Consider the following 72,089-nt stretch of genomic DNA (forward strand, 5'->3'; position numbering starts at 1 on the left):
TTACAGAATTGGCTCTCTGCATACCTGGTAACTGAGTAACAAGGAAACCCAGAGCTCTCATTGGTTGGCAGGTCATATCCAACATTTGGACACTGAGGATAATGGAATACACATTTTATTTATATAAAACCATTCATTCCTTAATGGCATTTCATTTCAAAGCAGATATCTCCAAGCAGCTTACAGCAATAAAGTAACACTACCACCTCAACACTGCAATAAAACAACACAACAAAACAACTCATCATCAACATAATCCGGGGATAACAGCAGGCAGGAAATACCTGGCCAATGAGACGTATTTGTTATGAACAGCAAAAACAAGAGGGGAGGACGTTCTCTGATGTAGGCACCATCACAGAGAAGGCCCGTTGCTTCCTCAGGTTATGACACAAATTTTGCCACACATGAGTTCCTATATATAGATGATGAGGTAACAATCCTATGTGATTAAAACCTGGGACTGAGCTAAATTGGTAAAGAAAAGGCGTTTTATATGTGTTATATCAGCATTATAACACTGTGACACAAGATGGCGATGTGGAGTTCCATTTTTGCCAACGCAATTTCTCATATAGTGGTACCTCAGGTTAAGTACTTAATTCATTCCGGAGGTCCGTACTTAACCTGAAACTGTTCTTAACCTGAAGCACCACTTTAGCTAATGAGGCCTCCTGCTGCCGCTGTGCCGCCGGAGCACAATTTCTGTTCTCATCCTGCCTGAAGCAAAGTTCTTAACCTGAAGCACTATTTCTGGGTTGGCGGAGTCTGTAACCTGAAGCGTATGTAACCTTAGGTACCACTGTACAAAGTTTGCAATGCGTTTTCCTGAAGCGCTTCTTTGATGTGTCTAGATCCAGCCCTGCTCTAACTTTACCTCTGTATTGTCCCTGAAATACAGGGAAGCGTCTAGCATAGCCCGAGTGTGTTAAAGATTAAGAGGGCCATGGGTTTGGGTGCAGACCACTGAAGTTCTGAGGCCACCCAATGGAATCTGGCCCAATCAAGATCCTTTTCCCACGTGGATGAGCTCCGCTTGCATACATCAGTATGCATGGAGAGCCCTTCCCCATGCTGTCTGAATGGGGAAACACTGGGAAGTGTTTGGGGCTGCATGCAGAGTTCCGTTTCCTCTGTGCTCAGTGAGCTCCTATTGCTGGTTTGGGAAGCAGTGTACACATGATGTTAGCCACAATTCGTATCTGTCCTTTTATTTTCTTATGAAATATTGTGTTTCGATGCACCCCACCCCCCAAAAAACACCCAGCTTTGATCTGAATTGAGAAACAGAATGGCTTTCCGTTTCTTAAAGCATTGCTGCGCTTTAAGCCAGTAATTTGTGCACACTCTGTTATACACCCCAGGAAAGGAAGACTGTGTGACTGTGTTGCATATCACCATCAGGAGGATAGACCTAAGCCCACAGAGGCCCCAAACCCCTTCACCTGTTTATTGCAACATGTGGGGAGATTGATGAACAGCCCAGTCGGGTGAGGTGTATAAGTGGCTAGAATTCAAACCTTACATTCATCAAAATGTCTAAACATGTTAGCATTGTTCACTAAGTGGAAAGCCTCCATTGAATTCTGATCTGAAAATAACTCAAGATTTCATCGATTAAATGTTATGACTTTGGAAGTGCTGAAGAGTGACATGCGGCTCCTCGTGGGCGCAACTAAGGCACTTGTAAAACCCGACTCTTTATTTCCACAGTCTTTTTGCCATTCCTTAACGACAAAGGCTTCACAATGTGGCTGTGAAGTTGTGAGGCATTTAGTGTCCTCTTTTCACAATGGGGCCTAGAAAATCTGCGGCAGTACTTATGTCTGAAGTGCTGTTGAATTCAAGAATATCCTGGCAAGATCTATTCATTGTGAATTGGAGCTGCAAAATATGGCCCCTGGTGGGGTGGAAATAACCATGTTTTTCTCCTTATATGACAAAAGAAACCTTGGCAGCAGAAGAGCGGTTGTTGTTTCCCCCCATCTTTCCATGTCATGCTTTAAAGCATATCATGGTAAGTGAAACAGGTCTCCTCTCTCTCTTTTCCCCGCCTGTGCAAACAGCTGATACAATTAAACACGGGCAAGCTTAAGTCATGCTCAAAATCCATTCTTTTAAAAGACACACAAAAAATAATCATCTTAAAGAAAAGGGAAAGGAGAGGAATGCCGCTTGTTTACTTATCTTGCATGCTAGCCTTTGACTGGCTTGCCAGCCATGACCCACTGAGAAAGGGATTCCTGGCATTTTGCATCTTCTTTAGTTCCTTTTTCCCTCTTCCTTTGCATCCCACCACACTGTTTTCCTATTTTGTTTCAGCAGTCTGAGGGCTCGGATATTTCAATCTTCACCCTTCAGACTTAATACATTTTCCAGGCAAAATTTCAAAGCGAATTCCAACGTGATTATGTAAACGCATGCATGTTGTAGATTTACCTCATACAATGCCCGCCTTTGTTATTGTTGTTTTAATTTGCAACAGCTTCTGTATGCTTGGTTTGCTCCTACCAAACAGTAACTTATTACACCCTGCTGTGGTAAGAAGGTACTTTATTTAATCCCGTGGCAGTTGGGAATTCATTGGCAGCGGTGTCTAGCTTTTATTCATAAAAGGAGATTCACAAAAGGAGGAGTGGGGGCGGAGGGTATAAGATTTTTTATTGTTGTTATTATTTTTAATCATCTAAATCTTCCTGTTGATTAATGCATGCAATTAGCGGCGAGGAGAGTAAGCAGGTTGATATGTTCCAGTCCATCATGGCTGTAAAATTGAACTGTAAGTGGTACCTAGTGCACTCAAGTGAAACAGGCCCCATGCAGCGAGTTAATAGAAATGCAGAGAGCCTTTCTTTTTAACAAAGTACTTCAGCAATTATCTCTGCACACCCATGGTAAAAATGAGATAAAGTTGGCCTGAGCGTTACAAAGGCTGTTTTAGCGGCAAAATAAATTTACTGCCACTGCCAGTCACTTGGAACCTGTCGCTCATTGTTCCGTTCTCTGCACCTATTAGCTAAAAGATGACAAGTGGTGCATGTCAGAACAAACAGCCAGCATGCTTCAAAGATGGCATAGCATTTATTAAGGACTCCATGCTAGGAAGACTGCAAAAGGCTCACAATGAGGTCCGTTTTGAATCAGAGGCTCTTCCTATCGCGCAACTAATGAAACAGTAGTGACGCAGGCATCTGATGTGGTTCTTGCAATATGGAACGAAGGGCTTATTGTGTTGCAATGTGTTTTCCCCTCCAGAAGAGACTCCAGGAAAATATGTTGCCCAGGCTGTAGGAAATCGCAGGGTTGTTATCTATGAGTTTTGTTTTGATTTTTTTTTTCTTATTTAGAGCTACGCATGCCGGCTGGTGGGGGAAATGTTGGTCACAGACAGGCACTGGGTCCACGACTGAACAAAAGGATTCAATGAACCCAGCTGTGTGTTCAGCAGACAAGATTATTTTATTGGAATACACTAGTACAGAACCATTTCAGGAGTCTGGACTCCTCTTTTCCTCATGATCAACCACTATCTTTGAGGCCTGAGTGCTGGATGGAGCCAGGCAGTCCCGGCTCAAGACATTTTGCTGCCCGAGGGCAGGAAATCACACACACATCGCAAAGTCAAGGCACATAGGCTTGTATCCAGCAAGTCACTTCATTAGCCCAAAGACTCAACTTGTACCATGAAATTTCCCCCCTCTCTCTCCTTTCCCACTGTGTACCCCCCATTAGCTCTAGGGGATTGGGGGGGGGGGACCTAGAACATATTTGGTGGATGGGAGGGGAAGTTCTATTCCACAAGCGGAAGTCCTTGTGCTAACATAACAGTTTTGCGGGATACATCCCGCAGTACTCAAGGCAGAAAATCCCATGACTATCTCTCCCCCTTCCTGGCAGTAAAAATAAAATAACACAATAATAAAATGTTAATGTCCATCTGAATGGCCGCTGTGAGAACATGCTGCTGGACTCCATAGCTGGGCCACTGGCCTGATGCAGAAGGTCTTTCCTCTGCCCTGCCCAGCCCAGCCACCTCTCTGCCTTTGTCACTTTTCCAATCTGGTCCCAAGATCAGATTAATGAGGTTGTGAAGCAGTTATTCACCAAATGCATGTTCAAGGTTGGTCTCAAGGTGGGCTAACTATTAGCGAAGCCATCTTAATCTGTCATAATTAAATACCCACATAAATAATCATAATCATGATCATGGCCAACATTGGGTAAAAGCTGTCATTCGATTGCCACCCACTGCTTCTCACGCATGGAGATATTCCTATATTTTTACAGCATATACCTGAGTTTTCATTTAGATTTATTGCCCATCATTTGGCCCAGCCGTCATCATTACCAGTGGTAGTGATGACACACTACAATTTTTCTATGTAATTGTAATGGAGGTTGGTGTGGTGGGGAGAGGTTTCTTCCTTATGCAAATACCCTGAAGCAAAGTGAGTGCCTTTCAGTCACTAGAAGAGAAATAATATATTTAGTGACGAATGACTCAGAACTCACCACGGAGAGAACTTTTACCTTTAAATCTGCTGGTAGAGATAAAAGATTTGTTTGTGTTTGATCTTCTCTTATTTAATTACTGGCAAGATGAAGCTTGGTTGAAAAGTGACATCTAAGTTTAGGCGGCAGAATACAGTAGTGGGGAAACTTGGTGGCCCAATGGAGATTTCATCAGCCTTTCATCTCTTCTGATCAAAGCTATCTGCCCTAACCCAGATGATGTAGAATCCAGCTGATCAGACTCCCTGATGAAGGATTTTCTTTTCTTTTATTGTTACCAGGCTTTCTGGGGGAACGTCGCAGCAGGATCTCAAAGCTCTCATTGTTCACTACCTTTTACTAAGCTGGGCTTAAACTATATCAGAGCATGTTCCACATCTAACTCGAAAATGCCCAGAGGCAACAGTGGAAAGAAAGCTGGTCTGGTGACAAATGACAGTTGGAAGCAGCCGGAAAGAGGGATAGATGCTCTCAGGGCCTGCAGAACCACATTCCACCTTAACATCTGGCAAACAGGTTGTGCAGGGGGCAGGGTGTATTATTTCAAGAACCAACAAACCTTGCTTGACCAGAGGCCATAGCGGGACAAAATAAAAATGTGAGTATAGCATAGGAAGCAATGCCTCTTGTGAGATTCTTTCAATTTGTTGTTGTTGTTTAGTCGTTTAGTCGTGTTCGACTCTTTGTGACCCCATGGACCAGAGCACGCCAGGCACTCCTGTCTTCCACTGCCTCCCGCAGTTTGGTCAAACTCATGTTCGTAGCTTCAAGAACACTGTCCAACCATCTCGTCCTCTGTCGTCCCCTTCTCCTTGTGCCCTCCATCTTTCCCAACATCAGGGTCTTTTCCAGGGAGTCTTCTCTTCTCATGAGGTGGCCAAAGTATTGGAGCCTCAGCTTCAAGATCTGTCCTTCCAGTGAGCACTCAGGGCTGATTTCCTTAAGAATGGATAGGTTTAATCTTCTTGCAGTCCATGGGACTCTCAACAGTCTCCTCCAGCACCATAATTCAAAAGCATCAATTATTTCAATAATCTCTTTAAAACAAGGGTCTGTCTCCTGCCCCTATTTACCCTTCAACCAACCAGCATTTGCTTCTGGTATTCCAAGACTTTATGAAATTCCTGGAGCAGATTAGTATACTGAGGACCAAATTACATACACATCACAGAAAAAAATCACTTTACCCTGGTTTTTTGGGGGGAGTGGAGACTGGTGCTTTTCAAGAAATGCAGCCACGGGAGACAGTTCTGTGTAATGTGCAGTTCATGGTGCAAGGGCCGCCATGCCCCTTTGGTCACATCCCCATCCTGGGTGCCCCATTACTGACTGTGCAGGCAGGCTGTTCAGCATTCCTAATGTCCAGCTTCTAGCTGCCAGCATATGGAACCTCCTCAGGGGAGATGGAAGGATTTTGCTTTTTCCAAGGGATGCTCTGCACCTGGCTGGAAGCTCCGGAACCCAGCTGGCAGCCCAGGCAGCTGCTGCGATTACAAAAAGTCAGTATCCCTTGTAATCACATCAGCACGGGGGACACGCTCATAACATAAGCCCAGATTTGTTAGCACTTCCAAGGCATAGAAGGCTGGGGGAAGCCAGCTGACATCGCACCACTGGACCACATGAGCAATGCTGCTTTTGCAGTGGAGACGCCAATGTGGGCCATATCAAGACAGGCCATAAGGATCTCTCCGTAGGTGGAAAATGAAATGGCATCTTGATCAAAAGGCTACCAAGACCTGTTCCCTACTGAAAAAAATGGTCCCCTTCCTGCCCCTTTCATATCAACCCACCTGATGCTAATCATAGCATGCCACTAGCTAAGAGCAGGTCCCCAGAGCACCAATACTCTTGTGATGGTTCAGTCAAATCAAACCATGCTGCCTACTACAGGGAAATATACGCAACAATCCATCCAGAATCAAAATGATATTAAAATGGAAGATATTTTAGTGTGTGTGTGTGACTCTATTATTGAAATAAATGTGACCTTGAAATGTTTAATCTTGGTTGGATTGTGCCTCAGGAACCATTAGCCAATCTGGCCTAAGGAGCACCGGCCAGCTTATTGGTCCAGGGAGCGGACCTGAGTGAAGTCTGTATCTCTCAGGTCTGCTCCCCCAAGCAGATAGGCTGAATTTGAATTGAGCACCTTGCGGTGCCCATAATGTTCCATGGCAGTTGGGAAGGTGTGCCAACGGTCCAGGACCAAGATGGTGAGGCACCACAGGCTTGGAGGTGTTGCGGCGGGCCTCAACTGCCGCACACCATGGAAAGAGGTAAGCGGCCGTTACACTAGAGAGTTCTCCTGAGCGAATCCTACTGAGTAGCAAATCCTATTGAGATTAGTTCTCTTGCATAACTCCCATTCATTTCAGCAGGAGGCCTGGATGGTGGATTCTCTCATAGTGATCAGCCATGTCTTGAACATGAGCAAATTAGAGATAATAATTTGGGGGTTTCTGGACCAGAATCAACTGAATACTTGTGCTAGTGGGGGCCAGCACAATGAGTCCTGCTAGTGCAATGTGGCTTTTCCTCATCTCTTCTCCCCATGTGCCCCAAATCAGCTCTGTGGGGTTGGGAGAACATGCAAAACATCCCAGGTCGCACGTAGAGAGAACCCATCTGAAACCCTGAAGAGCCATTGCTAGTCAGTATAGTCTATATGGAGCTAGATGGTCTGATTCAGTATAAGGGAGCTTCCAATGCTCCTGTGTACAGGAGCATAATTTCCTGCTGGGTTCATGGGACTTGTACCTTTCTATAACATGTAGCAGCTCAGTGCATTGAATTAGGATGCACATCCCAGGCCTCCCAGCAAATCCCATGCCTCTCAGCAAAAAAAGGATGTTCCTCAGTATATATAGGAATATTTAGCCAGTTAAGGAATTTTCTTCACAGGAAAGAAGCTCAGAATGATTTAGCTCTTTTCAAGTATTCTGCAGTATGCTCAGAAAACCCAAACACATTCTGAGACAAGCTTGAAATAATTTGCCCACCATTAGAGCAAATACATCTCTCCTTACTCCCAAAGAAAGTGTATTGGAACAGCCATGCTACCACACTGACTATCTCTCATGACGGCACCTGCCCTAGAGAGAGGGAAATGGACCACAGGACATATGTATGAGGAGGAAAGCCCTTCCTGATCTGGTGGTCCACAAGCAAGGCTCAGGAGTTCAAATCAGAAAAGAGATTTCATAAATGATTCAGGTTCTCTGTCTTGAAAGCCACCGTTCTTCCACTTTGACACCTGCCAACCTATTAGAAGAGTATTCTTTCACCTTGGATAATGCCAACAAATTCAACTTGGATTTTATCATCAGCGTCAAAAAATTAGTAGCTCTTTTCTGAATGATCAGACTCTGAATATCAATGGCATATCAATGACTATCTAGTTAACTGTTTCCACCAAAAGAGATAACCTCAAAGGAGGTGAGTTACAGTTTTCAAATTAAGCAAACAGTTCCCATTTCACAAATGAGGGTGGAAAGCTGTATTTGCTTCAGCTCCAGCACTAATCTTTGCTTTCATGTGCCTGTAATTGCCACTGAGCTGGTTAAATGCTGTTTCCATGAAGAGCATCAGTGAAGCCAGTGGTTCTCATCATTAGGCAATTTTTGCTAATTGTAGGTTTGTGGCTTCAGTTTGCTCCATGTGCATAGCTAGCCTCTTCCTCCAAAGGAAAAAGTCTTGTAAAATAAAGAGAAGGTACCTAAAGGGATGCACACATCTGTCTATTTCCCAGGCAGCCACCATGCACAACACCTGCATGGCTTCGAATTGTTCTCTTGTGCTTGTTGTTTTAATCTGGTTGCAGTATGCTGTGCCACTCTAATCAGACTCTCACATTTTTCACAAAATGTCATGTGTGTTTATTATTAGATTAGGCTTAAGAAGGTTTAATTTTAGATCTTGTGATTTAAGTGGTGCAGTGAAGATTAAATGCTAGGCATAATTAAAGATGCTGATGTAGATGGAGTGAATTATAAACCTCATTAAGTGCAATGTCCTAGACAAGTTCAGGAGATAAGCTACAAAGGAACCAACTCCCTCCCTTGATCCTAAAGTTATTAGAAAGTAGATTCAACACACCGAAAGAAAGACGCACATAAATTGAAACGAAATTGATCATTTATAATTTTTATTGAATGGGAGCCAGTTTCTTGTGTAATTGATTCTCTTGCTATTCGCAGGCTACAACATTTGCTATTTAAGTGAAATATTTTCTCCCAGACACAGAAGACTATGGTTGCAGAAATTCAGCCCAATCCATTGCCCAGATCAGCAGCAGTATTACAGTACAGGGAAGAAGACTTTGAAGAACTTTGGCCCCTCACTTCAGGAAACTTGGACTCAAGTATTCCGCCCAGGCTTTTTTATTGGTATCGGGGGTGGGAGTGAAGATGGACCCCAAAGAATGTAACCATCTCCAGACCTTGGCTAATAGGTGTAATGAGGGTTTGGCTTACCACTTATGATGAGGATTGTTATTTGCCTGCTATAAAAATGCTTTGCTTCCACTTCAAAGGCAGGGTACCTTTTCAAAGTTGAAGACAATGTCCCAATGGAACCAACACTAGTTCATGACATAGCATTGTTCCCAAGGGCACGGGGGCATGGAAGATGGCTGCCCCCATTTCCCAGCCTCCTCATCTTCTGAATCATGCCATATAGAAATCTACACAAGTTCACAACATTGCATGAGCAGGTCTGGGTGGGCATAGTTCTCTAATAATATGTGGGCAAAGGAATAGATGCATAGATTTGATTCTTGACATGAATTAGAATCAGCTTGATTGCAATAAGCTCCTCAAATGAGCTCTGATCCTAACATTATATTAAGCATGTGAGCACAGGAAACAATATTCCTTCCTCCACTCCCCTCCCCTCCCCTCCGACAAATTTGTGAAAACAGGTTGGCTCTGAATTCATTTATATTGCATGTGAGCTTTTGCTGCTATAAACCTCATGGAAATGTGCATTTATCTCCCTTTTGCAATCAGGTAATGTCAAAGTCAATAAGAAGCAGTAGCTTGATTGGGGGGAGGAATCTAAAAGAACCGCTACACTTGGAAATTGTACATGGCAATGACTTGATTCATATCCAAGTGATGCAACTGTCAGATTCTTATATCCACTATCAAGATGTCAGATTAATGTTCATCTGGTGGCCTGAAACCATACTGGGGTTGGGAGTAGGCTGTAATCCTTTCTGATGAACCATCTCGTAACTGCTGGTTGCTGAGATTCTTGCAAAGGGGGCTGAATGAAGTAGGTGGGCCTTGATCTGCTTGAGTAAGGTGTACCTGGTGTGCTTAAGCAGTAGGGCATAACTAATCAAGATCACTTAACACAAATTAGTTATGCCTTATGCACTCTCCCCAAAAAGTGCACTGTGAAGTTTGCCTGTCACTGCCTTGTAGGACAAAATCCACATCCCAGGATTGCATCCTGACTTTTTGTAGTACAAATGGAAACCACCTGTGCAGCCCACACCACGACAGAAGAAACGTCTGTGCAGTGTTATTGGGTACAGGAGCAAACGGTTCATTTACACAGGAAAGGGGTGTGGAATTAAAAACATGCAATCCAACCAAGCTTTTACTAACTTGATTATGCAGATTATGGCAGATGGATGCTAAGGGCCTTTCAAACAAACACAGAAGATGTTTTCTAATGATTGCCAGATAGATATCTCGATGTGGGTATCTAACTGGAAAAGCTCTTTGTGGCTACGCAAACAGATTGGGTTTTCTTATCTTTGCTGCCACATTAGATTACTTTTGGAGAAGCCTGAAATTGGGACATTTCCTGGAAGGAGACCCAGAGATCCCACTGCATGCATTGAGTTCACCAAGTCATCCTTCATATCCTTTCTTCAATTTAGGGGTGAATTTAAACCAAGTACTTGCTGATTATTATTTTTTCACATTTCCAGCAGAGTAGAAAAGTCCTGCTAATATTTTTGGTGACTGCTTTTCAAATGCATGAAAGCATTTGGCTATCCAGCTGTTGTAGTTTTGGGGTGGGAAAGTATTTCCCTTGTACTGAGCTGGCTTTGCCCGCAATGATGTCAGTCAGAAGACCAAGCCAAATCTGACTGGATCTGTAGCGTCTTGGCATCATCCCAGCGATCCTCAACTGGAGATCACTTGTGCGACTAACCAGCAATTAGAAGGAGGGAAATGCTATCAAAGCAACAGCAGATAATGGAAACAATGGGAGCAAAGGGTTAAAAAGTGAACATTCTCACAAGTAGGAATTTGAGGGTGAGAGGATATTTCTTTTTCCTGTCCATCCCCGCATAAAGGACATTTTTCAACCCAGAAATCAAGCTCTACTTTTAATGAAAGAAATAAAATAATGTTCAAAAGCAGGAGTGGTTAACCTGTGGGCCCCCAGAGGTTGTTGGACTCCAACTCCTATCAGCCCGCCATCTTGAGGTTCATGGGTTAGCCACAACTGTTCAGGAGTGTCAAAAACTGATGTGGAGAAGGTGCTAAAACTATTGTTTGAATTTGAATGGGGGGAACCAGCTTTTAATTTGAATGTGCATTTCTGACTTTTTGGAATTCCCACTGGCAGCAATAAATAAATGTTTCATTTATTTTTGATATTTCACCCTTAAAATTGCTTTTTATTATTATTATTGTGCAAAATGTAAATTTACTGCATTTGAGCAAAGCAGTTCTTCAGTCGTGTGGTTTGTGCTGAGATACGTCCCTCTGGAATTTAGCCTTTAGTCTCTGGGTTTTTCTGGCTTGCAGACTGCTTATCATCACCTTGGTAACCCTTAATGAAACAGAAATCTCTCCAGTTGTTACCACTCTGCTGTTTGTTGTAGCATAAATCATAGTGAATTAGTGTGGTGCATAGTAGATCATGGCTCTGTGTTTGGATTTCTCGGGCTCTCTCTCTGTCGTCATGTAACCCCTTTCACCAGACTCCTTGGGCAGCCATAAGGGCAAGATTTCAATGTTTAGGGTAGTTAAACCTCCTTCAACACACTGCAGATGCTAGTTTCTTCCCAAGGAATGAATGATAGGCAACCATTTTTCTTCGTAATTGGGCTTGTCCTTCTGAGCTTTCTTTAAAAAAACAAAGCAAAACAATCTTTAGAAAACTGGGATTGTATACCTGTCAACGGTCTCAGAAAAACTGAGACCTTCCATTTTCCCCTACAAGAACACAGATGCCATTTTGGGCCTTGTGCTCTTGTGTGATTTCAGGCTGAGTTCTTGCCCTGAAAAAAGCATTTTATCTGGGTCTGTGATTTGGTGTGGTGCCCCCTAATGCATGGTTTTGGGTCATGTTCCCCCAAAAGTGCGATCTCACACTGGTCACGTAATCCACGGGGGATTGTGGACCCAGAAGATGGCATCCCAGTTTGGGGCCACTTTGCATTGGAGGGTATGGGGCTGAAGACTCAGTGGTAGAGCACGTGCTTTGCATGCAGAAGGTCCTAGGTTCAATCCCCCAGCATCTCCAGGTATGGCAGGGAAAGAGTTTTGTCTGAAATCCTAGAAATCCCCTGCAAGAGAAGACAATGCCTAGCCAGATTGTCCAATGGTCTGATAAGGCAATCCCCAATGTTCCTATGAAAGAGCTCTTCCAGCTAAAAATATTGGTGCCCAATGAACTATGGGGAGCTCCCAGGAAGCCATCACCACCACTTAAACCCTGATTTCCCCAAACTTCACTTACCATTATGATGGGGGAGGGTTACTGTTAGCAAGAAGTCTTGGAAGCAGCAGAGGCTTACAGGGAGGGGTAGCGACAGAGGTCTAAAGACTCACACAAAGCATCCATTTATGTGTTGATTCAGCAGAACATAGGAAATGTAACCCCTAATGCCCCCTGGCTCAATTCTTTGACCCAGCACAGATTGGAAACTAAATTTCCCATGCTCTCCAGCAATTAATAATTTATCTTTTTGAGTATCTAGAGAAAAATGATCTTCTCATCTCTCTGTTGACAATCCCACCCAACCCCTCACAAGGCTGGGTTTGATGGAAAGGTGGGAGGGGGGCAATTACACTGGCTGGGATGGGCTTGCAATGGACTGAGCTAATCAAATATAGCAAAAGGAATAGCTGGCTGTGGTTAACTTCGGCAGACTTAACACAATCAGTGGTGCCCATGTTGTTGGATGCTAACCCAGTAGTTGAAGAACATTTCACAGTGTGCAGGTGTTCCAAACATACCAAAATGAAATGTTGCAATTCCTATATGAAAGCCACAGAAGAAAATTTCTACAATGTTCAGCTAGCACAGGGGCTAGACCACCTGAACATGTCTTGTCCCAAATGCTCAGAGAAACTCTGCACCAGTGAACCTCCAAGAACTTACAGTGTTTGTGTAGAAGCTCTCCACAAGATCAGGATATCCACACTGAACAGCACCTTTTAAACCATAGGGATTCCCCACCATCAAACACAACACAGAGGCGTTTTCTCAGATGGATGCCACACTATTTGGGTCATCTTTTCCTTAAGGAATAGCAGCTCTGGTGCAGAGATCTCTACTCCAGGCAAGGACTAATAGTTTGGGGGCCAGCCCTCCTGCTCAGATGAGGTGATAGCAGCAAGGTGCTAAGAAGAAGGGCCCATGCCAGAGAGGGTTTTGCAGCTTGAGGAGCCAACCCAGGAAGACAACCTTGCCTCAGGCAGATTAAAGAAGAAGGTCAGGTGTCCCCTGAGGAAAACTGCTTCCCCTTTGTCCCAGCGCCTGTTCAGACTCCTCTGACAGCTCTGCTTCCAACACACCTCCTCATTAGAGCCCACAGTACCAAGCTTTATCCAAAGACATGTTATGGGCATGAGATGCTCTGAACAAGAATAAGAAGATAGATTGCCTTTCCTCCTCTGATGGCTGAAGCAAAACTAATAAGGTTACGTTATATCTGACCTTAATCTACTGAACTGCGCCTCCATTTCTTGAATCCCTGCAGCTAGACATAAATGAGCCCTGCTGAGATACTTAGATTACACAAACTTACATGTACATCTAATTATGCAGGCACTGTCTTTTTCCATCAGTAGATGGCAGCATTTGGGACCAGTTTTTATTATTTTGTTTTGAAAGCTTATGATCACGTTAGGTTAAAAAAGACTTATATATTGAGGTTTCTCCACCACCAGGATGATGATGATAATGATGATGGTTTTATTCACCACCCATAAGTCACAAGTTGTGGTTTTAAAGCTCAGTGCATCCCTGACTTAGTAACCAAGAGTGACGAGGTAAGAGATTCTTCTTCTTCTTTCCCTCTACCCAGCTACAGGTGCACAGATGTGTGTGTATGTGTCACTTAGGATTTCCCCCCTTCCCTTTAAAAACATGGGACTGAATTTCAAGGCCTTGGCTCTTTCCCCAGGAGTGGGCAATTCTGAAAGGTGAGTTGCTAAAGATAAATCTTGTTTTACATGCTGTTATAGATTCTGGTAATTCACTGCAAGATCCCCACATCTCACACAGTCTTTCACTAGACACACATTCAGACGGGATACGGGTGTACACAGCACTCCAGCTGCCAAGTAAGTTCCCAGACATTCAAAAGGTCGCTGGTAGAATTTTCTGTAAAATCTTGTGCTTGTCAAATGACATACAGCAGAGCAACATCATTGGGGAATGTTAAGGTTGTTTCATCTCAGGGAGGGAGGAGGGGAACCTCAGAATTTTCAGTTAGCATCACCATCACCAAGTCATGTGAAAAATAATACAGTGAGACTCAACTTCCTGCCAAGTTTCCCAGACTTTGCCTTTCTCTTGTCATTGCAACACAGTGCTTGCTTTAAGCAAACCTAATGAACTTGCATTCCTCTGCTGGGCCATTCCCAGCATGGGAGAGATGCTTGGGATTTTGCTGATGAAGTTTCCTTGCTAAGGAAACTGATTTTGGGAACAATGAACAGACAGGGCTCTCCCTCCCATCCCTATTTTGTTTTTGTTTTTTTAAAAAATAATAATAGCTGCCATAGTGTTTTACACGTCTGTTTTTATGCCCTCCCACTCACAGTATTTGGTTTGCTACATAAATGAAAGCTTGCATTATCATTTTAAAAAGAGCAGAAAACTTAGTAAAAGTCACAATTGCATCACAGGCAGACTTGCCTAACGGTGATCAACAAAGTCCAGTTCACGCAAGATCAAGGCGAGGCAAGTCACCAATCCAATAGCATTTAAAAGCCCAAGGATGTGAACTTAAAAAAACAAAAACAAAACTGAAATAGTCTGTGGCAGAATGGAAAAGCTAGCAGTGGCTGCACAAGAGCCCAAATCTCATTGACATCAAACTGTGCATAGGATAGGCAGCACCAAGGTTAGTGACCAGAAGTGAACAGTAACACTAACTGAAGTGCAGAGCAGCTTTTGAGCAGGATAATAGGGGTCCAGACCAATCCTAGGATTTGTATCTGACTACAGCTAGAAAGTGCATACAAGAAGAAGCCCCAAAACATAATATAGGGATAATAAGTGAAATACACACAGACATAAATGGGATCCAGGAAGAGCAGAGCACAAGGTTTGTTGGCAAAGCAAGAAAATTCAAGCCACATTTGACACCCTGGTCTGCAGGGTGTCATTATTTTTACCTATTTAAGTCTAAAGACATTTTCTTCTTCTAATTTTCCTAAACATGCTTAGACACACAGACATTATAAGGCAGGTAGGTCAAATGTGTACCTTACATGTGCATTTGTTCTGCACAGTTGAGGAAGTCTTTGATGCAAACGTTCAAAACATAAATAAACTAATATGGACAATGATTGTGCAGGATATGCAAATGAGTTAGATTTCTCATGGGCAGACTACATGAAAATGCCCTTCAACAGACACTCTCCTTTGTCCAAGGTTACATGCATTAAGAAGATGTGATGGGACCCTCAAATTTCACAAATGGCATCATGCCCATTGGGCCACAATTCAGTTCGTCATTAGGGTAGTTCACAAATAGATGTAGACCACTTGATTTCACATTACTTGGTTAGTAATCAACAGGACTTCATAGCAGGCTGTGGACTGGCTACACTGAAAAGCAATGTCTTTCAGGTGAGATGCAAGTTCTCTCTGTGTTGTTATCCAGTTCTGGGCACCACAATTTTAAAAGGAAGTTGACAGGCTGGAATGCGTGCAGAGGAGGATGACCAAGATAATATAGGGTCTGGAAACCAAGCTTTATGAGGAACAGTCAAGGGAGTTGGGTATGTTTAGCCTGGAAAAAAGGAGACTGAGAGGAGCTATAATAGCCATCTTCAAGTATCTAAAGGGTTGTCACATAGAATATGACGCAAACTTGTTTTCTCCTGGAACCCGAACCAATGGATCCAAGATACAAAAAAGGAGATTCTGACTAAACATCAGGAAAAACTTTCTGACAGTAAGAGCTGTTCAACAGTGGAATGGACTCCCTTGGAAGTTGATGACCTCTCCTTCCTTGGAGGTGTTTAAACAGAGGTTGGATGGCCATCTGTCACGTATGAGCTTTTTGAAATTCTTGCATTGCAGGTGGTTGTACCAGATGACGCTCATGTCCCTTCCAACTCTACAATTTTATGATTCTGTTGTTGATATTTTTATTTTTATTTTTTATTTTTTTCTCCTTTTCCCCAGACCAGGACTCAAGACGGCTTTCAGATAATACAGAAATAGCTTAAAACAGAAAAAAATAATAGAAAAGTTATTTGATCTCTGAAGGCTCATTCACATGGAAAACTTATCATTTGACACTGCAGTCATCTAGAGAACAACATGCATTTTTTAATGATCATGAGTGACAACAAGGATGCATTTGGGAAGTGGTCGCTTCCTGAATAAATTAACACAAATAAGATATTGTGAGTGTAATGTAAAACAAAGCAGCCCTAGAATATAACCCCTAACTATAAGCAACAGTAGAATTAACAGTGATTAGGAGCATGTTATGATTTAATCAGAGATTAATCTGTAATAAAACATTCTCTTTCAAACATAAATGGTAAGCAGGTGGTGAGCTGTGATTACACTCATTACTGCTACTTATTAGCTATGAAATATACTAGGCAATGGCTGTGAAAAGTGCCAAAACATCTCAGTACTTGTGTTGTTGTCCCTCATCCTGCTTCACCACCTGTTTGTTTCATTGACCTCTTAAATTCTACTCTTCCATTTGAAAGCCTGCTGAGCCAAAAACTGGTGCATCATTTTAATCCACTGGAGGGGCATGACATGTGTTCTTTGTTTCAATTTAATCTGTTTAAATCTAGGCCCACTTGAGCTCTCCATTTTTGCTGCATAAGAGGGCTTCTTTTCATTATACATTGACACTGGATCCTCCCAATAAACATATTTAACTCATTTGGGTAATACAGATACCCAATTTCTACCAAAGATTACCGATGTTCACTAGCTTTCAGCATGGTCCTTATGAGAGCCACACACTCTTTGCCATCAAGGGTAGCAATGAATTACCATTTACTGGGTGGTCACCTGTCATCACTTTAAAACTTTCAATATTGTGGCTATAATCCTTCTGAGAGCACATGATGAGCTGGGTGTTCCTCCAGCACCACAACCATGGAAGAGTAAAGTTTGGCTCACAACAGATGGTCAGATCTCTACATGCTTGGAGTGGTGACGTTTTGAAGAACGATGCATGCACTAAATGGGTTTGCATCTCAAACCTATAAGCAAAGTAGGAGAACTTTAAGCTAATATGCTTGCCTCCCTTCTAGGCTAGAACTGAGTTATTTCACCAGCTTCTGGCTGTACCCTTTGAGGCTACTGCTGTTGGCTGACCCAATAACTACATTATTATTATTTTTTATTTATACCCTGCCCTCCCTGGCCAAAGCCGGGCTCAGGGGGGCTAACAGCAGTAAAATCACAATAAAAACATAATAGGGGAGGAGAAGAAAAAAAACACAATTTAAAATACGAGTTAAAATACAATTTAAAATGCAGCCTCATTTTAAAAGTTGCCCATAGATCAAAACCATAAGGGGAGGGAAACATAAGGGTCAGACTGAGTCCAAACCAAAGGCCAGGGGGAACAGCTCTGTCTTGCAGACCCTGCGGAAAGATGTCAAGTCCAGAGCATTCCACCAAGTCGGGGCCAGTACTGAAAAGGCCCTGGTACTAGTTGAGACCAATCTAACCACCTTGCAGCTCGGGACCTCCAGAGTCTTGTTATTTGTGGACCTTAAGGTCCTCCGCGGGGCATACCAGGAGAGGAGGTCCCGTAGGTACGTGGGTTCTAGGCCACATGGTGAACCACACAGCACTTCCTCCTCCTCAATGGCTCATTGTGTGCAGGATGCCGAGGCAGAACCCAGGGAAGGCAGCGCCCGCTCTGCACTGGTCCATGCCATCAAGCAAACCGAGCCGAGGATGGTGGGGAGCAGGCCTGGGGTGGGGTGGGAGTTTGAGTGGGAGATGGGAAAAAGAAAAGTAGTGTGAGGAGAAGTCGCCAAGGCATCTCTCAGTGGCTGCTGCTCTCGCTCTGGTTATCAATAGGGGCTGCAGGAGGTGAGCCAGTCACCAGTGTGCAGCCAGGGAAGTGGACTTTCAAGCAGTGTTACGATGTGGCAATAGTTGTTTGAATTATAAAACGTCACACTGCTTCACAAGCCTTTCTCTCTCTTTAAAATCATAATAGCTAGCTATATGATAGATGGATAGATGATAGGCAAACAGACACAGACAGACAGACAGACAGACAACTTGCAAATTTCATAAACATAGGCTGATGGATTTTGTTCAGATGAATGCAAACAAGACAGGTACTAATAGAAAGATGAGTCTAGTCTGATAATAATAGAAAGAAATTTAAATCTTCCAGATACTGACTAAAGTGCTCAACTTTATTTATATGAGAACGTAAATTTCAGAAATTGAGGTCCATATCTCTAAACACCCACAAATCTTTTGTAGGTGATGAATTGTATAGAACATTCAGTTACAGTGGAAGATTTTGAAGGAGAGCTTCATAGCCCTTCAGAGTATTCTTTAGAGGTTATCACTGCAAGGCAGGTGGAAGAGGAAACAGATGAGCTTAACCCTATAAGAATAATTACGATGTATTATTAGCAACTAATGGCAATCTAATGAAGTCTTTTCAGCAGAGTCACCATCAACTGCAATATTTCTCTGTCAGAAGCATGAAGGATACTTGAAATGGAATAATACATCTTCTGGCAATTTCTCAAACTAAACAGGGTTTGGGGAAAGCTCTATATCTTTAAAATTTCCTGGACTTGAAAAGATAAAACCATTAAAATGGCCCTGATTCCATTTTCTGCATATAGCAGAATATATATATATATATATATATATACCTTCCTGCATTGTCTGACAAGCCATGCTAGCAAGTCACACGAACATCTTATGTCTGTAGAGAAGTTAATATTCCACTCTTCAATGCAATAGAGATTCTCAAATAAGCCTGGAATTCAGTAGCAGGTGGCATCACACTCCTGACCTCCCATTGCCTGCATCACCACTGCTTACTGGGAGGTTAAAAGGGGAGGAGCAAGGCAGTCTCATGGCTGGCCAAACACAAGGCCAGAGCTGTGTGCACTCTTTATTTGCATTTATTTATTTATTTGCATTTATTTATTTATATTGCAAGCTGTCCAGAAAACTTGGTTATTAGATGGCACATGAATTATTATTACTGCCAATATTAATATTATTAATATTTAAGGCAGCATCTTAAAAAGTAGAGACATCACCTTGCCGACAAAGGTTCGTATAGTTAAAGCTATGATTTTCCCAATAGTGATGTATGGAAGTGAGAGCTGGACCATAAAGAAGGCTGATCGCCAAAGAATTGGTGCTTTTGAATTATGATGCTGGAGGAGACTCTTGAGAGTCCGATGGACTGCAAGAATATCAAACCTATTCATTCTGAAGGAAATCAGCCCTGAGTGCTCACTGGAAGGACAGATCCTGAGGCTGAGGCTCCAATACTTTGGCCACCTCATGAGAAGAGAAGACTCCCTGGAAAAGACCCTGATGTTGGGAAAGATGGAGGGCACAAGGAGAAGGGGACGACAGAGGACCAGATGGTTGGCCAGTGTTCTCAAAGCTACCAGCATGAGTTTGACCAAACTGTGGGAGGCAGTGGAAGACAGGAGTGCCTGGCATGCTCTGGTCCCTGGGGTCACGAAGAGTCAGACACGACTAAACGACTAAACAACAGCAACAATATTTTCTCAGCTCAGTACTCCATAGCATTCACAGCCTAGGTAGGTGAATTATTTTCTCTAGTTTACTAGAAAGCCTGTACCCTAAACAAAAGGCCAGACACACAGTTAAACAAATGCCTGCTTACAATGGACCTTAGAATGCAGAGAGGATAGGGAAGTACTAAATTGATTCACATGTGTGTGAATACATGCTATCAACCATCACTTGTTAATGTGGACTGACAACATCAAGATCCAACTCTAAGGTACAAAAGTGCACACAATAAAATTGCAGCTCACACATGCATTTACACTCTGGTGTAAACACAGTCTCAGATTTGTCTTTGACTCATAACCTAAGTAATAAAACTTGACAAATACAAAAAAAAAAGTGTTACACTACTTTCAAATTAAAGGCGCAAAGGGGAAAGAAGCCTTCAGAAATGAGCTTATTTGAGTCCAACACATTGGGGGAACTCTTAGTCACAACCAACTTGCAACTTTAGCCTCCAATTTTGCCTGTACTTTTTAATTAAGGCAATGGAGAATGACAACACCTGGGAAGGGTTAGACAAAGTCATTTAACATTTACACAAATTGCAAACATTCTCATCAGGATGAAACTCATTAAACTCATGATTGGAAAGTGCATGTTAAGCATCCATCCGTTTATATGGCCAGTGATTAAAGCGCCCTTTTTACTAACAGAAAAGTTATGCAGAGCAGAACATTCAATCAAGTTCATATTGTTTTCAAGCATAACAAGAAGGAATCAAATCCTTCATTCTTTCAGTCATCAAATGCTAGGTTTTGATATGGAGTAACCTTCTTACTTGAAATATGATTTCAAGGATCTCAGAGACCTTTCAGGCAGTAGAGTCCACTTGCGCTCTGAATGGATTAGGTTACACTGGGTTCAAGAGAATGAATTTTCTCTATTAACTAGAGAGCCTTTCCTGTCTTCTTGTACCAAAGAAAAGCTTTGAATAATGATGAGGTAGTTCTCACAAGGGGGAAAGCCATTTCACATTGCTATCATGAAAACAAAACAAGTCAGGGGGCTTTCAAGATCTTTCTACTCTGTATTCCCAACCCCCTCCCCAGCTCAAGCACAACAGAACAGAGAATTCATGCAAAAGCTTCTCTACTGCGGGTAAACAACAACAACGACCAGAAGCATGTCTCATCTTATAGATGGTTCTCCTGCCCAGTAGAGTACCAGTTATCTGTCCGAAGCGGAAACAGAATCCAAGGCACTGAGGTGTGCATGTGGATGTTTGAACATCTCAAGAAAAGAAAGAAAAGAAAGGCATACTCCTATAAGTGATTCAATATATTGTGGAGTACATTTGGAAGTTGCAATTCCCTAGGTTTGAACAGTAAGTGGTGGTATTTATTTTTCCTTAACCAAGCTATTCTACGGAGGTGGGATGGAGGCAGGTGGGGGGGGGGAGAAGCCTGTGGTGGATGAACCATCATTTTCAAAGCCCTACCAGGTTTGAAATGGAGTGGATTTTCACATTTCCCCCTCCTTTTTCCTCACCAGTTCCTTATCTTAATCCCCCCCCCCCCCACTTCTTCTGTGAAGGGATAGGACTTTTTCTGTCCTGGACTGTTTGTATGGACCTTGTTTATGGGAGTGCATATCTTTCTTGCCTGCCATATATCTTTTTTGCTTGGTCATTAGAGAATTATAGGGTGAACTTGTATAGCCATATAAGAGGAGACAGTGATATAAAGCAGACAGAGAGAAGCTACATCAACAGGTAGCCAGCCTGGAAGTCTTAGACCAAGGTGGATCTCAGCATGGAAAAGAAATGCCTTTGTAGGCCTGGGACAGAAATACAGAAAGGAAGAACTGTAAGAGAACAACAAAACAGCTTGCGTAAGATTCCATCTCTAGGGAATATGCTTAGAGATAGGGACAGAAGATTGCAATTAATCCTTGCTTGTTTGCTTTTTTGTGCTATTGGGGAATTTGCTGGTTTTCATTAAATTTTCCATTGTAATACCTTTTCCTTTGAAAAACATATTTTTCTTATCTTAAAAAACTTTTGTTCCTAAACCTTGCAGTCTCACATAATTGTAAACACCCTCATCCCAGGAAGCCGTAACCTATGGCATCTTGGGAGGCTTCAAGGAGACCCCAAGGAAGTGTTTAGGTAGGTTGTTGGATAAAGGGCAGGTTGGTAAGGATAATTTTCCCCTTTACCTGGTGGCAGCGAGTTCTTTAAGTGGGGAAGGGTGGCTGCAAGCAGAGGGGTACACTCTGCTGTGGCCAGATCTCCCTTTGCCAGGTACCACTGGAGCCAGAGTGGCTGAGAGGCAGCCGCCACATCTCCCATTGGTGCTATCTAAATGGAGGGAGAATAACCATGCCAACTTGAGGTGTAGGGGGCAGCTTTCACCTTTTTTGGGGGGGATGTCCTAGGAAACAATAGGGCCTTTTCTCTAACTGGATCCAGAATGTCCCCATTTCATCATTACTACCTTTGGAACACTGAAGGAAGATCAACAATAGCAATGGGATACTGTTATGGCCAGCACTGGGAAGGCCTCTAATAATAATAATAATAATAATAATAAATTTTATTTATACCCCGCCCTCCCCAGCCAAAGCTGGGCTCAGGGCTCCTAACAACAATCAAAATGATCCAACATTCTAAAAACCTTTCATTATGAAAATTAATTAAAATCAAATTGATGGCAACCATTAAGCAAAATTCTGTGCAGATTGCCAGCGGAGGGGGTCAGGCTGCGCCCTGACCAAAGGCCTGGTGGAACAGCTCTGTCTTACAGGCCCTGCGGAAAGATGTCAGGTCCCGCAAGGTCCTAGTCTCTTGTGACAGAGCGTTCCACCAGATTGGAGCCGCGGCCGAGAAAGCCCTGGCTCTAGTTGAGGCCAGCCTAACCTCTCTGTGGCCTGGGATCTTCAGGATGTTTTTATTTGCCAGACCGTAAGTTCTTCTGTGGGACATACCAGGAGAGGCGGTCCCGCAGGTACGAGGGTCCTAAGCCGTATAGGGCTTTAAAGGTTAAAACCAGCACCTTAAACCTGATCCTGTACTCCACCGGGAGCCAGTGCAGCTGGTATAGTACCAGATAAATGTGATCTCGCAGCGAAGACCCCATAAGGAGTCTCGCTGCAACATTCTGCACCCGCTGGAGTTTCTGGGTCAGTCTCAAGGGCAGCCCCATGTAGAGCGAGTTACAATAATCCAGTCTGGAGGTGACCGTCGCATGGATCACAGTGGCTAGGTCAGGGCGAGAGAGATAAGGAGCCAACTGCTTAGCTTGGCGGAGCATCAGAACTCTCCCTTGGACAAAAAACAACCTCACTAAACAGGAAGAGAAAGATCCATAGTATTCAGGAGCCCACCCTTCCTGGAAGTGTAAAGCATAAAACTCGGGATCATATGTTTGAGCCCCACATTGGGCAAAAGATTCCTGCATTGCAGGGCGTTGGACTCGATGATCCTTGTGGTCCCTTCCAACTCTACAATTCTATCATTTCCTCCCTCCCTAACTTCTGGGCTTGCCAGCAAACACCTTTCACTGTTGCTCTCATTTTGCTGTTCAGTTTGCTCCCAAATGGTCATGGAGAGCCAAGATTTCAGTTTGATTTCTGTGCTTTGGGCGTGTCATTAGGGAATGTGTATTAATTTTATGGCATCTGTACCCCACCCTTCCTCCAGGGAACTCAGAAAAAAATGCACGTGGTCCTCTCTCCCACATACATCCTTTAGCCTCACAAGGATAAGTAATGTAAGGTAAAATGAGAAACAGTGGCTGTCCCAGGATTAACCCATGAGTTTCATTGATTTAGCAATACTGTGCCCACTCAAGTTGTACATTCCTCAAGTTGTACATTTTAATCCCATTTGCTCCAAACGCTTTGTATCATTTAGCAGCATTTCCATTCACTTTCATCAGTACTTCCATTCACTTTCATCAGTACTCCAGAAGAGCTGGCATGTACTATTTCGTTTTCTTGCAACACCTGTCTCCCTACTAAATTTCCTAAAATACTTGTTTGTGGCAGGCTCAAGAGAGGCTTCCCCCACCCCCCATTCCGTTCCCTTTTTTGCAAAACACTAGTCGAGCAGTAAGCAAGAGAACAGCACAAACAAATATTTAATTTAGCCAAGCAGTAAATCTTGCCTAATGACAGCTGATCTTTGCATCCAAGTAGCTAGAACAAGTGATACATTCATAATGCAAAGAGCCGGAGGCATAGGTCTCTGCGTTTAGAAAATGGCTTCAGGGTTTGTTTGTTTGTTTGTTTGTTTACTTAATCATAGGGATGGGGGTTGTTTAATCCCTATTCAGCAGAAAACACCAGCACAGGTATTTTATTTAAACTGACAGTTAATTCCACTTCACCACGCCCAAATATTCTGCTGTCATTTGATTGCAAACGGAAGTGGGAAGGCGAAAGCTTTTCATCAGTGGAAAACATAGCCCAGGAAATGTCACCATGGACCACAATATTTTTCCATACCGAGCTGTTAATCTAGAGAGAACACTATCATTACAGCTAACAGCATGGCAGAAAAAATAACATAGTTTCGTTTACAGGCCTGTATCCTTTGAAGGGGATCTTCCACCTTGCTTGCAGGAATAAGAAAACAGCCAGCATCACAGTTATGCATATTTCATCCTTGAATGTCTGTTTTGGCTAGTTAATGAGTCACTGGTTCTATTCTAGTCATAGCACTAGGCTGAACTGAAAGGGATGTGACCTTCTAGGAAAGTGTTGGTATTGGTGGAGGAAGGAGGGTGGCAGCAGTCCAGCTGCAGGCACTCTTGGAAGAAGCTGATGATCATGTTCCATTTCAAGCTTGGTTCAGACCTGATTTGAGGACAGGATCAGTCTTGGACACCCAGATGGATGACCTTCTGCTCAGGGAGAGTGTGACTTTGTTGCCCTTGTTTGACCTCTTGGAGCTTTACACACGATTGGCCGTGGTATCTTCCTGGACCATCTCCATGACTTGGGAGTTGGTAGCCCTGTGTTGCAGTAGTTCTGCTCCTAGCTATGGGGCCAGATTAAGAGAATAGCATAGCTCCTAGCTATGGGACCAGATCAAGAGAATAGCCCCCAAGCAGTTGTTTTGAATACTTATTTTGTAGTACCTTATTTCATGGGGGGGTTAGGGGGAGACCTGTTTTGGAAACTGCACCAGGGCCTCCAACCTCCATAGTCCCGCTTTGCTCAGATGCAAGACTGCATATTGGCCTGTGAGTCTGGGGATTGGCTAGCAGAAATCCTTAATTTAAATTCTATCTTACACCAAGCTGTTCTCTGCTCTTAGGTCCTTTGCTCTTTAGAGCTGTAGGCTCTTGTTTGTGTGTGCTATTGTGTATTGCATTGAGGCCTCCTTATCGAGAGCATCATCTCTGACCATGTGACCACACCTCTTTGCTTTTCAAGGAAGGACCATAGCTCAAGAGTAGAGAGCACATGCTGGGCAAGCACAAGGTCTTGGGTTCAGCCTCTGTCCATCACCATTTAAAAGGTTCAGAAAGCAGATGATGAGAAAAGCTTCTGCCTGAGACTGCCAGTCAGTGTAGACTAGAGGCAGTCAATGTGGTGTACTCCAGAAGTTGTTGAAGTACAGTTCCCAACATGGCCATTGTTCAAGGATGATGGGAGTACAATTTGGTTCTGTGGTTACAGTGTCAAGCCTTCACTAGATCTCAAATCTCCACTCAGCCCAAATATTATTGTGTCATCTTGGGGCATTTTGTAGCTCTGTTGTGAGGATAAAAAGTAGGGCCACCTATGTGCTTTGAGTTCCTTGAAGGGACAGCAAGATAAAAATTGAATAGATAGACAGATAGATGATAGATATAGATAGATAGATAGATATAGATAGATAGATAGATAGATAGATAGATAGATAGATAGATAGATGATAGGAGAGAGAGAGAGTGATGATAGATATAGATAATGATGATAGATGATATATAGATAGATAGATAGATGATAGATAGATAGATAGATAGATAGATAGATAGATAGATGATAGAGTACAGTTTTTAAATCTGTTTGTAAATCTGGGTTGAAGGGGAAAGCACTCGACAACCCTGCTTCAGAGTGGACCCATTCTACACATCCATGCCCATTTAATTGGCATGAAATTTCTCCTGTGCTATCCCTTCTTTCTGTGTACATGTGCCTCACACAATGTGGATTTAATTGTACAGGTGAGAAGGAAGAAGGAAGTTAAGGAAGGAAAGGTGGGGATAAACTTTAAATGGCCAGAAGAGTAAATTACTGTAGGAAGTTCAGGAAACCCGACAAATCAATGTCGAGATATGAGCTGGAAATAAATATACGGTACTTGGTGTTTATGTCTTTTTAAATCTGTGTAAAACTATCAATAAAGTCTACAAATAAATTCAATACAAATTTTAGGTAGGCAGCATCAGAAAAGGACATGGCAGAATGAATGAAGTTTGTATTGCAAAAATGCATTGTAGATTTATGTATAGCTCCTATTTAAAATGCTTCTAAATTAAAGCATTTGTGTGTGAAGTGCTTCTTAATCAAGACATTGTGTTTTGTATTTGAAATGGATCTTGAGTTAAGTTTTGCATTATATATCTGAATTGATCAGGCATAGTTATTTCATGGAAACATAGGAAGCTGCTTTATACCAGGTCAGACTGTTGTAAACAGAATGTTGAGGCCAGTTTTGGAGGAAAAACTGGGCAATATAGGAACCAGCATCAGCAGAAGTATCCTGCACTAGATGGTGGCTGCAGAGGGTCACAGCCAACTTTCAGGGGCAGACTTTGGTAAATCTTTCATAATATGGCGCCCTGTGCGAGAATGAAAGAAAGGGAACTCGCAAATATTTATCAGCCACTCAAAAATAAGGTAAGTGCACTCCAGCCAAGGGAATTTCACCGAAATTGTCTCTCCCTTGGACAGTTTTCTAATGCAATTTCTTTTCTCATTCGTTGATGGAGAATGGGATGGAGAAACACAGCACTAACCAGCAGCAACATATGAAGCAAAATATACAGTGGCGTAGCGTGGGGGGTGCAGGGGGGGCCGGCTGCACCGGGCGCAACATCTGGGGGTTAGGGTTAGGGGGCGCAAATCCACGGGTTAGGAGGCACAAATCCACGGGTTAGGGGGCACAAATTACTTGCCTTGCCCTTGGTGCTGACAACCCATGCTACGCCACTGAAAATATATTCTTGTCTGTTTTTAGGTTCATATAATGAGGTTCACCAAATAATAAATGAGTGCAAGTCAGGTTATTCTGGACATGTTTCTGTTTAGAACAATAATAGCAAAAGCTATAGCTTCTCTTCCTCATTAGGGATGTTTGATTCCTGTCTTAAATTTACAACTGATTCATCTCTGTCAAACACGAGAATTTCCTAGTGATATGGATAAGCATTCATTGCTTTTTAATTAACAAATATTTTCCTTTAGGGGTAACCTTAGGGGACACTACTGTAAGAGCGCTAATGTAAAATGAAGATTCATCTTCTGTATACATCTCAAAAAGTCACTTTGTTAATATTTTATGCCTTGGCAAATAGTGTACACAGAGCCAGTTTAAACTCACTTCAAGCTCCATTCTGCACTTCGTTCCTTAAAGGTCAGGAGTTAGTCATGGGCTTCATCCATCATAAGCTGTTTCACATTAAGAAGTGTTGCACCTACAGCAATGCAATACAATCCCTTATTTGGCTGTGCTTTTTGTCTGAAAAACCCTTTTCCTTCCATGATGTCATTTAAGAATGAGGAAAGGAGATGGGGAAAACTGCTTATAAGCCCAAAGACAACTTTCTCACAGCCTAAGTCAGCCCCAGTTCAATCACAAATCGGAACCAGCCAGCTTCCACACAGCCAACACAGAGTGCAGAATAGATACCACCATTGACCTGTAGTCAGAAGACTATTCTAACAATGCACTACAGATACACACAAATGGGCCAGAGCAGTGGTCTTCATTCTTTTCTTTTTGCAGACTACAGTACAGTGGTACCTCGGGTTAAGTACTTAATTCGTTCCAGAGGTCCGTACTTAACCTGAAACTGTTCTTAACCTGAAGCACCACTTTAGCTAATGGGGCATCCTGTTGCTGCTGCGCCGCCGGAGCACAATTTCTGTTCTCATCCTGAAGCAAAGTTCTTAACCTGAAGCACTATTTCTGGGTTGGTGGAGTCTGTAACCTGAAGCGTATGTAACCTGACGCATATGTAACCCGAGGTACCACTGTACTTGAAAATTTCAAGGGGTGTCAGTAGGCTACTTTGGGTGTTTTTTGTTTTTTAAAGTACATATGTAACTCATTGTTTAATAATGTTGCTTCTTCATCGATGACATCATCATCAAAATCAGTGCTATATTATGAAAATAAGAAGGGCCCTTTTAACTGGTAATTTTTTCAGGATGGAATCCACACGTTACCTAAAGTTTTATAAGTCTCTCCCTGAAGCTGATACAGTTGTATCCCCGCCCTCTTCCCACGGCTCCTAGCCCTTCACCTTTCCACAAGCTTATAGGAGCTTATCATTTAATGCAAAAGCCCCACTACCAACAGGAATGAGCCTGCTCCCCACTCCATTTCCCATGGGGTGGGGACTCCCATCCCCATGTTTTGCTTCTTTACCAGTTCATGGCCAACCAGAGGAATATGACAGAGGCCACGGCCAGTTTGGACAGAACTGATAATAGAGTGGAGCCATAGTGTTGCTGAGCAAAAGCCTGGCTCCTGGCCACAGCCTTCTGAGAAAAATGCAAAGTGTCTCTTGTGTGCTTGGCATCCTGGATAACATAGGATATTTTGGTTGGAAACTGAAAGAAATCAGCTAGTTTACTTGTTGTCTGGAAGTTTTTCCATGATAATGAATAGGCAACATTGCATTTTCTGGATATTTAAATTAATTGCCATGTGCAACTGGTTTCTGGGGGCCTTTTCGGTGATGGCACCCCAGGCATGGAATATCCTCCCCCGAGAGGCTTCCTTGGGCCCTTTCGGTGCCAGACAAAGGCCTTTTTTACTTCCCCAGGTGTTTTGAGTTTGTCTTTTAGTTCTTTCAATGCAGTTTAATATGGTGGTGGTTTTCTCTTTCCTGTTTCTTTTCATTATTTTTGTTTTGTTTTGCTTGCCTTTATAACATTGCATGGCTGGTAAACGGCCTTGTAGATGTTCGGTTACGCATGCTGCAAACAAATAAATGAAACCCAGCCCCAAAGCGCGGATGGTGATCTTGTAGCAAAGCGATGGAAAGGCTGGGGCGTGTGTGGCAAGTGTCACTGGGAAAGAAAGGGGAGGCTGGCACTTGTCAAAGAAGAAAGAGTTGAGGAAACCTCTGTAAAAAGCAGAGATCGGCTCGGTTTCAAAGAGGGCAGCTTCACAGATTAAACCAATAATGTGTCCCTCGGCTTCATATAACAATAGCAGCCTGCTTTGTTTTAAGAACAAGTTAACTTTTCTATGATAGGGTGCTTATTAAGAGGTTTTTGTCCATTCTTCCTTTGTCTGCAATGCTGAGCAGGCTGGGGGAGAGAAGGTCAAGTGGAGTTCTGGACAGAGCACATACAATGGTGCCTTGCAGAGAAAGCACGCTCCCGACATGAATAACCAGGAGATTAACAATTCATTTCGCTCCGGAGGAGAGGTAGCTTGCATTAAAGGCGCTATCACTTCTCATGACTTTCATACGGCACAGCCGCTGAGAGGCATTGAGACGCAACCCCTTTTATTTTGCACAAGATTGTTTCTAAAGCTACTGTGGTGATTGGCAGTCAGCAGAATATAATCGCAGTTGACATTTCAGGTCAATAGGAATCCAGGTCTGGAGCCAGCCATTTTGGAAGCAATCCAGTTTGTCATTTCAGTTCTAATGAAGACGGCGCTGTGACACATTTTATGCAATAAAACCTCATGTAGATTTCTTGATATATTTTTTTAAGAATGGATTTTCTCTGCAATGCTTTAAATGGCATTTTAAGTGTTCTGTGTTTAAAGTTCACGTGTTATTGTTTCGCTGAATCAAGCTAATAGCTTTCCTCCCACTCTGCTTAAAAATAATAGAGCAGCGCTGCAGCCGGGTTTTCTATCTTTGACTTGTATATACAAACTTTATGAAAATAAGTCCCACTTGTGGTCTGGATTACACTAGTTAGCCAGAAAGGGGAAGGTGAGGCAGCTGGAGGGCCTGATCCTGCCTTGTGATGGTAGTTGGACTGGATGATCCTTTGATTCCTTCCAGTTCTGTGATTGTGATGATGGATCTGTCTGCAGAGAAGCAGCAAACGTAATGAAACGGAAAATTATCTAGCTTTGAACACAAAAACAAACATGTCCAACCATGTGATTTCTCAAATTACACGCAGGCATATCTCTGTAATTATTGCTCAAATTAGTGCAGAGATACATTTCAAGGACTTCATAGAACCACAGAATTGTTGAGTCGGAAGGGACCCCACAGGGTCATCTAGTCCAGCCCCCTGCAATGCAGGAATCGCAGCTCATTTGTGATACTGTGCTTTGCTTCTCATTTGTTTTTAATCAGCATTTTCAAAAATTCCTTGCTGTCAGGCAACCTGGGACTTGGGCAATCTGGTAATGCTACCCCTGTTTCCCTCTAACCTCTTCAGAAGAAATGCTTACCTTTTATTTTATTTCATGCGGTTTTTTTCCTAAATAATATATGGCGGTCACAAGCTCTGTTGCCATTTTTGCCTGTGAAGCATGAATGATAATGGCTATCAAAGCATTTTGATTAAGGGAGGTATGGATTAATTCTTTTATATATCCAATTATGTCAGCTGTTTGTGCAACCAAAATCTACTATCGCAATGAGATGTCTGGTTCCTCTTCTCCTCCCTCCAGCTCCTCCACTTCCAATCTAGAGCAGATTTTGTGGGACATATCGGAGTTTTGCAGTGAGAAGGAGAGGAAGGAGAAAGCATGTTCCACTGGCAGGCACCAACTTGCATGACATTGGATCTTGCTCACTGTTTGCAGCAGGTGTTGGCATTTACAAGTTCGTAAGTTTATAAATTGCTTTTAACTACGGCATAACTTGATGGGCTAATAACTGACGACATGCAGAGGGCCGGGAGGCCAGCTGGCTAGCCCCGGCTGGGCCTTCTCCTTCCAGCCATCCCACTGCGAAGACCCATCGCTTCTGCTGCGATGTAAATCAGCGACCTGGGCTTAAAAGCCAGGGCACACTATCAGCAGATCAAACTGCACACAAAGGATAGGCGTGAAGCTTGTGGAAGCATACTACAACTACGGATTTATTAATCATAAATCAGGACAAAGAAACATGTCGTCTCTCTCTCTCTCATCTTCTCAGCGAGTACAGGAAAAGCAAAAGCTATAGACAATAGAAGTTCCCAGCAAGCTGTGCTTGAATGTACACAGACATGTGACACGCAACAGTTCCACACGTCTGCTCCTTAAGGTGGAATGGAAATCTCAACATACCGGTATGTTATTGAAAGGCTGATTAATAAGAATGTTGTTCGACCCTGAAAATGCCAGTTGCAGGAGGACTGAGATACAAGATTGCCTATTATTTATACTGGGATGGGGGCAGAGATGAGATTGCATGAGTATTGCCTTGAAAGCTGCTGGGATTTGGGTCCTTTCTAGATCTTCAGATGTAGGCAAATAAGGGTACCCATTTGCCCACCTACTTAAAAACGTACCACCAATGCAACATGACATGATGAGGTCACATCACAGCACAGGTGCCATTGGGCACCCATAACCTAGGGCCCAAGTCAGCGCCCCTGTCCTATGACATCTCACATGAAACAAACACACACCCACACACCAAGTGCATCATTTTTCAGCAGCAAAGAAAAGTCTCTATCAAACAGTGTTCTGGGCCACTGTGACATCAGCAGCAAACAGAGCAATACTCATTTTCTACCCTCCCCCCTATTTGCATGTTGGGATTTTTGTTTAAGGTTCAAAAATGGCAATCACATCTATTCTTCTTATAAATGTAATCTCTTGTACAAGCTCAAGGGTCTTCCCTGGGGTGAGAGTTTCCACCTTTTGGTAAAATGATACACTCCCAGGACTGAGCAAACATTACCTCTGATGGAGATAGAGTTATTAAAGTAAGGTGACTTTCTTCAAGCTGTATTCCAGAAATGGAGGCAATGAACCATTAAGATTTTTTTGTTAAATTCTGATTAACATTGTAAATTGTTTTAACTGATTTTTAATCTACTAATTGTCCTGGGAATGTATAGTGAAGGCAGGTAAGCAGTATCAACACCATCACCATCATCAAGATTCCCCATGAGAGACTGTGCCCTTCGGGTTGCAAAAGGTTGTCTCCCACCCCCCACCCCCCATTTATTTTGTGTTGCATTCAGAGCACCAAAAAAATTACTTCGTTTTTATACATTCTGTAAAACTACAGAATGTGTGCCTCTGGTTTCAAGTCTTATTTGTGTCTTGTACAAAACACTGATATTGATACAGATAGCTGTGCACTCCCTTGAACTCTATTTTCCCCTCTATTTAATTCCACAGGCCAGTTGGGAGTTGTAATATTTTCAAGAGTTTAGCTTACAAAAGATCTAAAAATAAACCAACTTCCATGAAAGGTTTGGCCTCTCAGTCTCCAATTTCAGAGAGAAGGATACGTCTGGTCTTGGCTTTAAGCTGCCAGGAGGTTCAGAGCTAATATAAAGGAGTCACATTAGATTGGGTTGGGAAAAGACGAGAAGATAAAGTGAATTCAGCTTGAGCTAACAAAGCTTCTATTGAAAGTTTTAGTTTCATCTTTCAAGGCAGTGGAGGAGAGGAAAGATGTATTTAGATACAAGAACCCATTTCCCCAAACAACAATTCTACTTTGACATCATTGAGGCTCCAGAGTACACCCACAACTTCTCTGCAAGTAGGAAAATACAAGCTCTATATGTGTTTTAAGAGCACAGCCAATTAGCAAGTTTCCTTGATTTCAGCTGGATTTATAGACACACTTTTTGTGGTTAGATTTAAATATACCACCCTAAAACAGCCAGTTTGTTGCAGACGTTCACCATCAATATAACTTTGTTCACATATATAATGCTCAATCCCTAGTTGTGAGAGCAGACTATCATGTTCAGAAATATAAACATTTAGATACATAAGTCATCCGTTCTAATGTCACTGAGAGCAAGAAAGCTGTCTTTGTGGGTTTTTGCATCCTGACAGCTTAAATTGGGTTGCGGAATAACTGGGTATAAAACACAATAGCAAACCTGTCACAAAAGCATGTTAATCACTGTGCAACTGATACTTGACATCCACTGGTGAAAGGCATTTTTTACAGTGTTTCATTAAAACTAAAAGGAGGATTAAGAGCCTACTCCTTGATTAATGTCTTCTATGACTGCAAGATGTGAGCTCTAGATATGACTGAAATATAGCGGATATGAAATTAAGTATCTGCCAGTGGAGCCTTCTAAACACATACATGAGTAAGCACTAAAATAATTAGTTAATTCATCAAGGTAGGAGAATTCTTCTTAAAGCCATACCTGCGGCACCACAATCTATCTTCCTCACCCACTGTGGAACCAAACAATCTTGTTGCATGACACAGAGTACAATTGGTACCCCACCAATATACTCTCGCTAAGGTCAACACCTTAAAAATAGAAGTGTTCATCCACTTTGAACAAAGCCAGCTACAAAGCTGATGCATGACACTTTGAAGATATTTGGGTCTCCTCCAAAAAGAAGTGGGTTTTGTCCGAAGCAAAGTAGGCTCTTCCCAAGGTTTCAGAAAAGTGTTGGGGAGGAGGTTCTGGTCAATACCTGAACCTCCCCCAAGCCCTCCATAAAAGGAAAATGCCAGGCAGAAGGAAAGGAGAAGGGTGTTGTTGTTTTGTGACTAACAGCTGTATGTTCCAACTGCAGAATAACCTTATCAGGGCTCTCCAATCACTACATTTGGGAGGAACAGTGAAGAAAAACAACAAAAATTATTCCCGGGTTTCCAATACCCTTTTCCAAGTTGCGTCTCCCACGAGCAACAACATGGTGGAGGCTATGTTTGGGTTGTGTGACCTTATTGCAATCCAGGCCAATCCTAACCTAAAGCCCGTCCTAAAATGCAATCCCTTGTATCCAAAGTCTTGTTTGCTCTTGCTACTCTTTGTGTTTGCTTTGAATCAGTTATCAGGTATGTCATTTCCCTTTGCTTGGCCCCCACCCCCCACATTTGAGCCTTACTTGACAGTGGCAGGGAATTACATTTATATTCCACTTTTCCTCCAAGGAGTTAAGAGGTGACATACCTGGTTCTCCCACTCTCATTTTTAATCTCACAACAACCCTGTGGGGAAGGATCAGTTGCAAAATGTTGACTGGCCCAATATCACCCAGTAAACTTCATGGCTGAGGTAGGATTTGTTCTTAACTAGATACTATTTCCACTTAAGAACACAACTCTGCCACTCTCCAAGTCTATGGTCTCTTTAACATATTCTGGAAGGTCGTATGTGATTCCCCCCCCCCCCCAATATAATAAACTATAATAATCTGAGGTTAAGGACACAGTTATTATTTCGCAAAGCTCTTTGAAATGTTAATCACTGTACACACCCACACACCCACACACACACACACCATTAGCCACTGCAAAAACTACCTGCAAAATACAAGGTTCCAGGTTTTGTGGAGTGGTGGCACTGAAGTGAGAAAATTAATCACTTTGGTACCAGAAATGGAACATCCTAGGTTCATATAGATTAACAGGCTGTTTTGAAACTAGTGATATATATATATCCAGTGCTCAGTCACAGATTCTTTCATGCTGTTTCTCCAACTCTGCATTGCAGTGACCTAATGGGTGAAAAGAGAGAGGAGACAAATTGGAAAGAGAGGAGGTCAAGCAGGCTGAACACTGTCAGAAAAAGAAATAGTATGACAAAATAGTCTGTTTACCCCAGCTATTTATTTCCTATTTCCATCGCTACGATTCTTCTCTGGTCGCAACCCAGAAAATAAAACAGGGCTGCAAAGTGTTTTCAAACAGCAAAAGAAAAAGCAGCCTAAACTGATACTGAAATTATCTAGACAAAAATATTATGAATGTTTTAAAGGGTTGGAAAAGAACACCGTGGTCAACCCCAGGGTGGGAGATCCATTTAATGTTTTAGATGCTCTAAACCTCCATCTGTTGATGCAGTCACTATGCTCATACTGATGCAGAAGGGTTAAGGAAGGTCTCCACCAGCTATTACAGAAGATAATTGTGCATAACTCCCCCCCCCCCAGACTCACATCCTATATATGACTAGTGAATACTCTCCCAGTGCCTATCCCTGTATAGTCAAAATAACTTCTAATATATTTAAATAATTTTTCATGGGTGGTCTTGATTTTTTTTAGGAGAGTTGTACAAGGTCCCCCCACTTCACTTTGGAGCACACTCAGTATTGGCCCCCTATTCACTTCTGATCGTTTTGGGAGGCCCTTTCATCCAAAGCAAAATTGAGAAGAATAAAGTGTCTGTGATCCCTTTAACTTGCATTGGGAAACCAAAACAGCCAGAGCTTTCTGGTTTCTTCACATAGGTGCATGAAACCTGCAGGTATAGTAGCCCCAAAAGAGAGGATTAACCATACCAAATTCCAGACAGGTACAGCCAGGGGTTTCTGTTCTCCCTACCTTTACCACTTGTTGCTGTTTTTTTCCAAAAGTAAAATGTCCAAAACTTTCAGGTTCAGTGGTTCACAAAGGTACATGAAACCTGCAGACATACAAAGCGTTCTCACAAATATTGGCACAGGGGAGAAGTGACACAGCCTATGTAACTAAGAACTGAAGCCTAATAAGTGTGAGTGACTAAGAGGTATAAGTCTGTATTAAGGCCCAGACAAGGGGCAGCACACTATTTTATTTTTATAATTTATAAGTAGAGGCTGTGTTGGATTAGGAAGGATGGGAAAAGATAGAAAAACAAACAGGTAAGCTGGCTATAGCATAAAGGATAAGTGACCAGGATTGATTGGGAGAGGATACAGCTGTGAATAAAATGTAAAACGGAAGACTATGGCCCAAAAATGGAGGTGGGGAAAGGAAGGTGACACTGCCTAAGTAACTAGTCTAATTAAACACTGATTCAGTCTGAATACACCCACCTCTCCTCAGTATTCAAATACAAAGTGGCTGGACAAAGTGGTTGCCTAGCCCTAGATTTTAGCAATTCACATTCTTTATAAAAACCTCAAATTCTTCTTTCTTTGCATCCCTTATTGCCTGCTTCCATTTCTTTTGCCAGAGTTCCTTTTTATTCTCCTCTTTTGGACAAGACTTCCATTTTCTGAAAAACATCTTCTTGCATCTAATAGCTTCTTCCTTGAGTCGCTCATTAACCAAGCTGACATCGTCTTGGCCTGATCGGCAGCCTCCATTCTAGCTGAGCTTCTATTATTGTGATTTTGAATAGCCTCCGAGCATTCTGGAGAGATTTGACCCTCTTGACTTTCCCTTTCAACTTCCTACAGTTCCAGTCTACTACTTTTCCTAGGGTTACAATCAACTGTAGCTATATTTGAGCATTATTTACTCCTGTGTACAGCAACTCAAGAGGAAGGAGTGGGACCACAGCAAGTGGGCCAAGGAGAATGGAATGGAGTTTGGAATTGGGTATGGCTGGCTGGCACCCTGTACAGAAGCAATAACTATATATATATATTGCAGGTACTATATGCATGATTGTTATTTTTCATTTATGATTAAATTTTTCATTTATGATTGCTGATTTAGGTGTAAACCTCGCAAAAGATAATAGATTTTAAGAAGTGATGTTTCTGACAATTATCATATGTTCCCAGAATGGAAACCCAAGTAGAAATAAAATTTCAACAAAAATGTAAGCAGGCTCTTTGTAGCATTCCTGTCATGTGGAACTCTTAGCCCACCCTGGTCCAGCACTCACATGCTTTTGTGGTACAGAGAGGCCAAGGCCAGAGTAAGAAGGAGTTGCTGGTTATGCATTTGCATCCCTTCAAAATGTTATCCAAACAAACCCATCTCATGCTACCTGCTCTTTATTTCCTCTCTTCATTGTGAGAGAGGAGACAGAAATAAGCACTGTGAAAGAGTGATGGAAATGGCCTAAACTAGGCTTCCTCAACCTCGGCCCTCCAGATGTTTTGAGACTACAATTCCCATCATCCCTGGCCACAGGTCCTGCAACTAGGGATCATGGGAGTTGACTTTCACGCACAAATAAGACCCGGAAACACAAAAATCTCATTTCCTTGTCTATAAAGGAGATGGGCAAGTTGATATTGCAGGCAACAGTTACACCAGCAGCCATTCCTTCATGGATAGTGCAGGTGTCTTAAACATAAACACAAGTTTCAGAGCTGGTTCCAGGTTTTTGCACATCTTTGGACCAGATGCTTCTGGTAGGGTCTTTTCCTTAAGTGAGCCATTAACCACCACCTCCTCCTTGCCACTGCCTCTTTGCTTGTCTCTGAGCCCAAGCTGCACCACCTGGGAGGGAGAAGACAAGGCATCAGGAGGTTAGAACTCCTTCTCCTCACTCTTTTTGTTGCTTTCAGTGAAATGTGAATGTACACCTGAATTTTGCAGCCTTGTTGATCTCTGTATTTAATTTTGTAATTGTTCTGAAAATTATATAGCAAAAAAACCAATAAACCAAACTAATTCTCTTTCTCTTTCTCTCTTGCATCTTCTTTCAAAGCAATCATATGAAAGAAAAGGTGCTACATTGAAAGTGATCGCAAGTCTTCATTTGCATCTGAAGTTGAGCAGAAGGACAGCAGATCTTTAAAGTGCTTTTGAAAACTTGATGATTTCCATTCATTGTGATTCCCTTCAGAACTTCATCAGCCCAGCTATGCAAACAGCAGCACAGCCAAAACAACCCACAAACTGCAGCACACAAGTGCATTTCAGCTGGTAATGTTTTCACCTCTCAACCGCCGTAGATGGTTACAGCATGGGGAATGGGAGGGACTTCTGTTTTCCTATAGACGGCATACATTTATCATCTGATTAAAAACATTTATTTATCTCTCTAGAAAAACATCCATCTCCTAACAAGCAGAGACATTTATAAATAACTTATGGTGCTCCAGCCGACTACTAAACATAATGATTTAGGATGAAAGAAGAAGCCTCTCTGATCATTGTCCTTTAGAGTTCCAAAGCCCATTTTTCATGTTGATCTGCTGTCGTTGATAAGTGATTGCCTGATGGTATATTGCATTTCCTCTGCCGTGCTAAGTTGTTTGCAAAAGGAACAAAGGACAACTTGCCACATCAAAGAAAGGACTGGAGCCCACTAGGAGGTGAAGCAAGAGTTTATACTCCCTTGCCCTGAGTTTTGACAGTTAATTAGTTCTCATCCAATTTATGTTCTTGTGACAGCTAGGCTAGGGTCAACAGAAAAAAACCTTCAAGGTTAGACCCGTGCAAAGTATACCTAAACATCGCAGGTTTTTCCCTCCATCAGGATTGATGGAATAACTACCTTGTTTATTATTACCTGGTATGGAAAGAACATTCAGATCTCTCTATATACAGTTATACATGACAGAAAGGTTTGTTTACACAGTCAGGTGTGGTTATAAAGGTAGCTACTTGGAGATTGACAATCTCAAGCAAAACAGTTTGCTTCAGACTTGTTTACCTATACAGCGGTACCTTGCTTCTCAAACTTAATCTGTTCCAGAAGTCCGTTTCAAAACCAAAGCATTTCAAAACCAAGGCGTGCTTTCCCATAGAAAGTAATGCAAAATGGATTAATCTATTCCAGACTTTTAAAAACAACCCCTAAAACAGCTATTTATCGTGAATTTTATTATCTAACAAGACCATTGATCCATAAAATGAAAGCAATAATCAATGTACTATACTATAAAATAAATAAATCAGTACCGTAGATGATGAAAATCAAAATTAATTTTTTTCTTACCTACATTGATGATAGTCATTGTTTGGATGGGAGGCTTTTATCCATTTCTGCAGTCACACAATCAATCAATCAGTAGCTGAACTCGGTTCCACACAGTCACAAAAACATATTAACCGAAAAAGCCTCAAAAAAGCAATATAAATAGCAAAAACAAAAGCACCAAACTTAATCCACTCTGGAAGTCTGTTTGACTTCTGAAATGTTTGAAAACCAAGGTGCAGCTTCTGATTGGTGCAGGTGCCCTGGAAACAATAGCTGACAGCTGCATCGGACATTCGGCGTCCAAAAAACGTTCAAAAACCAGAACACTTACTTCTGGGTTTTCACCATTTGGGAACCAAAGCGTTTGAGAACCAAGGTACCACTATATTGTGTGCTGGTGCCTCATATGCCAAGGTGGCAAGGAAGGACCGGGTGGACTGAACTGGGGGAGCCTGGATTGGAGGAGGGAAAGTTCCACCTGTGCACCCCAACTTCAATCATTTTGAAAGGGTGAACAGGGATGTCAGCTCTGCCCTCTGACCTTCCTGTGAAGTGGAGAGGCTCAGGGGAGGCTGGAGAGATCTTTGATCAGCTGAGGAGGGTGGCAGAAACTGAGCAAGAGGCTGAACAGGGGGGTACAGTCTTGTTGCCTCAAAGCAAGGGCCACCACCAGAGGTGGGAGCAGACCCACCCATCCCAATTAGCAATCCCAAAATCCCCACAAGGCAAGAGAGTCTTACAAGTGAGTGCATCACTCCTTGTCTGTAAAAGCTTAGGGGGTGAGGTGGGAAATACTTCTGTCCCATTAGGGATTTTCTTGGCCTGCTGTGGAACTCCTGAATTATGACTCTTGAGCACTGAGTCTGCTGTCAAGCTTGTACTTTTATTTGCCTGAATAAAGATATATTTCCTACTTCCAAGTAAGAACCTCTGTGGGTGTCGGGCTGGAGCCAGGAAAATATCACAACTGGGTGGGTAGAGGCCTATCAGGTGTATCTATCACATGCAATTAGCACCACTATCGCGACAAGCAGGCTAGCAACCTATGAAATAGAAAAGACCCAGGCAATTGGCCTCTCCTGAATAGTAGTTTTATTTATTTATTGCATTATTACATTTCTATCCCAGCTTTCTTCCAATGTGCTCAAGGTGACATATGCAGTTCTCGCCATCTTATTTTTATCCTCACCAAAAACTCTGCGAGAAAGCGACTGGTCAAAAGTCATCCAGTGCGCTTCCTGGCTAGGTCAAGAGTTGAACCCTGGCCTCCAAGTCCAACAATCTATCCACTAAACTACACACACTTCCAGAAATGCAGGATTACACACACACACACACACACACACACACACATTTAACAAACCAAAAAACTATCTAAGCCCCTACTCAGCCTAGTGACCTACCTAGGAACAACTGGCCTACACCAAATTTGGGGCTCATCCAGACTTCCCTTTGTCCCACTGTTTCTCCCATTTGTCCCATGATTGTCCCAACTGATGTTTGTTCCGATTCAGCAGCAAATCACTGGTTTTCCCGGGGAAAGCAGCATAACGAAAGAAAATCCTCTCGGACCCCCATGCCTAGAAATCCTGGGACAAGCAAAAGTGTGGAGCTTGGTTGGGTTTGTTCCCCTCTCAGATTCCAGTACAATTTCACCTCGATTGATAAGCCTCATTTTATATCCTTGTTTACATGGGCGATTTACACAGCCATTGGTTAGCACCTCTTACTTTTATTAAAAACAGAGGCTTTTCTTACAGCAGCTTTGAGAAGCACATCCCCACACAGCGAATGCTCATTGGTCACATGCTGGGAATTTGATGGAGAGCCAGGGACTGTTTCTCGCTGAAGAAATAAGCTATTTGCACTCATGATGGGTTACATTCTACTACTGTTCAGAAGTGGACTTTATGACAACCCGAAATCAACTCCAAAATAAAATATTTCCCCAGTGGCATGATGTATTTCAATGCTTGGCATCCATGTACCAAGATGGCAGCTTGATGATAATTACAGGAAGGCTTCAAGCAAATGCTGCAACATTCATTGTGACACTTTTGATCTCTATCAGGTGTTAGATTTCATCTCTTTCTTTCATCATCCACATTCTATAATTGGTTAATGGCTTCTGGTCTCTCTGCCTGCTTCTTATTTAAATTGTCTAATGCAGTGCTCTGACCCTCCCTCACTTCCCCCCATACAACTTAGCTCTTTTTGGCTTGTTAATTTCAGTAACCACCTTTCTCTAAAGGCAGTATGTAATGAGATGTGGTTCATTATTATTCAGCTCTTTGTGAGGAAATTTAGGGCACATTCAGGCCACTCTAATTTAGGGAATCAGGTGCATTATATCAGATCAGATCATCCCCAGCAAATAAACTGGTGGGCTGCTTCAAACTGTACTGGTCTCCAGCACAATCCAAGTTGCCTGTTCACTCAGAAGACATTTCATCTTTTTCAGTCAAATCTGGTGGTGGCTGGACCTCCTTGACAATTGTTTCCACTTACACATATGGTTGTCTTCACACACCCATTCACTCTACATTCAGCCTATGTACACACAATGTTAGGCACAATCCATATCTATCCTGTATCTACCTTCTTGGGGTTTTTTAATGCATTTTGATGTGTTCCTCCCCAAAAGAACTATCTTCTATTGAGAACACCACCCTGGCTGCATTTTAAGTCTACGATGCATTTGATAGTGATGTGGTGACTGTTCCCAGTTGACTTGTGTGGACTTCATTCATCATATTTTCTGAGGTAAAGTATTGTGTATTAGGAATGTCTAAGGGACTCACTATGTGTAATGAAAAGGGTTAAAGGTAAAGGTAAAGGGATCCCTGACCATTAGGTCCAGTCGTGGCCGACTCTGGCGTTGCAGTGCTCATCTCGCTTTACTGGCCGAGGGAGCCGGCATACAGCTTCCAGGTCATGTGGCCAGCATGACTAAGCCGCTTCTGGCGAACGAGAGCAGCGCACGGAAACACAGTTTACCTTCCCGCCGGAGCGGTACCTATTTATCTACTTGCACTTTGACGTGCTTTCGAACTGCTAGGTGGGCAGGAGCAGGGACCGAGCAACGGCAGGTCACCCCGTCGCGGGGATTCGAACTGTCAACCTTCTGATTGGCAAGTCCTAGGCTCTGTGGTTTAACCCGCAGCGCCACCCACATCCCAGAATGAAAAGGGTTATCTGCATTTAAATTGCCTTGACAGTGTATACAAGGTATCAGGGGGACAGCAAATGGTTGGTAGTCAGTGCAACTGTCAGCTACATGTTAACAGGGGAGCTTTGAGAAATGAGGTTGTGGTCATTTATACAGAGATAGAGAATTGAAATCTGTTAGCTTTTATTGGTTAAGCAAGTGGACATTCTGCCTCACCCACACATTGCCTAATTGTTATGGCCTAATGAGGGCGGAAAATTCTATTCCGATTTAAAACGATTGGCAGGAGAGAAGACCCTGATGGAGCATTAAAAGCAAATCTCTACCTGCAGGAGAGGGAGTCAGCGAGTCCCTGAAGGTGGGCAAAGAAGAGGGCAGAAGATTCAGCTGAATGCAAACCTGGAAGCTGAAGCCAGGTGAGAGGGGTCATAGCCTGATGAAAAGTCAAAGATATGACATCACTGGTTAGAGCAGCAGAGCAATGGGAAAGAGGAGAATTCTCATGAGAGGCTTGGGGGAGAGCTCAGAAGCCATAAGCCGGCATAGAGTCCTGAGTTCCCAAGGTAGCAGAGAATTGCTGGACAAGAGATGGAACGTCGGCAGGAGTTCTGAATCTGGGCGTCTCTTAGGGTTGCTACCTGTCCTTATAGTACAAATTTGTCCTGTATTTTAGGTCCTCTCTCTGTCTCTCTCTCTCCCCCAAGTTAGGGATGCTCACCAAATGCATGCCTTTGAAAGGCTGTGTGAAAGGTCATGTATTTAAGCTCTGGGTAGCCAAGCACAAACAGATTTACAAATTCACGTGTATGCGTGTGCATGTGCATACGTGTGCGTATGTGTGTGACAAATTCCAGAGGGGCACTTCAGCACCAGATGGCAATAAATCTCCCCCAACCACCCTGCCCTGCCCTGTATTTTTCCAGAAGAAAGGTGGCAGCCTCTACTCCAGAGGCAAGTGGCCAACTAGAAGACTTTGGGTATAGTCCTCATTGCTTGAATTGGTGGCAGTTAACTGGGGTGGAATGGCACAAGCTGGGTAATGGGCAATTGGTACTGGATAGGGGGAAGAACTGAACCTTATCAGTGGCTATTAACCCTGATGACTATGTTCTACCCCCACTGTCAGAGGTGGTATCCTCTTTAATGCCACATGCTGGACACCACAGGTGGGAAGAGTGCTGTTGCACTCCAGGGTCCTTCTTGCAAGCTTACCATAGGCATCTGGTTGGCCACCGGAGGGACAGGATGGTGGACTAAACAGGCTGCTGGTCAAATGCTCTTCCTGTGCCCTTTTAAAGCAACAGTTACCTGGTATAGTACCTATTTTTATTTAAAGCAACAGTAGGCAAATAAGTTTGATGTAAAGTAACCCTTAAAGCTAGCATTACCATTTGTTTCATATATTTTTATCTTAAAACAAAATATATCTTGCTTTAAATTACCGGTAGTCACTCTAAAAATGTGTCTGGATTGTTTTTACCCTTACAACACAGTTCCTGGTGGGTGAATCAAGCTTAATACTTCAATAGTAATTTAAATACAGTCGTACCTTGGAAGTCGAACGGAATCCGTTCCAGAAGTCTGTTTGACTTCTGAAACATTCAAAAACCAAATTGCAGCTTCTGATTGGCTGCAGAAAGCTCCTGCTTCCAATCAGAAACTGTGGAAGTCCCGTCGGATGTTCGACTTCCAAAAGAACGTTCGCAAACTGGAACAATCACTTCCGTGTTTGTGGCATTTGGGAGCCAAAATGTCTGAGTTCCAGGGTGTTCGGCAACCAAGGTATGACTGTATACATATGTTTGAGAAGAGAAACTGCTCTAGTTCTGCAGACTCAGTAAGTGCCTAGACGCTTAAGGAATGCTACTGGTTCGAAGACGACGAAGCTGGAAAGATCCTCAGATACTGCTGCCCAACAACAATAAAGAGGACATCCAAATTTTAGTGGTTTTCTAGCAAGCTGATGTTTCCTGCTGTCGAATGTACTAAAACACAACATTGTTCCAGCAGCATTCTTTTCACATTTCTGATTCCTTTGCCTACACGTCCATCAGCGGTGGGAGCTGCTGAATAAAAGCAACAACTCTGATCTCCAAGCCTAGCCAGCTAGACAACACTTGACACATATGCCTGCTAAGTGCTGCTGATGGATTTGAAAGGTGACAGGATTGTGTGGTGCTTCTTTATTGTGCTCTTTAAGCTTTGGCTGAGATGCTCTGGGTGGATGAGCATCCTTTGGTGAGAAGGGTCTACTTTTTAAAAGCCCAAACAACAAAACATTACATTAAATCGTGCAACAGATTAAGAGTGCCTTCGGGTGCTGTAAAAATGAACAGCATCTTACAATTCCATTAGAAGAAAGTCAACTGCACTTATTCTATTCACATTTTCCATTCCGCCCCCCAAAAGAAAAAAAAAACCTTACCGTTTAACACCACTGTTATCATAAGAGCTTCTTCTCTGGCAAAGCTCAAGCTACCTGCAGAGATTCAACTTTCCTTGTCCTCTCTGATGAGAAACCCTGGGGAAGCCACCTACATTTGCCCTCTCCTCCTGCACATTCCAGTCTTTCAGCAATACAGCTCCATATAATGTTGCCAGATACTTCGGAAAGTAAATGAGAAGTTAAAGCATGCTAGCTGCATCCCTAGCCACCCCCCTGCAGTTCTTTGCGGAGAGCATGCCATATTAAAACAACGCCTGAGGCATTTAATAACTTTGATCAATGCTGAGCCTTTACCACCCTTTTTGTTCCCAGTTATGACCTGCTTTCTACTACTAGCTAAACACACTTATATACTCTCAGCCTTTCTGGTTGCTCTTTTTTTTTTTTTTTTTGGTTTCATGTGTTCATCTTGGCCGGTAGCTCAGCTCAGGTCCAGGCTGTTATTGAAAAAGAAAGAGCCTTGTCACCAATGGTTAATTTCAAAAACAACAAACCAAGGTGAATCCAAAGGCCTTTTATTTCGAATGTGTTGAAACTAGGAATGGGGAAATATGTCAATTTCAGTTTCTTCCAGTTTCTCATGTTTCTATTCTCCACATTTCCATTTCCATTTGAGAGAGAGAGATTTTTGCAAGGCAATTTTCCCTAATATAACGCTTTTTGTATATTATTTACATGAATATATGCACACTGAGATCTCTTGATACAGAGTGATATAATTAATTAATTAATTAATTAATTATTGCACACTTTGACTTCTGGCAACTTTGGAGGTCTGACAGAAGCTCTTTTCACCCCTGGGGTATTTATATGGTTTCATCCCTGCGAGGAATCTTTGGTGTGCAATAAGGTTTGACTTCCAGTTGAAGTTTCTCCCACATCATTCACATTTATGGGGTCTTTCTCCAGTGGGAATTCTGTGCGCCAACTTCTGCTAGTGTATGCAGTTTTGTACACAACACGTGACCAGGGGCTGCATTGCAAAATTCAGGTAAGTACAAATTTTGAAGGTTGTCTGTGTTTTGGTTCACGTATTGTTTCAGAAAGTGTGAACTAGGTAAGTTTTCCTTTAAATGCAACCTGAACTGACTTTCTTCCCCATACCTGGTAGGAACCAAAGGTGGTTACGCTGCTGTGAAGGAGTAATATTTCACACATGCTTGGATACCTCTTTTCTTTATCATCCATTTGCGTGTTCCAGGGTAAGTCCTCTGTTCAAGGCAGGTTCAGGGTCTGAACTTTGGAGAGCTGTGGTTGAAATTCAGCTTGTCTCTGGGCCAGTGTTCAGAGCTGAATGTGCTGTCTGTTTCACTTCAGATACAGCCTAAATAAATTTGTAGACAGCTTCCTTTCTCCCAATTCTGAAAAAGTGATTTGGATTGTAGAATCATTACAGAGTTGTGTTCCGTCCAGGAAGTGCTAGGGAATTTATTTCATGCTACCTGGAAAGCTGGGATCTTATGATGGTACAAGGCAGCTATTTGTGTCCCTCAGAGGTTTGGGGACTTGCAAGTGAGAACTGCACATTTAACCCCCAACTCATTATAAAACCCATCAGATAGCCAGTAGACATCATTATCAGCCATCACCAACCTCACAAGGCTGTTGTGAGGCTGAATAATTGATTTTCCATTGCAGAAGAATAAGATGGCAGACATAACTCATAACTAAATGAATTCATGTTGTGAGGGTTAAAAAAAAATGAGTTGACCTGTGGCATTTATTATCAACATATTTATAAAATACAATGTCAAAGCAATGCAGGTCAATCTAATAACCAAAGCAAAATAAAACTAGTGTGAAGGTAAAGACCCTCAGTTTGCTTTACCCATTTTCATAAAAATTCAGACCAACAGCTTCACAAGCCTGTACCTGATTTCCAGATTCAACACACACACACACACACACACACACACACACACACACACTGCATTATAAATACAGTCAAGGTCAAGCACTACAAATAGAGCAGATAATTAGGGAGCAACTTTGTGCTCTAGCGCAAACAGATCAGAGCATGGAAGATATTCTCCTTTAGGGAAAGAAGCTAAATTGCATGTAGAAAATCAACCAGTCATCTTTATTGGATTGTATATGCACACCTTCCAAAGCTCAGGAAACTCCCAGCTGAGGCAGTGCGGTGCAAGCACATTAGCAGTGCACATTTGTGATTTTGGCAGCAACTGTTCCTCTTAATTATTCATTCAGGAAGCACAGATGTGAGTGAGGAGTGCTTTACAAACTTGAATGGCAACATTAGTGTACACAGCCTTCTGTGCCCTCTTCCTGCCCCCCAGCCTTACCAGCAGAGAGCTAGGATTTCTTCAGGAACTTCATTTTGATGTAAATTTTACCATGGTGCCACTTGCCCTCTCCCAGCATCTTCTGCTAAGCTATAAGGAAGCTGCATTTACACCCCATTAGATTCTGGCGCTGTGGTCTAAACCACAGAGCCTAGGACTTGCCGATCAGAAGGTCGGTGGTTTGAATCCCTGCGACGGGGTGAGCTCCCGTTGCTCGGTCCCAGCTCCTGCCAAGCTAGCAGTTCGAAAGCACGTCAAAGTGCAAGTAGATAAATAGGTATAGCTCCGGCGGGAGGGGAAACAGCGTTTCCGTGCACTGCTCTGGTTCGCCAGAAGCGGCTTAGTCATGCTGGCCACATGACCCAGAAGCTGTATGCTGGCTCCCTCGACCAATAAAGCGAGATGAGTGCCGCAACCCCAGAGTCAGTCACGACTGGACCTCATGGTCCGGGGTCCCTTTACCTTTACTTTTTGATTCTCAATCCTAACTTAAAACTATCCCGGCCACATTGCTGCACCAGAATGGATGCTAGTGTCTCTGACAGATTTATGAGGGACCAGTGCTCTTCCCTCTACAGCTTATCATGTATCTCAAAGCAGTGTGGCTGCTGGCAAACCACTTGGTATGTTGCAATGGCAGCAGTAGTTGAAGAAAATGACTAGCAGTGCAGCCCTGATGGTGAACCTGTGGCCCTCCTGGTCTTGTTGCCTCCAACTCCCATCAGCCTCTGCCAGCAGCCAGGGGTGATGGGAGCCAAAATTATCTAAAGTTCCTCAGGTTCCCCATTCCTACTATGCATGTATACTCAGAAGTTCATAAGCAGGTCTAGGATAGCCTCAGAGTGTAACCCTATGCCCCCTTCCCTAGCAGAAATCCCAACTGAACTCAGTCAGGCTTGCTTCTGAGTGTCCTCGAAGGCTGCAAACAGGGGTAGACTTCAGTAATATAACGCTCTGAGCAAGGACAAAATTCAGTGCACCCCCCAGTTTTCTTCCTTACTTATTTTTACAAGAATTCCTTTTGGTACAGTTGCACTCTTAATGGAACTTCTCAGTAGGTACCCATATAAATTGCTTTTGTTTTGTTTTGTTTTGTTTATTTGTTCATTTTAGGTTTTAAAAATTATTTTAATTATTTTGCACTCCCTCAGCTCGGCATCCTGTGCAGGGAACTGCCTGCACCACCCTAAATCTGATGCTGCTGTAAACATATATGCACTTACCTGGGAGTAAGTGTAATTGATCTCAGTGGGACTTATATGATTTGAGTAGGTATGCATAGGATTATAGACAATAATATGCCTTCTCACCCCACTTTTGCTGTGGTGACTAATTGTGTAAGTGCCTATTGACTCTTAATGGTAGATTGTAACAACACAATACAACCAAATCTTACGAGTGGAAGAGTTTTGCATGTTACAGGAGCTAAGAAAGGACTACAATGGTTAGTAGGTTGGCTCAAAGACTCTTGGCACATTAACTATCAAGTGAGGCTAGTATCCAATGCCCACCACTAGCCAGTTTTGTTTCCAAGTCAGAGTCTAGATTAATTGCCAACTCTCATTGTTCTGGATGCAGATGAATCAGCAAGGGATACACTCTGGACATGCTCAGTGGCAGTGTTACTGCTCTTTGTCCTTGTTTGGATTGGAGAGGTAATGTTTTGATACATCTCTAGCAAAAGGAATTCTACACTTGAGTACAGGCACTCTGGCCAATTTGAGTATTTGAAATCAGATGTCAGACAACTCGGCCGCGGTGCCACAATGTGTTAGTGCATGTTACCAGAAATGGCCGAAGATTATTCCTACATTTGTGAGGGAGTGGGAGCACACAAACACACACACAAAAGCCCAGCAGAAAAGAATTTTAAAAATGCAAAGCCAGTGTTAAATATGAATGCTCTCTGAATGATCTTCATCAGGAAGGCAAAGAGTCTCACAGAAAACAAGAGTAAAATCTCTTTGTGCTGTTATGAACGACCAATGTTTTTAACATTTTTAAACCCTTTATCTAGCATTAAATGAAATTTAAGCAAATATTCTTCAGTGTTATAATAGCTGGAACAAAACCCATTAGCCAAGCTAAATGAATTCTGCTTCCAGGCATTGTGATACATTATCAGTTACTTCCTTCATCCCAGGGGAAATATTTCACTATAGCTGTCAGTCAATTGCATGAATGCTTCGACTTGTACCAACTGCATCACATATATTGATTTTTGACGAATGACGTCTCTCTTTCTGGGCTATTATGGTTTTGTTTCCAAACCTTATTTAATTGTTTGACTTTTTTTCCCCCCAAGAAAAAAAAGGCAAAATGTTTATTCTCCAAAGGCTGTAAACAGAGATCTCGGGTCTAGTTACTATGACAACCCCACTTGATACAGCAAGCCTAGATTATCTCTAATGACAGACATGAAGTTTAAATTGCATATTCTGAACAAACAGTGCACTGTTGACCTTTTATTGAAAAATGGAATACAGCATGATTAACATAATGTGGCTGATAAAAAAAGTTGTAAAATAACGTGCTTTAATCATTACCTGCAATACTAATCTTTAGCAACCTGTTCATCTGTACATAAAACTCTAAAAAAAATCAATTTCAGTACCATTTTCAAGTCTTGGTAGTAATGTAATTTTGCAAAATAGACTTTAAGAAGCACTTGTGGATCTTGCACTTCCACCCTCCATTGTTTCTTTCAACAGGGGAATAAAAATAGATGCGGAAATATAGCTATTTTGGATGAGGATGATGATTATGATGATGGTTAAGATAAAGAAGAAGAAACTGTGAAAACGTCTTATGTTTATATCTCTGATGGTTGGAGGAAGTGCAGGTTTTCTTTTTGTCAAGTGCCATCACTTGAAATATGCTTGCTTCAGTAAGATGAGAATTTGCATTGTTATTGTGTCAGCTTCATCCATCAAATCTGTAATGGTGTTTGAGTGATTTATTTCAGAAGTCCCTTTCTGAATCAACTCACTGCTGACAAAGTGGAGATTTTAAGATGGCACTACCAAGAGTTTCTGGAATGAAAATTTCAGAGGTATTCACAAACTGAAATGTGGCCACGAACCGCATGCCACCAAGCTAAGTTCCAGAATGCATCCACCATTAAAATGCTTGCCATCTTTTTACCATTGCTGTTTCTCATTGTTATACACTCCTAGGTGGAGCACTTCGTAGCCTTTCTTAGCCTGTGTGATTTTTTGTAAAAAAAAAAAAAAAATCATCAGAAATAACCCCTTGAGTCAAATCTGCTCTCTCAATAAGGTTTCACCTAGTCCCAGAGTTGCCAGCTGAGATCAGAAGTGGAGAGCTAGAAAAACGTACTGAAGTTTATGGCACAGTGGAGAAGGGGGTCTTACTGGGCAACATAGTAGCCGTGGGCAAGCGGAGAAAACAGTTGTGGAAATGTCCCATTTTTAGAAGGTCAGAAAGTGCTTTGGTCCATCACCAGCCCCACTATTCATGCACAGAGTGACTCTCTGACAGTACTAATTCCAACAGAAGCCCTTTCACAGACCTAAAGAAGTTTTCTGTCCCGTACAGTGGTAGCTCAGGTTACAAACACTTCAGGTTACAGACTCCACTAACCCAGAAGTAGTACCTCGGGTTAAAAACTTTGCCCCAGGATGAGAACAGAAATCATGCGGTGGCAGCAGGAGGCCCCATTAGCTAAAGTGGTACCTCTGGTTATGAACGGTTTCAGGTTAAGAACGGACCTCAGGAACGAATTAAGTTCGTAACCAGAGGTACCACTGTATAAGCAGCTCTTCTTGCCTTGTCTCTTAATCAGAAGATAGTATGCTGTTAAACTATACAGCACCTATCACAGTTGCAAATTTCATCAGGTAAATACATTAGCAGATACATTAGCACTCACAGTTGCGTCTGTAGCGTTTTTTCAGAATGTTAATACATAGAAAAGCTGGCACACACATGAAGGTTTCTATTACACTAATAAGAGCTACATTGCCTTAAGGGGGTAACAAAGCGCTGAAGTGTTTTGATTTTCCTAACTCTGTGGCATACCTTTAATTTCATTCCTTCAGCATTCATAAAACAACAACTGGAAACATTTGTGGCACCTAATGAGATGTCATCTGCATTTTGTTTTCATTTTAATTCCATCAGTGTAACTGCCTAGAGGATGTGGGCTCATGCAATGCCAAATTAAAACACAGCTTCGAGAGAATGGCTAAAGCATTTGGAAACCAACATCATGTTCTGGTCATAGGCTGTGTACACGCTAACCCATTTGTAGGACAAAAGTGTGCAATCCATGAATTGTTCGTGTTCATCCTCAACTTGCTGCTTTCTATCTAGGTCCTGCCATCCACAAATGAAGCATCATCTGTAGAAACTGCTTCACTGCCCTTATACTTTGTTCTGACTGTGATGGTCCCTTTAGCCTGCGGAATTTATTAACCTTGCAACAGGTCTTATTGAACGATAGTGATAACATTTTCTTTCTACACCTGATTGTCTCATTACCATGTGAATGCGTTTTTGCTGTCTCACCAGAAAGACCAGGACAATAGGAAAATTCAACAAGGTTATACCTAGAAACCTAACCTAGAAGCCTAGTTAAGCAAGTTTTTCTCCTTCCAGTAAACTAAAGTGTTGAGAGTTCAAATTCACAAGAACAATGACACCCTTTTTTTTACACAAAAAGGAAGTCAGGCAGCTGATCCTCCTTTGGTTTGAAAAAATGTCTTTGAATCTAGACAAGTGCTCACTTAATTTGCTGTGTGTTTATTCTTAGAGATGTAACTAGGTTTATAAATATCAGAAAGTTAAGACAAGATTTAGTTGCCAGAAATTGAAATCTGTTTTTACCTTGAACGATCAAGACCTATTTAACACTGCCTACACACAACTCAGGTTTTCTGTAAGACTGACAAGCTAATCACAGAACTAATCTAAACAATCAGTGATACCACAGAAGCTGGAGGCTTGTCTAGCCATTACAGAGACTGCCACAATGGCTCATGACAAGGAGTCCCCAAGATAATCGCAATTTTCACTACACAGTTGCATACTTCCCATGCCTTTCTCAGAAGAATTATTCCCCTTCTGAGTCTTTTCACAGATTATCACATAGCAAGGCTACTCATGAACAAAGGATCTGTGAAGAGACAGTCACATTCCCTGAAACAACCCCAGGTTCCACACATAGGTTGGCTGTGCAAATCTGTTTACTGGTCCCTGTACTGGTGTGGCCAGCAATACTGGCATAAAGTTTGGAGCACACAATACAGTTGTATGACAGGCATGCAGGTGATTCCATCTCAGTCTACAGTGTTTAAAGACAATTGCCACATGGAGCTTGGCTGTCCAGTTTTGATAGTCAAGCTCTTTCTGGCAAGGTTCATGGATGAAGTGGAAGCATAGAGAATCCATGGCTGATCCCCACAATCTTGTGGGTATCACTTACCATGGAGAAAACATTTTTGGCAACATTTCCATGACAACTGTAACATGTCTCTGGCCCTTGGTTTTATATTGAGTAAGCAGGTGAGTAATGCAGGGAGGGATTTGGACAGAAGTCGGAGGAACATTTATATTTTTGTTATCTGTGGATTTAGCAAAGCAATCAAGCAAGTCATTCACCACACACACCACACACACACACACACACACACACACAAAATCCCTCCTATGGTATCTTTACCACACATCAGTTACCATCTCAGCTGTTCATCTCAAACCCTAAGGCTTGCTTTGTGCTTCAGATTTTACTCACAAGGGCATGGTCCTTGTATAAGAAATGGAAACACAAGTGTCCTTTCGGTTACAGGTATTTTGAATGCAGAGAATTCAACCAAACACATTCCTCTGACTATTCATAAATCACAAGATAGTGATAGAAGAAAAACTAGTGGGATCAGGCCCATGGCTCATCAGGCGCAGCATCCTCTTCTCACAGTGGCTGACCAGATTCCTATGGGATGCTTACAAGTGGGACCTGAGAACAACAACCTCCCCTCCTGCAGTTTCCAGCAGAATGCATAGAATCATAGAATCATAGAGTTGGAAGAGACCACAAGGGCCATCGAGTCCAACCCCCTGCCAAGCAGGAAACACCATCAGAGCACTCCTGACATATGGTTGTCAAGCCTCTGCTTAAAGACCTTCAAAGAAGGAGACTCCACCACACTCCTTGGCAGCAAATTCCACTGTCGAACAGCTCTTACTGTCAGGAAGTTCTTCCTAATGTTTAGGTGGAATCTTCTTTCTTGTAGTTTGGATCCATTGCTCCGTGTCCGCGTCTCTGGAGCAGCAGAAAACAACCTTTCTCCCTCCTCTATGTGACATCCTTTTATATATTTGAACATGGCTATCATATCACCCCTTAACCTCCTCTTCTCCAGGCTAAACATGCCCAGCTCCCTTAGCCGTTCCTCATAAGGCATGTTTCTACTCAACCCACTGAGTGCAGCAGAAGATGGACCAGACTCCAAGAAGACTGAAATCTTATTCCCTCTATAGATTTAGGAGCGCTCCGCTCAATTTTATTATTCCCCAGCCTGTGAAAAGCAAACGGGACACTCCCAAGCTGCCTGGCATGATAAGAATGTCAAGCAAAGGTGTCTGTAAACTTCTGCTGACCCTCGACATCAGCCAGGTCAAGAGCTCTTTCATTAACTCTAATGGTTTGCATATTAGAACTCCACATAAAAGAATCTTATTGACTACCAGGGTCAGGAAGTTCACAAGATGTCTTGGTTGCTTCAACAATGCGTTGGTGATTCTTTCTGACATGAAGCCTTTGCTAATGAAGCACTGTTAGTACGAGGCTTCAGAATCAAGACAACAGTGTGTATGGATTCAGACAGCCCATTATGTAGTCGAACAACCTGGGATTATTTAAATAATTAGAAGTCTCGTCTATTATTTGTGGGAACAACCATAGCAAAATACTAAGCGGAGGAGGTTGGATGGCCACCTATCAGGAATCCTGTAGCTGTAGATGTCTTTTTTAGTTCCTTCCAAATCTCATGACTCTGTAGTTCATCTGAATGGTCAAAAGAGCAAATGCACATAATTAGATATTTGACTTAACATTAGTGTTACTCACCTACAGACCGACCGGCACACTGCTACAGAAGAGTTTGTGTAGATTTAACTAGTCAGGCAAGACATCCTAGAAGTCACACGAGTTGACAGTGAGTTCAGCATTGTGCCCTGGTTCCCTGCAATAGGGAAGGTAAATGATTAGAGATGGCAAAAAAATCCATTAAACAAATTGCGTAAAGTTTTAAAATAATGTAGTTGAGAAATGCCCGGTTGATATCACAGGAGGGCAGATGCAGAAACAGGATGAGGCAGGACAGATCACCAAGGCTTAGCTGCAGGTCTACTGTAAGCATCCAAACCTGGCTGTCTTTGAGCAAAATCTGATCCCTCCGATGGGTGCACAATTTCCAAGGATGTGCAGCAGCTCTGTGTGTACCCTAAAATATGAGGCAAATTGGAGTGATTCAGGAAAGGTTCTCTTATTTATGTTGCACCATTAAAGGCCATCTTGAGGCTGATCAAAAACTCCCTAAGATTCTCTGAGTGGCTCCAGCTTTCTAAAAACACACAATCAGATTTTTTTGCTTGCAAAACAAAATTTGACTGGGGAATACTCAGACCTGAAGATGGGAGATGGTACACAACGTCTTTCATTTTGACTGACAGATCTAGCTGTTAATCATAGTGAATTATTTCAGCAGGGCACAACAATCACAGTGATTTGGGAGAGGCATTAACAACTGTGTGTATTTTTCATTGACCTGTGCCTCCCCCTGTGCAAGTCAATAAAGAGATCTTCATTGTATTCCCCAAAATACTAGGGAGGCAGAAGCATTGGGGTAGTGGGGCTCCTGCTGTGGAAGTGGCATTTTCTCCACCCCAACCTTCTCTAAGAATTTCAGCTATTTTTCCACCATCGCCCTATGCAAATTGGTCAACAAATTTCTCCCGCTGGGAGAAGAGGCTGTATTCTCCAAAACCCATGGAGGGGCATAAGCACCCCCCCCCCCATCTATATCATACACCTTAGACAACTCTGGATAATAAAACCATGATAATAGAAAAGAACTGCAGCCATTGGAAGGAAGAGTGAATGGGAGAATGGGAAGCAGAACAAGAAGCAGCTACCCCCCAAAATATTTTCCTTTCCTGCTGTGAACAAATTCATTCTTGTTTTAATTGAAATTGATGTAAAGGGTTGCTAAGGGCTTGTGCCTTGGTTTAATCCTGGTTGTAGTATAGTTAAAACACGCGTGCAGGCCCCATTTATGAGACATACATGAGCAATGGGATATATATTTTAAAGTGTTCATTGGTGCCATTTGTGGTAGTAAATGTTGACTCATTTCCTACACGCTAAAATCCAGTCTAAAGCAGTTCAACTTCAGACATCAGGCACAAATGACATTAAAAGTCACTTTACAAGCTGATCCATAGTGAAAAGCACAGCAATGAAATGAGCAATCACATAGCCAATTATTGGCATTCATAGTGTTCAGAATTACTGCATTGGTATCAAGGAGAGTGTTGCTGTAATTTGTGTTCTATCTCTGGGAAGAAATTACTGAAATGAAAATTTACTTCATTAGTAATAATTTCTCCAAAAAATAAATAAATCTTTAGGCTCACATTTGGCTGCATGGCGACAAGTTCATAACCGATTCTCTCTCTCCTTCCCTCCCTCTCTCTCATCTCACTGTAGCATGACAGATGTAATCAACTTAGCCTTAAGTAGACTCTACCCATTCTCATTGCTCTTTTTTTAGCCCATGACCTCTCCCCTCCCCTCCTGTCTTATCAATCTAATATAGACTGTACATTACAATGGACAAAGAGAACTGGCCTCAATTAATTCTGTGTAAAAGGAGTAGGTGCACAATGTGTATGTTGTTCAAAATGTACTTTTGGGTGTGCATTTTTAATGAACACAATGTAAAGAAAAATAGATTTTAATCCATGGGGGGGGGAGTTCTATTTGCATGCAAAACCTAGCAATGAAGACTTACATATTAATATTTCAATCATGTGCTGAAGGTCCTCTTGTTCACTCTTTTCTATCTACCCTTCCTCTGAGCCAGTATAATTGAAGGATTTTTAGTTTACATTATTTGGTTCTGTATCTCTCATACCAATAAATAAAAAAACCTCTTCATGCATCTCAAGACTTTCCACTGGAGTCATACAGACATGCAGGGATAGGACAATTTCCCATATTATTTTTCTGTAACTAAAGAAAAACAAAATAAATACACTTGCCAAGAACTGTGATCATCCTAATGAATTATCTCTGCTTGGTTAATTCTCCAGCATTATTAATCAGACTAGAAGCATAAACTGTGGACTTCATTAGTAAGATCATAAAAGAGTCATAACGACAACGATCATTTGACTTGTGTTAGGAAGGTCAGTTGTCTATTCAAGCGAAGTGGGAGAGATTAGTTTGCCTGACATTTTCTCAACAAAAAGAATGTGTCTTAGGTCTAAAATAGACCAAACTATTCTGCTGATAGAGAGTAAATTTGTCATAAGTCTGTGTTGGAGTTTATGCCATGGAAAGAAACAGTTTTCTCATATATATATATATATATATATATATATATATATATTTGCTTTCGTAGATTTTCACGGGTACAGGAATGCAGGTTTTGGTGTCCTCGGGTGTCTTCCCGTGTAAAAGTTGGGGTGTCTAGGCGACGTTTCGACGAGGTCTCACTCGTCATCTTCAGGCTGGTGCTTTCGGCTTCTTGTTACTGGAACAGAGCAGGATCTCAGTGTTTGAGTTCCTATAAATACTGTTGAGGAGGTGTGGTGTATAGCCTCCAATGTTCTGGGCAGAGAGGAGGTTCCCAGGCTAGTGTGCCTTTTCTTCTTTTGTTCCTTAATTACTTGAGGGATATCTTGAGTGATTTCTTGAGTGATTTCCTGAATCCCACTTAGGTGGGTCATTAGGTGTGGATTAGTTGCTAAAGCCTTCGTGTCTTGAACTCTTGAACTTTGTGAAGAGTTTTTCTGAGAAGATGGCTGTACTGCACTTGGTTGTGCTCTGGCTTGGCTTCGTGTATAGGGGCGAGCTGTGGTTTTGTGGCCTGTGCCAGCCAGATCTGTGTAGGGATTGCAGGGGGGTGCAGCATCCGGAGGTGCCACCCTGGTTTGGCTACTGGATGGTGTCTGTAATTTATCTGTGGAGAGGGTCTGGGTTTGGGTCTGGTGTGGTTGATTGGTGATGGCGTTCTGTGTGCCTCTGGATCTGGTGTCAGATTTTGTGGGGAGGGCTAATTTCCAGATGTCTGGCAAGCGGGATGTGTCGTCACGCTTGTTCATGTTGTGAGGGTGTTTCTCTATCTCGATGGCTTCCATGATTATTCTCTTGTGGTGATGTTCCATGTTAAAGAGCAATTTGGAATCTGCAAAATTAATTTCGTGTCCTGTTTCTTTCATGTGTTGGAAAAGAGAGGAAGTTTTTTCTTCTTTTTTGACGGCATTCTTGTGTTCTGCGATCCGTGCATTTATTCGTCTGTTTGTTTGTCCAATGTACGTGGCTGGGCAGACTTTGCAGGGTATTTCATAGACCCCTTGGTTTTCCAACTGAATTTTATCCTTGGGGTTTCTGAGGATATTGGCTATTTTTTGGTTGGTGCAAAAGGCTGTTTTGATATTGTGTTTATGGAGGATTTTGCTAATTTTATCTGTAGTGCCCTTGATATAAGGAAGGAGGGCTATGCCATTGTTTTCTTCTGTGTCTTGGTTTTTGGGGGGTGTTTCTTTTTGGATTAGCTTCGTAACCCTGTTTTGCTGGTATCCATTGGCAATTAACACATTTGAGAGATTCTGTAACTCAGTTGTCAAGTGGTCTTCGTCAGCCAGGCGTTTGGTTCTGGAGATGAGAGTCTTAGCCAATTCTGTCTTCCACTGCCTCCCGCAGTTTGGTCAGACTCATGTTTGTATCCCAGACCCTCTCCACAGATAAATTACAGACACCATCCAGTAGCCAAACCAGGGTGGCACCTCCGGATGCTGCACCCCCCTGCAATCCCTACACAGATCTGGCTGGCACAGGCCACAAAACCACAGCTCGCCCCTATACACGAAGCCAAGCCAGAGCACAACCAAGTGCAGTACAGCCATCTTCTCAGAAAAACTCTTCACAAAGTTCAAGAGTTCAAGACACGAAGGCTTTAGCAACTAATCCACACCTAATGACCCACCTAAGTGGGATTCAGGAAATCACTCAAGAAATCACTCAAGATATCCCTCAAGTAATTAAGGAACAAAAGAAGAAAAGGCACACTAGCCTGGGAACCTCCTCTCTGCCCAGAACATTGGAGGCTATACACCACACCTCCTCAACAGTATTTATAGGAACTCAAACACTGAGATCCTGCTCTGTTCCAGTAACAAGAAGCCGAAAGCACCAGCCTGAAGATGACGAGTGAGACCTCGTCGAAACGTCGCCTAAACACCCCAACTTTTACACGGGAAGACACCCGAGGACACCAAAACCTGCATATATATATATATATATATATCAAATTTCTGGAGGTTGTGGGTGATTTTTTATGATCAGAGGAAATAAAGCAGTGTTTCTTATTCTCTGTTGAGGCACAGCCAACACAGAGAAAGCTGTACATTATACATTTCCCCACAATGCTTATCATCTACCTCAAGTCAACAAAGCTCTTTTCTTTAAGTGAAAAATCTGCAGCCTTTTGCTTCTCATGAGGTGTTTCCTGAGCCAAGAATGTTTTCAATAGAATTCCAGAGCTTGTGAATATCTTTGGGAGGAGATCTGACATAGTTTGTAACTTTCTGTTTATATTAGTCTTTATTTGAATTCTGCTTTTCCTTCAAAGGGAAACCCAAAGTAGCTAACAAACTACTGAAAATGATTCCAGTGACATCAAAATATTGGCCAAACAACAAGGCAAAGTGAACAATTTAAAAAATGCTCCAATAAACCTATAGCGTTAAAGAGAAACCAATCCAATACAAAATTCATAAACATTGAACCATTAAACAGCAAGAGGGCAACACACTATAAGTTGGCTATTTGAGGTAGATGCTGGCAATCAGGGGTGCCAATCTGAATAAAATATGGCGGGAGGCAAGTCTCGCCCCACATAATCACAAAAAGTGGCACATGCACACCATTTGAATGGCAATGCCCATCAACTTTGGGGGGGGGCGCTTCCTCAAATGTTTTATTACGGGGGCCGAAGGAACCTCAGTCCCTAGGAGTTGGCGCTTTCCTTCTTTGTTCTTTTTTTCTCTTTTTTATTCTTTCATATGATATAAATATATATTATATACAATGAGAAAGAAAGGAAAAGGTGAATCAATGAACAACAATAAAGGAGCAGAATAATTATAATGCATATTTTCCTTTCTCACTCTATACCAATCCTCTATATCACTGGTTCAAAGAAAATAATTGATTGCATTATACCTAATAAAGTATATGGATTTGCATTTTCCTGCACCTTGTTACATCAGTACACTATGAACACACTCCACTTCCCCACAAAATGGCCATAAAAACCTTGAAGCATATGATGTGGGCATCCTATGGTTCTTTCTTGCTGGTCAGAAATGATTGTTCACATCAACTTTGTTTTGGAGGAGTCCTTGTTATCTGTGGATGTTCTATATTTCTGTATCGTGGGGACTAAGAAATGGACAACAGAAGTGGATTCTGCGAGCCCTTGTGGTGGCAAGGAGGCTCTTTCCCTCTGAAAAAGAGAGAAATGTTTTAAAGCAAGAAAGCAGCTGTGGCAGATAATCTATGTAACATGCAAGTTCCCCAGGATTCCCTGGAACACCACAGCAGATACTGGGAGGCAATTCCTGCTCCCATGCTCAGCATATTGTTCTCTCCATGTATAAAACAGTCTCCAGTGCTTCCCTGGGTAGTTTCAGCTGTGCACCACAGACTTCATATATTAGGCTTGATTTGGCAGTAGTTATGCCACCAATGAGAAAGTCCAGCAAAGTTGTATTAGGCATGAATTTTGTGTCTGTGTTTATGTATTTCAGCTTGTGTTTATTATATTTGCGGTTGTGCTTTGGCAGTGGAGTTTCCTAGGTTGAAATAATTAGTTAGATTCATCCCAGTTTTGGCTTCTGCCTGGATTTGGAATGAAACTGTCTTGGTTTCCCTGCTGGATAATGTGGACAGAGAGGGTGTGCAACTCTCCTGGACCTCTTAGCATCATTAGGCCTCCTGGCAGGGATGGACCAAGATGGCACTATTGCCCATGGTTCCGGCCTGATGATAACTGGAGTGTCAATCTGGAATGATCGTGATAGAAAGCCACTTTTCCACTACATGACATGCTTCTCCCATGCTGTTCTACATCTGCTACATCTGAATTGGTATCCCACATCAGTTTTCTGCCGAAACATAACTCTCTTGACCTCTTTTTGCACCAGAAAGTATTGCTTGAAAACAGCACCTTTGCCATCATTCAGAGGAAAGTAACAGCCAGATACAGGATAATTTTCAGCAGAAAATCAACATAGGAACCCAATCCTAATGGGGAAGACATTCCAGATCAGATTATGTGGCAGGAGTTCCTCCAAAATAAAAGTGGGCAGTTTGGCCCTCAGTAATTCAATTTTGTGTTATTTCTTCACAACAGAACATGACAATAATGGGGAGAAAGCAAGAACGTAATAAGAGATAATGATCCACGATGCATTAAAACAATCTGATTAGCACAGTACTTCTGACAAGCAAAAGTTCAGCATACCAGCAGTTTAATTGACCAAAAAAATATTCTCACATTTTGTTCAATTGCTGTAACATAGCTGCCAAAAGGAAAAATTAAATGGGAATTCTCACTAAAATTGAATAAATTCATTCAGCTATTCCTGAAAGTACTGTGTTTATTTTCTTATTCATTTATTGGATATCATGAAAACATATCAATTGATCAATAGCAAATAATTAGATAAGCTGTGCTAAGGAATGGCTGAGGGAATGTATAATAAGAAAAAGGCACTGTGTGCTGTATTTCTTTATGATTATCTAACTTCCCTGAAATGCCATGAGGGAAAAGTTTTGATTCAATAATCATAATAAAAAAGAGAAAGGGGGAGACTTTCAAATTAAACCCTCATAATGCAATAACTTCTTAGATCATTAAAACATACTGGGGAGTTGCCTCAGAAATTGTTTAGAGCACATAATACAGTTTTAATATTTAACTGTGTCCCATGGCTGGGATCTTTATACTTCCTAGCTTGACGAAGGCTGTACAGCTATTAGCTCTCTATACATTTCATCTTCAATTTCTCTTCACAGTAGGAGGAACATAAAAATGGAGGTCAAAGCCTGGGCATTACATTACCTCTGGCTGAGAAATGTATTTTGTAGAAATGGGAGAAATAGCGAAGAAATGACAAAAGGCAGAGCCCCAAAGTATGAAGAATTATAATGATATCATAACAGAGATTTCATTAAAAAACAACATTAAAATAATACACAGCATACCTCTAGTATTCTTATCAAAGTGAAACTCATTGCTATCTTTCCCCCTCCTCTTTTTTTTTTTAAGGGCCATTAGCAAAACTCCTGCAAATGAATTGCTCAAGGTCACAATGAAACCGAATGAGAAGGCCTGAGCAATAATTCAAAAGCGTTAAACCGTTTACAGCTTTTGAATGGAGAGAAACAGAGGAAATCAAACCCCAAAATCTTTCATGTAGATTCTGTAATAACACCCTGGTCTGGAATAATAGACTTTCTGTCGAAAATAGTTCATCATCCTATTATACTTGAGCATAATAATGCAGTTTAACTGCCAAGTATACATCTATGAAATTTGGGGAGGAATTGAAAGAAAGGACTATTCTGTTCTTTTTTTGCAGAGGCTGCCTTTCTTCTGTGACTGCCCACAGTGGATACTTGATGAGCAAATCATTTGAGCTGTTTACCATTAGCAGAAACTATACTATTGCATGCCACCAGGCAACATTGCACACTGAGGAAGTTGTATGCAATTACCTCTTTTATGTCTACTCCTGGCAAATGAATGAGATGACCTGATTGCCCATTATCTAGTGGCCTCCTTGGAGACATGGAAAAGATCAGCCCAAGCAGTATAGTCATGGTTTGAGCCAGGGTTGTCAATGAACAGAAGAAATAGTTATTATTTCACAAGTACTTCATCGATTCTTAAGGAAATCAGCCCTGAGTGCTCACTGGAAGGATAGATCCTGAAGCTGAGGCTCCAATACTTTGGCCACCTCATGAGAAGAGAAGACTCCCTGGAAAAGACCCTGATGTTGGGAAAGATGGAGGGCACAAGGAGAAGGGGACGACAGAGGATGAGATGGTTGGACAGTGTTCTCGAAGATACAAACATGAGTCTGACCAAACTGCGGGAGGCAGTGGAAGACAGAATTACCTGGCGTGCTCTGGTCCATGGGGTCACGAAGAGTCGGACACGACTAAACAACAACAACTTCATATTTGGTGTGGGTGTGGTGCCATTTTCTTTTAACACACACACACACCATAATTGGTATTAGGTATATTTTCATAACCAGTGACAGTTAGCAGTGGCAACTAGGTATGGATGAACATGTTAATTTTGCATTCATACGTTCATTCTGTACCATTTCCACATTAAGCTGTGAAACTTTGTTTTAAAATGCACAACAAATCATATTAAAGTACGCATTTGTGAACACATTTTCCTCAAAAGGTATACATTTCTAAATGTATTTTTAATTCAAAGTTTGCATTTCAAAATATATTTTATCATGTTTTGGTACATATACCCCACCTAACCTGGCTCAAGAACTGCATCACAACATTCAGAGAACTGAGGGATCTGAAGGTATATTTGCATTTTGATCTGCACATTGGCCTGGGAGGTGGGTCAGGTCAGCTCCCACTGCATCTCACAAAGATAGAATTGCTCAAGCATCCTGAGTGACAAAGGGAAAGCTCTTCCATGTCCTTGAAGGATCAAATCAAACGTCCTTCTAGTTCAATATTCTGTTTCTAGAACAGGCCATTCCAAATCTCTGGGAACCCACAAACAGGACACTTGCTCAAATCAGCATGGCTGACTTTGTTGCCAGCTGCACATTTAATTCATTCTAAGTTGGCAATAATAAGCCATTTTACACTCATACAAATTTAAATTAAATGAGAAGGTGTGCCGTAAAGTAATGGCTTGTGTTTCTGGGGTTGGGTTTTTTGTTTTTGTTTTAGAGCAAATTGACAAGGCGCTCTCATGCCCTCAGCATAGAAAATGGAATAAAATACACTGTTTAAAAACTGGTGGTGAACACAGGCCAAAGCAACAGATTCTAGTTGCTCTTGGGATTTTTCAAAATCTTCTACAAATCCATTCCTTCGCTGCCAATGGTACTTGAGTGTATGATTCTCTGTGTATGCTTCTTTCCTCCGTGGTACTGCCAACCATTGTAAGGAATCTTATGTCTATCCAGCACCACTATCATTTCATCACCACTTCACTCTAACATATGCATTCTAATGAAACAGCTGTAAGTCTTTGCTACAGTTCCTCTTGTTCCCATGGAAACCACCAGTGTCATTTACATCTGCCTGGGCTTTGCCACAGGAGTGCAGCACTTTTCATTTTAGGCTCGTCAAGGTGCCCAGAAGAAGCATTATCCCAGGAGCCAGCATGGGACGATGTGCCTCATGAACAGGTGCTCAAATCTCACCTTGGCCACGGTTTCACTGGATGGCTTTGAGCAAAGTCATTGCCTCTGCCAAACTGGACACTCAAAACTATCGGCCTGAATCTTTCTGGAGTTATTTTGTCTAGAAAATAAACCTACCATTCCACAGTAAAAGCAGTGTTCAGGGCAGCTAACGTCATCTAAAAACAAATAGCAGTACATTATCCAAAACAAAAGTCAGCAGCAGTAAAAGAGATGACTGTGGGACATGAAAACTCATGAAAATAGTAGGACATGCCATTTCAAAATCCTAACCTGTCAAGCCTAAACCTTGTCAAGCTGAAACCAGGTGACTGGAGGAAAAGCAGAAAGAAAGCCTCAGGAAGGGAGTGCTACAAATAAGGTTTTCTCACAGGCCCCAATAGATCTAGATTCCCTCATTGTCAGGATGCACAGAGAAGCTGCCACCTCAGATCTTAATACAAATACAAGTGTGATTTAGACATGCACTGGAACAGCTTCCACTCCACACCTCCAAAAGCAAAATGAATGTATTTTGCTGCAGCTCTTAGTACCAGGTGGTAAGGGCACTATTTAGTGAGGCAGAGGGCTAGTTTTCACACACACACACACACACACACACACACACAGAGAGAGAGAGAGAGGGGGGGGGAGGGGGAGGGAGAGAGAGAGGGAGAGGGAGGGAGAGGTACCAGGCAAAGTATTGTTCTTCAGAATCACCTATGAGAATGTGAAGGAATTAAACCATTGCACCATTTTATGTTCTGTTCAAGGCCGGCTCTGCCATTAGGCAAAGTGTGGCAGCCATCATAGGCAATGTATACTGTCTGTCCTACAAGCTTGAAGCTAGCTTGCTGCCCTTCCATGCAGTGGAAGATGTTCTGCCAACAACTGCCAGTTTCTCTATGTGGAATGAGGGTGCCATCTTGTCCTTCCCCTCAGGCAGCAAAATGTCTTGGGCCAGCCCCAGTTCTATTCCTTGTTTTTAAATGGGGCAGAAAGCCTGTTCTAACCAGAAAAGGTTAAAAGTGACATTTTCAGTTAGTTTGTTAAGGGGCAAATGAAACCTTTAGGCAAAAAAAAAGGTGGGGGGAGAAAAAATGTAACAAAATAGGGAAACTGGAAACTTTTTAAGGATTCTCCTTTCAATTAGCCATGAGTTAGAATATCGTACATAAGGGGAAAGTTAATGTAAAAGCAAGAGAAGGAGCTGTTTAAAAACTGAAACATTGTAAAAGGAGCTGGAACACTCTGGATGTCAGAAAGCACACTAGAAGCACTGTAGAAGAAAGAATCCTAGAGAAAAGGCTGCAAGTGGAACCTGAGGGTTGGAAATTGTTAAGTGTTGCTTTGGTTACAGAAACAGTCTGGTCTAACTAGATGCATTTTCTTCTGTTATTTTTATTTTGCTCTAATGGGGGAAGCTGTTAAAACTTTTTTAAAAGTAAGTTTAAAACTTCTTTTTGAGAACTGTTAACTCGTTACCACAGAAAACCCTTAAATATAAACTGAGTATGGATGGGTTTAAAGTATATCTGGGGTCTTATTATTCACCCCATTCCTGTATTACCGCTCTATTCAGTATAGAGGGTTGGCTGGGTCACAGTGAAGGCTGCAGCCCATGCCATCACAGTGATATTAAAAAAAAGATCCACATCACATCCTTCACTGCAGGCCTTCAAAATTTGTTGTTTCCCACCGCTACCTCCCCTGGTTCCAGAGGGTGATGTAATTGGGCATTTACCACAAGATCTTCAAAGCACATATCATCCAAATATTGCAGCTATTCTTTTTGGTCACAGTGTAGATTTTGGAAAGAACATTTACCCCACATGTTGGAGAGAACTGATCTGAGACAGCCCCATTAGTAGAGCTGGTTATTGGCTATATGTTGCCAGTAAACAGGTCACCTGGAAGTGCTCTGAGGCAGCTTGGGACAATTATCAGCATTCTACATCATTTTTTCAAGTTAAGGACACCCAGTGTGAGGACCTTGAATAAGAATCCCAAAATGGTGGTGGTGGTGGAACCGTGCCCCCCTACGTCTCTTTTCTTCCACCCAAAATAATCCCCAAATGGCACACAAGCCAGTGTGTGCTAACATTAAGACTACTCAACAGACCTTAAGATGGACTGCCGGGAACTGATGGCCCTTCAATTGTCTATGGGTTCCCACCATACTGAAGCAAAAATGTTCATGGCTGCTGTTTTGGTGCAATGTGAGCAAGCAAATTTCAGCACTAGAGTGTTAAACCTGATCCTTAGGCTCCATGCAACAGAGTACAAAATTGTATTTACTGTGATTTAACTTCCAAGGTTGTGAAGTTGAGAAGGACAAGTATTTAAAAGCATCTAGTTGTCAAAAAAAAAAAAAAAAGGTGGAGTACAATTGGGGAGTTAATTTTATATTTCACAACTTATGATGAATTAATTCAAAATCTGAAAGCTTTTAAAAAACAACAACAACTCTGTTTTGCTTCCTTGTATGAATGGAGGCAATTGTTGAAATAGCATGGCATTCATGCAACTGCTACACCATGGGGGTAAAGAATGTCAGGATATGACCCTTTGCCTTTTGTCCTTCACTTTCCCTCCCACACACACACAGCACATGACAGTAGCTGCAATAGTATTTCTGGAGAGATGAAGTCTGTAGCAAGACTGGCAGGGGCAAGTACTGGTAACCACCAACCATTTTATCTCCACGTTACTGAAGAAAGAGACAAGCATTTAGATTAAAGTACTTCCCATATATGATACTTCGCTGTTTTACCGTAAGCACGTGATCTAGTCTTCAACACTTCAGAAATATTAATATATAAATTTATTTATTTCTGGAGGAAGCATGTAATTTAGGGCTGTTTCACACTTTACCAGCAGACAGGGTTGCACCATGAGTCTCCAGGTAATTGCTGCAAAATGTAAAGCCAATTAGCTGTTATTAACCAGGGCTTCCTTGTGCATGTCCAGAGGTGCACATCTGCACCTTAAACTTCATGCTGCTCATTGTGGCCCATCAAATGAACCTGTGCCACATGCAGTGTTAATTGACTCTTTTTTTTCTTGCACTTTGTTGTTGTTTAGTCGTTTAGTCGTGTCCGACTCTTTGTGACCCCATGGACCAGGAATACTCCAGAGATGCACAGCAGAAACTGAGAATTTCTTTCTTTCTCTCTCTCTTTCTCTCTTTCTCTCTTTCTCTCTTTCTCTCTCTCTCTCTGCCTTCAACATTTGGATTTGATTTATGAAAGATACTTTGAAAACACCTTCAGAAACCGCACTGAGTTTTGTGAAGACGTTTTAGATGTCACTTAGGCTATATGGGTGAAAGGTAACCCAATGTAGACTCAAACATGGGTGGCTGTGAGCTCCTATGACATCCCTGAGATTGCCAAAAAACATTCTGAACCACCTACAACCTTCGAAGTACCTTCAAGGTCAGCCCTAATTTGGATTCCACAAGATAGCAAAAATAAAGATTGTTGTTTAATCTGCTTCCATTTAGTTGAGTACAGGGCAAAACTCAAAGCAAAAGGTCTTAGTTGAATTTGCCCACTGAATCAAATCCTTTCTTTTCTTTTCTTTTTGAAAGGCTATGTATAAAAACAGATTACACATTAAATAACTTGTAAATGGAAGGCATTCACATTGTGTACTGGTAACTGCAGGACAGCTCACTTGGAACTAGATTTATTGATGCTTGAAATGGATTACCTTTCATTTACTGCCTGAGTGTGGATGTAAGGGGTGGGGGGAAAGAGATTTTTGTTAGCAGTTCCATTAATGTCTTGCACCTGGCTGTGATAGACTGCTGTTTGAAAAAAGAAACAGCACAAAGAACAGAAATTCCTGCAAAACAGAACCACGCTTCTCTGACTGAATGTTTGGTTCACCAGGCTTGAATCAGCAGAATATTGGGGAAAACATCATTCTGTTTACAGTTAAGATTACAGCCTATTTTTCAATGCGCTGTATGTAGTCTGCTCAACAGACTGCTTTATTGACTGAACACAAGTAGTTAGGATTAAAATGAGCATAAAGATATGCAACACAGGGAGAGGATACACACAAGCAATCACATTAGAGTGAAAAGGCTTTCATTATTATTGAGAAGTTTATTGATAATATTGAGGCAGAAGTGTTTCTGAAAATCCTAAACAGGGTGGGCTCAAGAAAGCCTTGTGCCGTATGCCCTGAAGTCATCTGCATAAACCATAAGCCTGGTGATTTGTATAAATTAGTTAATCTGAAGATCCCACTAGCCATAATGTTAAATTCATCTTTGCAGGGAGGGTTTAAAAAATAGCAAACGGCAAAGAGATCTGCATACTGGGACATGGATGCAACTTGGTGTGCAACTGTAGACATTGTTGTTGTTGTTGTTTAGTCATTTAGTCATGTCCGATTCTTCCTGACCCCATGGACCAGAGCACGCCAGGCACTTCTGTCTTCCACTGCCTCCCGCACTTTGGTCAAACTCATGCTGATAGCTTCGAGAACACTATCCAACCATCTCACCCTCTGTTGTCCCCTTCTCCTTGTGCCCTCAGTCTTTCCCAACATCAGGGTCTTTTCCCGGGAGTCTTCTCTTCTCATGAGGTGGCCAAAGTATTGGAGCCTCAGCTTCACGATCTGTCCTTCCAGTGAGCACTCAGGGCTGATTTCCTTAAGAATGGATAGGTTTGAACTTCTTGCAGTCCATGGGGCTCTCAAGAGTCTCCTCCAGCACCATAATTCAAAAGCATCAATTCTTCAGCGACTGTAGACATAGGATTCCCCAATGTCTTCACCATGGACGCCCAGGGTTGGGTTTTCATCCCAAGAGCAATTTCTGCTGTGGTGGGTAAGGCTGGAGGCCGGTATGTGTGTTTGAAGCCTGAATTTGATGCCTGGAAAGATGGGAGCGCTTTGGGTTGGTGGTTCCCATGTCTGAGAGATAAGCAGATTCCCATGGTTCTTTGGGGAAAGTCACATGCTTTGAACGTATGGTGTGAATGCGACCTGTGGGGGGGGACCCTTGGCCTCCCCAGGATGCTACCCCCCTGAGTAGAAATGTATCCTACCCTGTGCAGAAATAAATGGTATTCTTTAGTTCCCGTAAATGTTTTGGGGGTGCTACTTCAGGATTTGGTACCACTAATTGATATTAATCTTATGGACACCAATTTTAGAATTATGAATAGGCAGATCACAAGATGTTCACATACTCATAGTTTTTAATATTTAAGCATATGCTGCTCCCTCCTACTGTGTTAACCCTCTTAATGGGTTTAGAAAATACAGTCATATCCTCATTTTATTTTATTTTATTTTTGCTTCTTTTTAAACTAAGTGTTATCTGTAATCCATGTGATCTTCAAAATGTGGGGTTTTTTTAAATCCAGACTCTGTGAATATGTACTTTACTCTTTGCATTTACAACCCATTTACATATTTTTGATAAAAGCATGCAGTAATTTAAATTTCCAAATAATAGTGTATTCTATGTGATCTAGTGAGGATGAAAAACTGTTACTTTTGCCAGAGCTTCCCAAAATATCACTCACTGAAATACTGCACTATTGATTTTTTATATAAAAATCTCTCTTGTTCACTTAATTACTTAGCTACAAAAAGGCAGTTATTCCATTAAAAATCCTTTTCATGACGCTAATACAAACATATATCTTGATATGCCATTATGCAAATAGGTTTTCTAACACGCTTTGCAGTTTCTTTAAGATATGTTTCTCTGATAGAAACCCTTCTCTGAAATATTTGGTAATCTATAATAGTATAATACTATAATGGAGACGGGATTTTGGGGGGATGCAATCCTATACACAAGTTATACCAGCTGAGGAACTACAGTGGTACCTCGGGTTAAGAACTTAATTCGTTCTGGAGGTCCGTTCTTAACCTGAAACTGTTCTTAACCTGAGGTACCACTTTAGCTAATGGGGCCTCCCACTGCTGTGCGATTTCTGTTCTCATCCTGAAGATGTACCCAAGGTACTATTTCTGGGTTAGCGGAGTCTGTAACCTGAAGCATCTGTAACCCAAGGTACCACTGTTTAGGGTATGGTAGAAGCTCTGCTATACTGGCAAAGCACCAGATATGCTGCATAACAGATATCCCAGTGGTACACCTCATATACGCTGTTGATAATGGGGCAGTATCATGGGTGGAACAGGAGAGGAGGAACACACTTATGCCACATCTTATGCCCCTTCAGTCTACAGCCTCATTGATGACACAACTTTGGCATTTAAAAAAAAAAGTCCTTTTGATTGAGAAGAGTGCTGAAACAGGCAGAGCTGCAGCAGGCTGCACAAAGGCACAGTCCATGATTGCTTGGGGAAAGCCCTGGAGAGGAGGGGACTTAGACAGCTGTAGGGAGGGGGGACTTGGCAAATGATTCATGGGGCCAGACCTACTGGGGATCAGCTGTTGTGCTCATTAGGCCTAACACTCAGCCAAGCCTTTGAAGATCTTGTTTTTGTTAATAAAGAGTTAACTGCAATTCTGAACGGTGTGATTTACTGCAAGCAAGCTCTTTGACAGTATATAGCACCGTTTGTGTACATGGAGCTTTGCAAAGGGCACACTCCCGCTCCATAGATCTTGCAACCTAAAATCCAACATAGGAAGTGAGGGGAAAGAAGTACAGTGGTATCTCTGGTTATGTACTTAATTCGCTCTGGAGCTCCGTTCTTAACATGAAACTGTTCTTGACCTGAAGCACCACTTTAGCTAATGGGGCCTCCTGCTGCTGCCGCCACGCGATTTCTGTTCTCATCCTGAAGCAAAGTTCTTAACCCGAGATACTATTTTTGGGCTAGTGGAGTCTGTAACCAGAAGCATATGTAACCTGAAACATATGTAACCCGAGGTACCACTATACAGTGGTACCTCGGGTTACAAACACCTTGGGTTACAAACACTTCGGGTTACAAACTCCACTAACCCAGAAGCAGTACCTTGGGTTAAGAACTTTGCCCCAGGAAAAGAGCAGAAATCAAGCAGTGGCAGCGGGAGGCCCCATTAGCCAAAGTGGTACCTCAGGTTAAGAACAGTTTCAGGTTAAGAACGGACCTCCAGAATGAATTAAGCTCGTAACCAGAGGTACCACTGTAGAGGCGTTGGTAAACAGAAATTGTCATTTTTCCATTTGCACATGCTTAGGTTTGACTATGGGTATAATGTGGCAGAAGTGGATAGGAAACTAGAGGCTGAGTAAAAAAAACTTCACAGAAAAGGTGGGATTTGGAGAAAGGAAGAGAAGCGGCAGCATGCAGGACTTCCACCTGGACAAAATTACACCAGCCTGGTAGGATGCCTAATGAATGGCTGAAACGGAGACAGTGGAGACAGAAATATTTCCCCCCTCAATAATGCCTCCTGGGAATAGCATATTATTAGAAAACAAACATTTTACTCAGTGTAGCTAATATGCTCTTTACCAAAACTGGCTTTAAAGGATGAGGAGATGTTTATATAAATGCTCTTAATTTAATAACCATAATAAGATGCAGTTTCTTCCAGGTAATTTCTGTAATACAAACAACGCAGAATCTTCCCCCATCCCTGCCAGAGGAAGTGAGGCTTATTAAACATTGCACTGAAAGGCAAAGGAATGTTTCTATTGACATGTGAAAAGATCGTGTGGAAATGCCTGCTGCTCCAGCACACATTTCATGTGTTCCAGATACAAATCTGTGGTACATCCCCAGAATAAGTTGCCTAAGGATTGCTGCCTCTGCATTTTAATTATGAGGAAACCAGTGCAATTTAGAAAATGCATCTGTGAAGAAAGAAAGGGTTTGCTTCCAAGGAAGATGTGTGTGTGCTTTGCCTCAGCCTGGAGGACCAATATGACTGGAAAGACATCTTGAAAATATTTGCGGCAATGTTTTGCTGGGTCAGTACCAAAAACATACTTGCTTCACATTGATGTGGTTACTAGCTAGGAGGCATAGAGGAAGTAAAGGATTTCCCCCTTAGTTTTATTACTGAATGCTCAAAATGTTTCCTTCGGTAAACAACATGAAAGGCGTCTGAATTTTTCCAAAACAAAAAATGGGGAAATAAGAAGGCAACGGGTGAATGGGAGAGTACAGGTTTATAGACAGATAATGGGCCCTGCTTTCATCTAAGCAGAATGCATTTATATTCCTGACACACACTCTAAACAGCATTAGAAAAGTTCAAATGTTTGATTTCTGGCCTGGTAGAGTCTGCCTAATGAATAAGAGAAATAATGGCCAAGCTGCCAGCCAGCTCATTAAAGTCTAAATTTTTGCCATGAAAAATTGCAGTTTCCAAAGTTTTTTAACACCACAAGTACAACCTGTTGATGTAATGGCTCCAATCAGTTTCTCCCTTGCAAAAAAATAAGCAAAGGCAAGGCAATGGGGCCACAAAAATATTACTACTTCAACATATCTGTATGGGGCAGCTGCATATTCCTGCATTGCAAGAAGTTGGACTACATAATCCTCATGGTCCCTTTCAACTCTAAAATTCTGTGATTCTAAGTGCACAAAAAATCCTGCCCATACTTTCCCCACACTTTTATGCTTGCTCTAAGGGCCTGTTCATCTGTGGTGTTGTGATGTGGTTGCTCCCATGCTTCCATCATTATACGTGAACTACTGTATTTTTTGCTCTATAAGACTCACATTTTCCCTCCTAAAAAAGTAAGGGGAAATGTGTGTGCATCTTATGGAGCGAATGCAGGCTGCGCAGCTATCCCAGAAGCCAGAACAGCAAGAGGGATTGCTGCTTTCACTGCGCAACGATCCCTCTTGCCGTTCTGGCTTCTGAGATTCAGAATATATTTATTTTTTCTTGTTTTCCTCCT

General features: G+C 42.1%; 2 long non-coding RNA genes across 2 annotated transcripts; both read left to right on the forward strand.

The window, feature by feature from the left end:
* The first annotated feature begins 6,688 nt into the window (after nucleotides 1–6,688).
* Nucleotides 6,689–11,148, forward strand: LOC310677150. The gene is made up of 2 exons (XR_014510955.1): nucleotides 6,689–6,791; nucleotides 8,712–11,148. It is a non-coding gene; the product is annotated as an uncharacterized lncRNA (long non-coding RNA).
* Nucleotides 11,149–31,171: 20,023 nt separating this feature from the next.
* LOC310677946 lies at nucleotides 31,172–38,053 on the forward strand. Its single transcript, XR_014511528.1, has 3 exons — nucleotides 31,172–31,800; nucleotides 36,196–36,391; nucleotides 37,404–38,053. It is a non-coding gene; the product is annotated as an uncharacterized lncRNA (long non-coding RNA).
* Nucleotides 38,054–72,089: the final 34,036 nt, after the last annotated feature.

Source organism: Podarcis tiliguerta (assembly GCF_965153285.1).
Source record: "Podarcis tiliguerta genome assembly, chromosome: 5".
Classification (NCBI taxonomy): Eukaryota; Metazoa; Chordata; class Lepidosauria; order Squamata; family Lacertidae; genus Podarcis; species Podarcis tiliguerta.